The sequence below is a fragment of the Corvus hawaiiensis genome, chromosome Z (genome assembly GCF_020740725.1).
Source record: "Corvus hawaiiensis isolate bCorHaw1 chromosome Z, bCorHaw1.pri.cur, whole genome shotgun sequence".
NCBI classification, from domain to species: domain Eukaryota; kingdom Metazoa; phylum Chordata; class Aves; order Passeriformes; family Corvidae; genus Corvus; species Corvus hawaiiensis.
Genome location: NC_063255.1, coordinates 73,516,361 through 73,588,449, shown reverse-complemented (window position 1 = coordinate 73,588,449; position 72,089 = coordinate 73,516,361). Strand labels below are relative to the sequence as shown.

Genomic DNA, 72,089 nt, shown 5'->3' with positions numbered 1-72,089 from the left:
CCAAAGTGCAATACTTTTCTCAATCATACAAGTCTGAGACTTTTTTTCACTCTGGGCCAGCTTATTTTCGAAGAACCCCATATTTGTTATCCTTTCAATATCTTCAGGAAGTGGGTTGGAGATCTTTGTGATAATGCTGAGCCTGAAGTTTTTATACTTACACAAGGAATACAAAAGTGTAGGTGGGCTAAGTGGAATACATCCTCTTTAGACAACTCAAAATTTAGTGGTCCTAAGTGGAAGTTTGTTGTACATTCAAGCATCAGTGATCCACCTCAGCAGACATGCTGCTCTGCAGTGTTCTGTACAGTGCCATGCTGTATGGCACAGGCAAGCCTTCAGAATTGCACTCTGCTGCGCATACCTCTTGATGTGGGATAAGCTTGGCTGGATAACCATTAAGGAAGGCTCTCCAGGTGGCACACACTTGGTGTAATGGTGATGCTGGGAGCAGGTGTTTGTCATAAAGTGAAGCAAGTGTTTCCATATAAACTTCATTTTGATCAAAATACAAAAGTTGAATAAAGTTGCTTGTTGCTAAGAAAATTCTATCAAAACTCAACCACAGTGCCCTCAGGCTGTTGGGGTTCCTCCCCCCTGGCATGGGGTCCTGGGAGAGGGGCCCTGGGGTAGAGGCAGGGCCTACAGGGTTTCCCTACTCCCTGGTCAACCTTGTTCCTCATTGGTTGTTTTGTGTTCCCCTGCCCGGGAAGGACCCTCTGGTCCCGTGATTGTTCAGTTCTTGGGCAAGTCACTGACCAGGCGGCTGGAAAAATAAACATCTCTGAAAATATCTACCAAGAATTGGTCCATATAATCTTTTCCACGGACCTCGTTGTCTGATACACATGTTGCAAGAATCCCCACTGCAACAAATAGTTGGAGAATGCTGTCAAGACATCGATCCCTTGGGACAGCAACTGTGATTTGTGAGTAAACTCTGGATTTCTCTTCTTGTTTTTGTTTTGCTGTTCCATCTCTAAACTATGGAGGAGCCATGGAAAGACTCTTGGCTCTCAGAGCCACATAGGGACATTTTTCTTAAACTTGAAAAGATTCTTGAACAATGATTTGTGAATTTTACCTTAATTCAAGCTCAAAAGGAACTGAAACACTTCCTGGCATGGTTGTTTAAGAACTTTTTCTGTGTTTTGTGGGGCTTGAGTCTTAGCAAAGCCTTTTGGAAGACTGTTTAGACACAGTTAATTTCTGAGTCAAAATATATTCCAATGGAAGAATATTTTTGTGAATATTATTTAATTACCGGGACTGTTGAACAATATCAGCTGTGTCCTGGTGAAGGGAAGTGTGCCTCAGGGACTGTGTGACCCAGGCCACGTGCGTCGAGCGCTCTGCGAGCAGCAGCGAGGCAGTCCACGTGCGCGTGCGGAGCAACGCGAGCTGCAGTGTTGGCAGTGCTGTGAACGCCCGACCGAGAGGGACGGTGCGTGGGTGGTGGCTGGTGGCGATGGCCACGGAGCGGAGCCGCGTGAAGCCCAGGCATGTGCCGGGATGGAGCCGTTTGCAAGGCGCAGGGGGCCATCACTCGGAGGCCTGGCTGAGATGTGGGCGCGGCTCCAGGCAGCAGCAGCGCAGCTGCGACCAGAGGTGGCAGCAGTGGCAGCGCGTGGGGAGCTGAGCAGCGCGGCCTGGCCCGGCCCACGCGGCCCTGAATGTGACCCTGGGAAGCCGAAACCCTGCGGCGAGAGCACGCAGGCACGAGCAGCCCCAACGGCCCCGGCAGCCCTGGCAGCTCTGGCAGCTCCAACACGGGAGCAAGCGAAAGCAAAAACACAGTGAGACAGAAAACAGCAGCCACTCGGAAAAAGGAAAAAATCATCGTAGCTGAGGTTGTAAAATGGTATAATGTTAAACAAAATTATGGTTGTATAATGAGATGTGACAACCAGGAAGACATATTTGTTCATAGAACTACTATTAAAAAGAATAACCCCAAAAAATACATTCCAAGCTTCGGAGATAGAGAAGTAGTAGAGTTCAAGATTGTCCAAGGAAAGAAAGGGTTACAAGCAGCAAATGTTACTGGGCCTGGGGGTGTTCCAGTCAAAGGCAGCCATTATGCACAAAACTATAAACAATATCCATCCCAGCAGCTTCCCTACCCGCAACCTACTTTCCCCTTTTACCCTATGCCCAATATGAACCCTTTCCTAAGTTTACCCCATCCTAAGTTTACCCCATCCCCAGTGTATTCCCAATCAGTTTATCCACCCATAGTTTCCCTCACAAAACCATACCTTTGCCAATTGTTTCCCCAAAAATCCCTTTCCAATGCCGAGTGGGGGATGAAGAGGGGGAGGGAAGAAATTAACTGTTGTTGTATAGAGTTCCAACAAGTACAAATTGAAGAAACCCTCTCCTGCCTTAGTTTCCCCACAAAGCATGCTCAGAGAGTCCTGTCTCCCTTCTGCTGACTCAGGATGATGGCTTGTTTTGTTTTGTTTTGAAACTGTTCTTGTTATCTCATGTTTATCCAGTTATTTTCAATGTTAAGTTTTAAATCTCTTTTTGTTAAACGGGTGAAGTGTTGGGGTTCCTCCCCCCTGGCATGGGGTCCTGGGAGAGGGGCCCTGGGGTAGAGGCAGGGCCTACAGGGTTTCCCTACTCCCTGGTCAACCTTGTTCCTCATTGGTTGTTTTGTGTTCCCCTGCCCGGGAAGGACCCTCTGGTCCCGTGATTGTTCAGTTCTTGGGCAAGTCGCTGACCAGGCGGCTGGAAAAATAAACATCTCTGAAAATATCTACCAAGAATCAGTCCACATAATCTTTTCCACGGACCTCGTTGTCTGATACACGTGTTGCAAGAATCCCCACTGCAACATCAGGCCTCACTATGAATAGTAGAGCTGTTCAGCATGTTGTGCCATTACCAGAGGTCCATCCAATACTCTATCACCTCAGGTTTACCAGCATCAGAATAGATGTAAAATTTTATAATGTGCTATCAGTTGCTCTTGGAAAGTTATAAAACCTTTCTGCACAATGTTTTTCTTACTGAGATTCAGAAAGATGACAAGTCCTATTGTGTAAAACAAGAAACCATCTAGAAAGTGCATTTTCTCTGTATCTCTTTCTTCGTTAGGATATTAAAGGTATGCCAAGTGAATTTCCATTGAAAAGTACAAAGGAAAAGCAGCTTTCTGAAAAAGTGGCAGAGAGGAAGAAAAGTTCTTGTAAAAATTAACTGAAGCATGGAAATTTTAAGGATTCTCCCCTACTCATTTATCATCGTTCATTATACGTTGGGATACTTTACTGACTAAAATTTTCCAAATCTCTGCCCTAAAACTTTCCTCAGATTCCAATCTGTTCTCTTTTGTTGTTGCAAGATAACATTTTGACACTTAATATCAGCTGTAGGTATCAGATATTCTCAGATTCTCAAGAGAGAACATGACATAGCTGCAGCTGGAAGAAATTTTTTCCATCCGAAAAGCATTTTGACAAACATGTGGAATATATGATAGGGTAAAATTTTATCTAGAATGTCTGGAAAGTTGCATTGCTGGTACATCACTGTTGTATTTTCTCTATAGAATAATGTCTTGTTACCTTTCTTTAGTGACTTACTGCCCAGCTCTTTAGTAGTTAAGCAGGATTACCTAATATGTATATAATTGATCAATTTATTCTGTTGATATGAAAAAAAACCCCACCCAAATGTACCCCTTTCTGATTTTTCTGCTAATATTATCTCACTTAGGAAGGCTTTGGGAGTGGAATTGCTAATTTTGTAATTAGCTAAGGTAAATAATATCGGTGTTGACTACTCAGAAGTCTGAGACCTGGTTTTTACAATAGGGAAAAAAGGTAGAATACATTTATAATTACAGAATTTGAAGGTATGTGTAAACATAAACGTGCTCTTTTATATAAGCAGTAAACATATTTTAAATATAGCATTAGGGGAAAAATGACTGATTTGGTCACATAAAGAGAAATTCCCTACACTGGCTGTAAAAGGCAACATTTCAAACAGGAAGACTACACGTAACTGAAGTCTAGAGTGCTCTCTCCTTTAAGGGCTTAAGCATTCAGGAATATTTTTATATTTAGGATCTTGTTTTTCTGAGTGCTTTATTTTTCCTTTTGACAGTACAGATGCAGTGATAGTGTCTGAAGTTTAACTTGAAGAGACTACCTACCCATTTTGGTAATATTTATATAAAGAAGAAAAAAAATTGATTGAATTATGAGCTACAGGTTTTTTTCAGATGTTGCGGTAATCCTATAGCTCCTTTGAATATGTGGGTCAAGGAAAGTGTAGAAATTTTTTGGTTGCACTTTCAAATTTTTTTGGGCTCTGGTAGAGATACAAAAGAGAGACTGATATCTTGGAAAAGCAGCCTCTAAGAAGTATGTTTAAGATGAGATAGCTTGTCTGACTTTATGTACTACACATAGTTGGGGATAACTATGTTTTCCATCTGAAGTCTGGCAATTAGCTCATGCTCAGCCTGATTTGCTTTTCTGTATAAAACTTAACAGCTACTAGGAAGTGATAGAGTTCTTGTATTCCATCACTTTAAGAAATTTCGTAACACTGACCCATTAATGCATAATTTTATTCAAGAATCAAAATACTGGGATCCTTAAACTACTTATTTAAAATTTATATTTTGGAATAAAATAATAATAACCCCCCTGACACACAGATCTATAGATGTTGTCAGTATATCTGGATACTTTAGTAAATTTTTGATAATTTTTGTAGAGGAAATAGACATTAAAAATATTCTGATAGGTTTCTGTATTCTTCCAGAGCTTTGAAAACACTACACATACGATTTGGATGTCTTATATTCATGTTCCTCAAGTGGCCACGAATCTCTGATCTTCTCTCCCTTATGGGAGGGACCCCCTGTCCATGTCCTAAATCTGTCTACTTGAGTGATAAGGGAAGAGAGGTTGCCAGTGAGGACTGAGGCAAAAAGTTGTTCAGTACCTCAGTTTTCTTATCTGTTGCCACCACTTTTCCAGGATTGTTTATCAGTGAGGGTATGATTTCTTTGACCTTCCTTTCCTGGCTGGCATACTTGTAGAAAGATATAAAATGAATTTACAAAGGAATAACTAATGTGAGGCTCTTGGCCTGCACGTTTCTTTCAGGTGATGATAATCTGGGAAGAATGGTTCAATTTCCAGGGCTGAGGGTGATTTTTTAAGTGCTTAAAAAGACTAAAAACAGATACTGTGGGAGACAGAGGAGTAGAAACTCCTGCAATTAAAGGAGGCTTTGATTTACAACCCTGGAAGAGACTAGGTCTGGCTTAATTGACAGAGATTTATAGATTTTAAGTTAAAAGATTACAAGCTTGTATTCCTATAATTATAAGTAAAATTGTACACTGGGTGTTCTGGTGGAGGGTTTTAAAATACAGTAGTGTGATTTTATATAGTTTAAGTTAAGAATGTAGATGGTGTAAGAGAGACATCTGTGTGTACATGACATGAGAAGTTATTGGTCAAGACACAGCTGCACTGCAGTGAGAAGTGCCACAGGTGATAGGTCATAAATTCAAAACAGTGTGGTTTTAAGTGCCCATTGGATTAGAAAGTTATAAATTACAATGTAACTCTAAATCTTGTGACTAGTCGCCATTACTCGGAGGTGTTGTAAAATCTCACGCCTCGACTGATGCTTTTGTTATTTTAAACAATAAATTAATGTAATTGCATAGTCCCATCCCTTAAAGTTATTTCCTCCGACACGTGAATGTGCGGGAAATTTGACAAGATACATCTCCAAAACTACTTGCCTTAAACTGCAAAAATATTTGCTGTGCTAAATATACTGGTTCATAAGTCTGTTTTAACCGAGTTACTGGCAGGATTAGAGGTAAGGAAGTGTCAGACCTGATACTATGGAATTAAATGTGGCCAGGATTTTGCCCTAGGTATGTCTAATCTAAGAAATATTTTGGAAAGTTTCAAGCATAAATCAGGAGATGATTGTTGAGTTTGTTGGCCACTCCCGTTTTTAAAAGGTTCCACCAGAGGGAAAGGAGTCCAACTATTAAAATTCATAGATCTTTGATATACAATAAAAAAAGTCTGACCTCAATGATAAAAAAGGAAGTAACTTTAAAAAAGTAAAATGAGTCTTAAATCCAGCTGGAATATTCAGTGCTAGGAGATTTATGTCTATCTGTTCGCTGGGTATTGCTAGATTTTTATTTCTATACAAAATTCACCATCTCTGGCTCCACAATTACAGATTTTAGTGAAAGAGAAAGTGCAATTAAAAAGAGAACAATTTAAAATTACATACCTAAAGCACACAATTTCTAGAATGTTTTTTAATTTCTCACTTTTAATTACATTGAACTTAGTGCTTGTATTAATCTCTAGAATTCACTGACCCAGGAACTGATGATATTCAAAACCTGATAACCTGATAGAAAGGTAGGACATATTTCCTATATTTAAAAGAAAATCCAGAGCTGTACTAAGTTTATGATAATTGAATTCTGATGCAATTCTTTACCTACTGCAGGCAAATGGGAATATAGTATTGAGGAGTTCTTCCTGTCTGCATATAAAAGAGTTCCTGCAACCTGTTTAAAGATTCTGATCTAGTCAATTCTAGCCAATCAATGAGTGCTTGAAGGTTTTTTTCCTAGATTCATGTAACAGGATCTATTAGATAGCCTAACTCTGCTTTCTTTCAGTGTCTCTATTTTCAGGAGGGGATTGTTGTTTTTTTTCCAGTTTAAAAACAAGTCAATTTATTTTGATGGGAAACCTGTTGCTTTTTGTGTATTAAAATAGTTCAATTATACTTGAAAAGAAAAGAAGTCAGTTACTTTCTGCACTGCTTCCATTTTATATGCTAAAATGTATCTACATTAGATTTATGCTGCAGTGAAATATAAAAACAAGTGGACCAAAAGTAACTTAATTGACTCAGAAAGCAATAACAGTTTTGCTACTGCAGTTTGGTGCACAGCAGGGACTAATTTAACCTATTACCTGCAGCTAAAGTAATCTACACTGAACTCCAAAGCTGACAATCAGAGAGATGGTACTGTAATTACATACCCTGTGTTAATTTAAACTCTTTACAGAATTTGTTACAGAAAGAGTGACAGATTTTGAGAATATTCACTAATGAGTTTGTATATTGAAAAATGAAATGTTTTCACAGAAGTGAAAGATGAAATGTTTTCATATGTTTTCAATAAAAAAATTTGGGGCATGAAGCAGAATTAGAAGACCTTTCTCTCTAGTCTGTGCCATTTAGAATGAGCTGGAACATCTGGCTAGTTATTGAAATATTTGTGAAAAGCAGCTGTCCATAACAGGAAGAACAAACAACTTCAAGAATGTTTTAGTTTAAAAAGGTATGCAGATAATAAAAGTCTATATTCTCTTAGGATCTATGTAAATTAAAAAAAAAAATTGCAAATTTCATGTCCTGGTCATGGTAATAATGATAGATTTCATGGGTTATCATGTTGAAAGAAAAAAAAAAGCTCATATAAAGCATATAAAAAAAGCATATCTGTGTTGATTAGCAAATTTTTAGCAAAGATTATACATGTTTTCTGAAGAATAAAAGTGAATACAAATTAACATGTCTTCCAATCTGTGTTTTACTAATTCTTCACATCACTGCAACATCAATTATAGTTGTCATGCAATTGCACTTGACTACATACAGTAAAACAGGCTCTCAACTGGTGCACATCTGTTGACTTCACGGGAATTGCTGTGTTATGTCTCAGCAGAAGATATTCTGCAGATTGTTTATCTCAGGAATCAATGCCAAGTTTTAAAATCAAAAAGAAACAAATGTTAACTCAGTCATTTGCTTTTTTATCTATTTGTCAGGATGTCAGGATGATTCTCAAATACCTGTTCATATCTCTTAAGTTAGAAAGTAATTGTGCTTTTCTGAAATACAAGAAAGTTCTTTGAAATAATTTATCAACATAATTTTCAAGAGAACACTTTGTTTAACTCCCATTTCATGCTTAGAAAGGCTGCAGAAAAAAAAAGATTTTATGCTAAAATTTTTGCTTTCCAAGTCTCTTTATCAGAATAATTAAAATAATAGTGCGATCATTTTCATTTTATAGTTTTTCATCCTGGAGGACCTTCAAGAATATCTCATTTTTTGGTAGTAGTAAATCAAACAACAAAAAAGTGAAGAGAATATTTTAGCAATAATAGTTCATTATCTTCAAATAATATAATTTTCTTAATCTTGTCCTCAGAGATGTAGCTGAAAAATAGAAATAGAAAATAATTAGTGTCCCAAATCTGTGAGATTTTAGAAATGTCAGTTGAATCAATTTGTTTTATGCAGTACAATATAACTCTTGGTCTTTCTGTATGCTACTGACAACACAAAGACAGAGATCACAAGTTCTTGACCCATTAACAGTTGTGTCATCTCTACTGCGGGACACAAAGCATTGGTCAAAAATTCGTGGTCACAAAACAGGTTGGTTTCTTCGCCTCACATCTGCATGCCTTAATTAGGATCTTCAGATACACAGTTACCACAGTAGACTGGCAGGAGGAAGAAAGAACCTTACTAGGCTACTGGATAATTGCCTAATTGTAATAGAGAGCTATACTGGTGAAGCTATTGCTTTTGAAAATCAATGAGAATGACAAAATAGCCAAGGCAATCTCAAGTGCTTTTTCAGTCCTCTGTATTCGAAAGTGTGTTAAGATCTGTCTGGCTTATGTTTCTGGTTTGGTCCAAACTGTTTTTTCCCAAAGGAAGTAAATGTCTGTGTACAAATTTCTGGAAAACATTATGCCCGTAACACACAGCTTCCTATTTTTATGCATTTCTGCTTATCATTCCAAAGTTTTCATACCATTTTCCTCTGTAAAATGTAAGGTCAGACAAATTGGAGCTATTGGTGACAGTTCTGGTTATAAATATTCTCTTCCTCCCTGTCTTTGCTTTTAAAGATTGCTCTATTCCTGACAGAAGCTGGATGAAATTCATTGCCCCTTCAGAGACTGATCCTTCTGCAGAATGTCTTCACTTTTGGAAAAGAATGATATCTTTTTGCATAAGTCAGGAGACAAGTATACATGTATCTCTTCTCACCCCTTATGTATGATCATGAACTTTTCAATGACTCTTTTTTTGTCACCTTTATTTCTGGGGTGATGTTTCCTCCTTTTCACATGTAGCTCTCCTTACTCTGTTTTCACAATCAATGAAGAAGTCAAATAGAAAAAAATTGTCCTCAGTTCCCTAGGCAAAGGAAAATGTCATCTCTGTTGTGAGTTCTTCCTCCAGCAGGAAGTAAAAATCCCAAGTTCTGATGGGGGAATATTAAAAGATTCAGTTTCAGGCCAGGTGATTTTCCAGGACTTTTCTGAATATGTCTTTGGCACCTATGTTTTCTCACCTAGAGGAATTTTAGTCCAGCTTAACATCACTGGCCTCCTTGAGTTGTTCCTTATTCACAAAGATGCAAGATAGGCCCGTGTGGTCCACAACAATTTATCCATAATTTTTTTCCTGTTTCTTTTATAAACTATTTTTAACATGAAGCATAAGTGCTGCAAACCCCACAGTTTTATTTATGAACCTGATTAGCATAGACAGCTCAGAGTTCTTTGGAAATGAAAATTATTTCTAATTATTTCAATGAAGTAATGAAAATTATTTCAAATTCACATTAGAATGTTTTTAGAACAAAAAGGAAAAACAAAATCCCCAGGAAGGATTTCCTGCTTTTTCTCAACAGATTTACTTCTTCAATTCTTTCCCTTTCAATTCAGTCTCAAACCTGCAAGCATCCATCACATAAATTCTTAGTTTTCTGTTTAAATATACAAATATACAAGCATTTGGTTTAGTTGCATGACCTTTGCAATATTTTAATGTTGCAAAAGATACAGTATAAGGACATTAAATTACTGCTGTTGCAATATTGCGTTTTTCTCCTTTTTCTTCAGCCACATTTTAATCTCTTAATTTGATTAATTGATGAGATGACAAGTGGACAAAGCAATGTGAGTTATCCTATGGATCCCTTTATTACTGCGCCTGGCTCTGCCTTGACAAGGAGGGAAGGAAAAAAGCATGAAGGGAAAGTTAAACACATCTTGTGCTAATGTAATGATGAACAACAGTGATACAGTTCCACTGTGGCACTTCTGGCAGGGGATAACAGTACTAAGTAATGAAACAGAGAATGACATGAACAAGCGAGCATATAATGAAAGGAGCATGTGAAGAAGATAAGGGAAACGATCCCATAAATTCAAAATTAAGTTCCTTCTTAAATTCCTGTAAAGGGAGAGCCCCATGGTGAATACCTGGCAGGGCATTAGCTTTTGCTATTCTCTTTTATCAAAACCTCTAAGGAGAGAGAAATTCACTCCTTTATGTTTTGAGGATTGATTCCAAGACTTTACATTTATTCATTTATTTGTTTTCCAAGTCAGATCTTTCATGATACTCTTATACAGTAGCATAAGCTGCAGGAGGGAATTCTGGCTGTTCAGTTTATTTTCTTTTCACAGCATTAATAAGCAGTGCATTGAAGAACAGGACAGCTTCTTTTCTGCAGTCCAGATTCTTGCTGCTGTTAATTGTAAATTGTCAGAAAGGCTGCCTGCATTTGCTGGAAAAAATAAACAAAGCTGATAGCATGTTCCAGATCTGCAGCCTCATATTTGTTTAGAATTTGTTCAACTATAACTTTCAATGGGTACTTGAATATCAGAGCTATTTATACAGGGATTTTCATTGAAAAGGATTTTCGTTGAAAACTGAAATTCTGCAGTTCACCATTTGCTTCATTTGTAGAGCTGCTTCAGTCCAAATCATTTCATAGAGATGTCTGTTCCTCCTGCCCCCCTGCCCCAATTCCTCTGTGAGATGTAACGTATGCTTGCAGAGGTAAACATTTCACATTCTATCAGCAAAGCCCTTTATTCCATATTTGTATAGGAGACACAGAGCAGGGCCTTGTTAAGATGATTATCTGAGATCTACAGAATTTGCTTCGGGGGGTGAGATAAACTAACAAAAGGGGAATTTTAGAAAATGCACTTGCACAACTCTTCATATCTCGTCTGAGAGACATACAACGCAGAAATGATAATCCTTTGAACATAGATCAATTTTCTCTCTCTCTCTTCTGTGAAGGGCCCCTCAGCTGTAGAAGCAATGATGCTTTGTAGCTCTGTGTTCTGTGTTAATGGTGGGGAACAGAATAATTTGGGACAGAGCAGAATAAAGCTAAAAGAGTCAGTGTTGGGGGGTTGGTTGATTTTTGGGGGGCAGGGGGGCTATTTGTTGTTGCTGCTGGTTTTTGTTTGGGTTTTTTTTTACCCCTTATAGGAGCAGGGGCTGAGGTAGGAGCAATTGGAAGGGGAGAAAGGATTATTCAGTTGGTCTCATTACTGTTTTATCTGTCACCACCAGGCAAAACACCAGTTTGCACTTTGTCCTTGTAGTGGGTTGGGTTCGTAACTGGGCAGAAACACCGATTTAGTGTAGTGGTTTGGTCCAAAATACTCATTACTGTTTATCTTCTGTGAGATAAGAATTAGGAGAAATGCAAAGCAGGCACCAAACTTGAAAGAATATAAAGAAGTTTATTAACAGACCTAAAAGAAGAAAAAAAAGTTATTCCACCTTCAGAACTCTCCTCCTCCCCCCACCTTCCTCCCTTCTCCCACTGACAATGTAAAAAGACAACCCTTGAGATGTTCAGTCTGTTTACCACTTCCATAATAACCTTGTTCAGTCCATTTAGAAAGAGAAGTCTCTTCTTGCTCCTGCTATGAAAACATTATCACAACGAGACAGCCGCCCACTTCCAAATATTGTTCAGTCCATTTAGGAAGAGGTCTCTCTGCTCACAACGTGAGTCCCTTCCCCCAACTTGCAGCTTTTCCCTCAACTGCTTTCGAGGGTCCACTCTTGAAGTTTTCTGGGGTACAATTTTAAGGTTGAGCCGTTCAGAAACAAAAACAGAGGCCCTTCTCCTTCCCTGGGAGCAAAGGGTCTTCCTCATCTTCATCATTAAGACTATCTCTGGGAGCATCTCTAGGAACTGAGGTTTTCTCCTTTCCCATGTGGAGCAAAAGTCCTCATCTGGTCCATCTCTCCCTGTCCAAACTTCTCATGAAATTACAGCTGTGTCAGCATCTACCTATCTCAGCGCAGGTGCTTTTGCTTACGAGCTGAACACTCCACCCCCCATATCTTCATGAAATTACAACGGGATGCTCTGATATATCATAGCTTCACAACAGAATTTCAGCTTTAAGCATCTCCTCTCTCTCTTCCCTCAGGTTGTCAGCTCTTCACAGCAATAAAAGGGTTAATCTCACCTCAGCCTTGCAGCTGTGTGGCTATCGCTGTTGGTCACCTGGCCTCTGCCGGACAGAGGTGCCGCTTTGCTGAAATCTTGGCTGCAGTGGAGGGGGGGTTTCCGAGCCGCTCCGGCTGCCCACAACCCTGGTGGGGGGGTTCATCCTGGAGCCGTGGCCCGGCCCGGCCTGGCCCGAGCAGGGCCTGGGCCGGGCCCATTGAGCCCTGCTTGGGCCCCGCAGCCACCTGTCCCAGCGCCGGAAACGAGAGAGGGCTTGGGGGGGAGTTTGCCTATTCTTAAGTGTGGATCACAGAGGCGGTCACAACTTTAAGTGGCTTAAAGAATTGTCCATATTCAAACTGGCCAGCTGATAGGTTCTATCAGGTCCCAGAGGAAGCTGTAAGCACCCCTTAGCAAGGACATCCCTTCCGGGACTATGCTTGGTAACCTATGACAACACTGTATTCAAACATTTTACCATCTGTTCATTCTACATGTACCTGAATAACTGCTTGCTTTCAGATTCCCATTGGTTTGTGCCTTGTACAATATATGGGGCTCCCAGAAGTAACTAGACGGGTCCTTGAGTATATAGAACATTCGCAAAAATGCCAGTATTACCAACCTCTCTCTTTATGTAGTCCTGATGTTAGCAGAATATCCATTATTTGTTTAAGGCTGTTTTCAAAAGTATCTGTGAAAAGTGTGAAAGCGAACTCCTCTAGATACTACTTTCCACAGTTAACTTATTTGAGAACACTTATCCTGGAGATTTTCAACTGTGTGACTGTTCAAACAAACTCACGCATTAGGATGTTTTGCCTGGGTATTAAACCTGCAGAAACAGAATTCTTGAATTGCTCCAATCTCCCTGTTTTTCACTCCTGGGAGGTTGCTTTCATTGTGCCTTCATTCTCCATCAGTAAAATGTGGGCAGTAGTGTTTCTCCACTTTCTACAAGCAAGATAAAGGAAAAACATTCAGTAACAAATTAATAATAAAAAGACTAATTATAGTAAAGCAGATTTTTTTCCCATAGACAACATATTTTCACTAACTGCTCTGTATCAAACATACCGGCACAGGAAAGTTGTCAGTCTACCTAAAGTAATTTAGGAAATCAGAATAATTTTGGATCCTATTTCTCTTGTGAAATGTAGAATCTACGTTCATATACATGAATGTCACATGTGGTGCTGGGCTGCAGATTTGCAACTGGCCATGCAAACAAGAAGACACTGTAGGATGAAAAATATAGAATCACAACAGTAAGTTTTGCTTCAAGCACGAGGGGTCCTATTCATACTGGGATGCCCCAAATGTGACTTTACACAGGGTTCTTAATTCAAATGTTCAGATACAATGTGATTTGACTAAGCCCTAGCACCCATATTGCTCATTACTAACCATAGTAGAAGTCCCTGGGATCAGTCTTGAAGTAGTGATGTATCTATGATGCCAGATCCTTCTGGTAGGATATTAGATGGGCAAGGATGCTGGTGTTACCTCAGTTGTAGAGGGGTATCCTTTGTCCTTCATGGGCAGCTCTAATCTTCCAAGAAGCAAAGTCCTTATTTCTAGGGCCAGGCTGCCTTTTACTTTGTTTTGCTTAAGCATGAAGAATACAAATCGAATTTTACAATCCTGTAAAATTTGACTAACTCATTACATTACTGCATCTAATGTGAACTAATATATGTATTAACAAAGTTAGTAAGTTTTTATAATATAAAGAGTGTTTGGGGGTATTAGGGAAGAGAAATTTAATAATGCTCTACAAAATACTTCTCTAATGAAAAAGTGGGAATTTACCTGGGTAATTGACATCTTTTTGCTTGAGATTGTCCTTCACTTGTCACAGCTACTGCTACTGTTTTTTTACCTGAAGAATATTTTTGCACCTTCCCCAAAAAACCCTGGAAAAGTCTGCATTCCTCATTTCTGCTTGGCTTTGTACAAAATTAGAGTCATTTATACTAATATTTAATTCAAAACTCAAGTACAAATGTGATGGATAGAGCTTATACAAAACATATCATGAGATGATTTACACAAGCAGAAAATCTGTTAGAACACAGGGTAAAGTTTGCATCTTTTGACATCAAAGTCTTGTTTGTGCCAGAATAAGCATTACAGGAAATCAGTATCCAGCCCTTTCTGGATGAAGAACTTCAACAATGGGATTGCTGCATAGCCACAAGGTGAGGGGAAGTAATACAAAGTGCCTGAGCTAGGACTAAATAGAATTACAGAATTGGTTAAATTAGACTCAAAAACCTAGCTAGTGTCTGAAGTCTGGAAACACATGGAAACCATGGATAACTATCCTTTTGAGCCTCCTGAACAATTAATACCATGTTGGAATGCTAAATCTACATAAAGGATACTTCCTAAATGAGGTAATATATTGAAAAGCATCCCTATGAGATCTGTCCTGCATGGCTATCTGTAGCACAAGGTCCATGTAAGTGTGTTGTTAAATATTTAAGTGTAGGGTGCCTTTTAATGGCCTCTTTAAAGGCAGCAAAAGAGAGGTTATGGAGAGCAGTTGTACATTGAAAGCCATAGGGTCTTTCTTCCTGAAAATACTTGAGATGATGAAAATGCTTTAAAAATATACAAGCAAGGGTTAGAAAAACTTTCAGTCCTAAAGTCACATTCCCACCCTTGTCATGCAGTGAGATATCAATTCACTGAACGTAGAATTTAAGGCAGTGCATAAAGACATCACAGTAAAGTGCACTTGGTTCAGTCCCAGGATTATTCTGCAGGCTCTCACCATGTGTTTTCTTCTGGAAAATGTATTTAGATGTCTTTTCTGAATGTCATTAATTATAACCAGGCATATACATAGGAGGCATATTCTGACATGACAGCTAAGGATTGAAAAGTAAACGACTTGTGATGGTGATCTCAAAATGATTGGGTAGTTGGTTTTATGCTGAAACCATGTGACACAGACAGCTCTAGATAACCAGATTCAGGTGGGAGAGTGTTTCTTGGGGTTGTTTAATTTATACAGCTTTTTGTATAATGGACTAGATTTTGCAGCTTGATGGATGTAAAAGATGCCTTCATTCATGTAGTTAGGATAAAGACCATAAAATTGCTACTTGGCTAGACCTGAGGACGTGAAAAAAATGCTTAAACTGCTGTGCTCTTTACAACACAAAGTATGGAATCTATGCGATGTAAACCTTTTCTAGACTTGATGGGTATATTTTTCACAGTGACCCTATTCATTTAGACATCTTGCCAGTAATTTGAAAGGACAGACAACAATATTACGTATATATATACATTATATATATATATATACACACATGTATATGTATGTATATATGAAACTATTGAAAGCAGCTGCCTACCAAAAAGCTTGCAAAAGGCAACCATTTTAAATTCACAGTTTAAGAAATAATTGAATGCAGTGGGAAGATTTCTTTTTATGGAAATAAAAGAAAGGCTCAAGGCAGTTACAATTTTAAAGAATAAGGAAATAATCTAAGTTGAAAAGCAGCAGTACATTGCATACATATCAGGTCTAGATAGAGGTAATCTCAGAAGTAACACGTAATTTGTAACACACAAATGTTCAAGCTGAAAAGATTCTTTAAAATTTATTTTTACATTTTTTTAAATTTTATTTTTATTTTATTTTATTTTATTTATTATTATTAAATTTTATACATTGTTGAATACTTCGCAGCATTTGCAGAATATTGATTTTCTGCATCTATGGGTAATCTGTCTCAAGAGAAACTTTAAAATAGGATATTTGCTTGGTCAGGAGCTCTTTATTAATTCTATTGTTTCGCCAAAATCTCATAGGTGGTTAGAGCTATTTTAAGTATTTTAACTTCTGGTACAACCAACACAGGTAACAAAACTGACAATTTCACCAAAGAGTTTGCCCTTCAGACCATATCAGTGTCATTACCTGTATAGTATTTTGTGTGTTCAAAGGAAGGACAGATGGTTAGGTGCAGGGTTCCCTAGCCTTCCTTTGGCTGCACTCATGATGCATGGGAATTTATGATGTACCACAGCAATGTCAGACAGAAGCATAGAAAAAAAAGTATTTCTGTACCACAAAATATAGAGCTCTAGATTTTATTAATAGCTTTTCACCTATGTGAAAGCTTTTGCAACTTTTTGCAACACAGTTATGTGTGTGTGTGTGTGTCTGTGTGAGTGTGGAATGGACCAGTCTGAATTGCCTCGGTTTCTGCTATTTAAAATAGGGATTGTCCTTTAAAATGCATTGAGAGTTTAGATCTGTTAGTGACTGGGAAGTTATGAAAGTATGTAAAAGAAAGACTGAACTGTTTTTTTACCTTTTTAAAAGAATGTTGCAAATGCAAATTCAATAGTTCCACAGTTAGTTGGTGTTGCCAGCTGGGCGCTGTGGCTTTGTGGTGCTGGACCGTGGGGTGCCGCTGTTGGGGAAGATGAAACAGGAAAGCCTTATAAATATGACTGCCTGACAAAAGATTTTGGGAATATGAAAACTATAAGTGACATCAAAATGAAGGCCACCTTTGAGATACCAAGTCTTAGTTACTGAACAACTGGAAAACAATGGTATGGCCGACTGAAGGTAATCCCCTTTTGATTGAACAATACCCTCTGCTTGCAGGCAGGTCCAAGGGTCAGAGCAGACCCTACTAGCTCAGCAGAAGGGGTCCAAAGAGTAGTTTTTAGGAGTTAAGATGTAACACTCTATGGTAATATAACAATTCTTATAGGCTGTATGTAAATGCTATAGGATTTTTATCTTGTATTAGATTGGCTAGTGAAAATTAGAATATTCAGTACAGAAGATGATTTATTGTATTGTAATGAGAACTTCTGTACCACTCTACTTACTCCCTTACCCGCTTACTCTCTCACTTACCTCCTCTTCGCTCACTCTTACTCCACTCTTACCTACTTGCTCTTACTTTTACACTCTTGCTTTCTTGGGCCTGCTCCGAGCTGCGGCTGGCAGCTCTAAGAAGTGCCCCTGTACTCACGCCCTTTGCAATAAATCGCATGTTCCAAGATCTGACTTCAGAGATCTCTCGTCTCCGTCCGTCCCGACCGTCCGACCCACCCAAACTCCTACATGCCGCAACCTTCCTAAAAGCATCTTCAAAGCAAAGCCACTCGGCAGGACCACCACACACTCACACACGTGTACAGGCACGCACACATGGATAGCTCCTTAAAATGGGTCAACGGCAAAGAGATAGGAAAGGGTCTCTGTATAGAGTTCCACAGGAGCGATTTATTGCAGCCACACTCGTGGAGGGCTCCAAGGACAAAGACCAAGAACAATGGAAGGTCCAGGTTTAAGTATGGGAGCAGATCGAGCATCAGGGACATCTGAGGGCACAGGGGCGGTACACAGGGGGGACTAGGGAATGGGAACCAATGGGGAAGCTCTGGGGGAGTGGTGAGGGGCAAGGGCCAATGGGGGAACCTGGAGTGAGAACTTTCTAGGACATGGGACATATGGGGTGGGAAGGCCAACGGCCAGCAAGGGAAGCAGAACTGGGATACATTAACAAAGCAAAAGCAAAGCGTCCCAGGGGAAGCCTCTTCTGTTCACCATAACCTGGGGACGACACTCTGGTCTTAGGGACTGTCCCACCAGCAGACTCTCTTTGTCCTTTGTACCACTGGCTCACCGGCCACCACAAGTTGGAATCACATAAGTAGGGCTGAAAACATCCATAAGAGATCATTTTGGATACACTCGTATGCATAATATTTTGCATTACTTTATTGATTTGATACTGAATGAGTTTGCAGAAGATAAAGCTTTTTGACACTCTAGGGTCTCTGGGTGCTCTTTTACAACTTGGTCAGGGCCAGTTGACTGTGTTTTGATTGCATAAATACAGTGTCCAGAATGTACGCCACCACTTTCCACTGGAATTTTCCGATGAGAAATGTAGGAGCCCCTAATGGGCGAAAGATTGGCAAATGCTGGCAATGTTTGATGCGTAGAAATTCACTATGATCAAGAACATTGTTGGCATGATGAAGAGAACCTGAAATCATTCAGAGCTAATTCAGAGAGAAAGTCACTACTGAATGCTCCCAAGCTGATATACCCAGTAGCCTATACTAGTGACAAATAAAAGAAGTGAGTTCAGAAAGAGAGCCAGTATAAAACACCACTTTTAATTTCCAAATTACCTCCTCCCAAAGAAGGGAAGATTAAAAGAGACGTAAAAAAGAAGAGCACTGAAAATCTGATCAGTGAGAAGTGCAAGGTTTTGCTGCTCCCTTTTTTTTTTTTTTTAGTGTGTGGTTGGAGTACTGCAATTAACAATGGCTTGGGCTCAGAAAGAGAGGCAGATATATCAACATGAGCCTGGGGGCAGACAGAGATGAAGTAAGCTTTAAGCACAGGTCTTCAAAGGTGAAAAGCTAATGAATTAAAAACTGCTGCTCTTTCTGTCTTCCTGCACTGACTTGTTAATTACAGAGTTATGCATGACCTATACTTCAAGTGAAGCATGCAGAAGGAAAGTGAGTTGGTAAAGTAGGTGACAACAGTTAAAAATGCCACTAAAAATAACCCAGTCCTTTTACAATATATTATTTTCAAGTACCTTGGGACATCATGATATATGAAAATTGCTGTGCTAATTGAAATTGCTATCTCTTCTCATAATAATTGACTTTATGAATCCCTTTTCTCCCAGCTGGTAGAAAATGAAAGAGAGAAGGCAGCAGCCTCCCACTTTTTGCAGAACAAAAACCGGGAAAGATTTTGAGAGAATTCTCTGCGAATATTGTAGGAGAACATGAAATTTTGAAGAATTTATAAGCTGCATACACCCACATAATGTAGATTATTAAGATTATTTTTGATGCATAAGAATTCAAATAGGAAGAGTGGCTAAGTACAGCTCTAATGATAGAATATCTGTTAGGGCACCTTTTGGGACATGTTAAGATCCTATTGTTGAGAGATGCCTCTGCCCAAATTAAGGTGCAAACAAGATCATATGCCGAAGCCAGAAATAAGTTATTTAATAGTAAATGTGAGGTAGAGAGATAGAAAGAAAAAGATAAAAGCAAAGGGTGAAGAGTGGAAGAGGGGAGAGAGTCAGATGAAGCAGAAGAGAGTCATCGCCCATCGATACAGCAGCATCCTGTTGCTCCCTCTCCAGCCTAGGCTTCTCAACAGTGGGGATCCTCAAGTCATTGAAAATTGTTCATTATTTATCTATTTTAGCAAACAAAGAAATTAATGCTTGTTTTTTACACTGTTCTCTTATTCTATTAGTTAAATGATTCCCTCACCTCTAATGCTACTTAGTCCCATATTCAGTCTTTTTCTTCTTTTGAGTTGGTGGTTTTTTGTCAGTGGTTGTAATCTCCCTTCGCCTGAATTACCTTTCACCCAGTCCAAGCTGATCTCAGCACAGTTGCTGAGTTTGCTTTCCTCATGGCACATAAATCCTGTCACTATCAGTGACAAATTCTCCCTCAGCTTTGCTTTCCTCCACCTATGCCTGAGATAATGGACAACTGACCTTTATCTCAAGTTCCTGTCTTGGTGGTTTAACTTACAGTCCAAGTTTCAGTTAACCACAGAGGCATATTCAGGGTGGGGGGTTTTGGTGATTCCAGATGCCATCTGTCCTATAACTTGAGAGGATCTTTGTCTGACCAGTAACATGTGTGTGAGCAGTTCCTTTACAGTCTACCACAGTGGTAATTTTTGCCTGGATGTGCACCCAGGATGTGCTAACCAAACCTTGCTTCCACCAGACTTGGAGTTAGAGGCAGCCTGTCCACTCCGTGCTTATCTCATGGCAAAATCCTTCTGTGGCCAAACCAGTGTTTGATAAAGGCAGCTGTGCTCTTTAAGACTTTACAGGATAGTAATTTTCAAGGTGTTTTCTTTCTGAGGTTGAGTGTGGTTGATGTTTCTTACGAGAAAATCTTCTGTGCTAGGTTCTGGGAAGGAGCAATAAAAATCAAAAAGGCCTGTGACTTAATTTGTAACCAGAGATGGAATTGGGACAGAGACATTACCCCTACTTATGTTATAAATGTGTTAGTGGTTTGAGAAACAGACATGGGAGGAAGTTACATGGAAATATGCCTAGTGATGCCTTTTCCTGGTCTTAAAATCAAGAGTCATACACAGTTAGAAGGGGAAAAGGGATTTTACCTTGGTATTTATTTTAAGGATCCTTAGGTGCACACGTCCAGGTCATATGCATTGAAATGCACCCTGTGAAAATATACACCCCAAAAAATCGGGTATAACACTATAGATTTTACTAATTAGCATATCTATCAAAGATTCCCCAGTGAGAGGCTTGACTGAGCCCCCCTCCCCAAGGAACCTTCCCCTGGATGGTTCTATCTTAGTTTACAGAATGTGTTCTGGAGAGCACCTTGGGGTCTGGGGCACACTGGTCCCTAACTACAAAGCTTCTAAAATGTTTAGTCTCTCAGCTTGACAAACAAGTCCAAGAATGTAGAGAAAAAGCACTAAGAATATAGAAGTTGTAAAAAATGTGTAATAGGGGTATAAAATAAAAGGCAAAAAATCTTCATGGCATCACTAGGATGGACAGTTTATTACAAGATGTTTTTGAAAGGCTGTAAGATGAGCTTGTTGACATTTACTAATTTTTTAAAACAACACCCACAACTAATTTCTTCATTTTATCTCCATCAGTTTTCTTTCCCCCTCCCCTCTGCCCCATTTCCTTTTGTCTTCTTTTTTCTCAGCCACTAAAACTTGCCAATTCAAATATTGTGGTCAGAGCTTGTTTGCTTGAAGAAAGGATCATATGTGCAAATATTTGCATGCTTTCTTTTAGATATTTCAGTGACAAAACTGGTAATAAAATCAACTCTCCATAACACTAAACTAATTCTATTTGAACTGAATAATGAAAGCTTCTAACTTCCTCTACAAACCTTATTTTTCTACATGTGAACATGTAAAACATCATGGCACATCCTGGCACAAGTGTAGGTATTTGTCTGTAGACAAGAAGCAGTATTTGTAAGACATAAAACGTGAAGAAAGGGTCTAATATATATGTATATATATATATGTATATATATATGTATATATATATATTTATGTATAAATTTAAGTTATGTTGTGCTAATGTATTTTTGTGATAGGTAAAGCTTTAACAGTAGGTTAAGTGCTCATTTCACATGAAATGGCATGGACTTTTGTGATTGTCATATTGGTTTCTGCACACATGTATTTAAAATAAATCGCATGGTTTAAACTTTAATTTCTAATTTATTTTTGTGAGAGTTTTCAAGTAGCCATTACTTGATCTTTAGAAAAATAACGTACATTTGTTAGTAATTCTCTGTCCAATTCCCAGTTCTAAAAAAGTTATCTGAATATATGACAAAATATTATTTAAAAACATTTCAGGATGTCATGGGTTAGCATAGCTACGGAAGTGATTTTCTTGCAAAGAGGTGCTTACAGCTTCCTCTATGACCTGACAGAACCTATCAACTGGGTAGTTTGAATATTGGCAACTTTCTAAGCCACTTAAGGAGCTTGACACGCCTCTGTGATCCACATTTAAGAATGAACAAACCCCGGGAAAGCTCTCTCTTGCATCTGGCCTTGGGACAGGTAACTGGGGGGGAGCCCATGTGGCCCAGTGGGGCTGGCCCAGGCCCTGCTCAGCCTGGGCCGGGCCAGGACACAGCCATCCTGGAGCCGTGTGGACCTCTTCCATCTGCACCCCGCCCGCCCCAGCACTGTTACATGCAGATGGCACAGCTCCACACCCTCCCCTCCAGTGCGGCCGAAGATTCAGCTGAAGCTGCCCTGCTGCCTGGCAAAGTTCATGTGACCAACAGAGAGAAGCGAATTCCAGCTGCAGGGCCGGGTGAGATTAACCCTTTTAGTGCTGTAAGTTTGCTCCAGAACAGATGAATCCTGCTGACATCAATCCTCTTCCGAGTCTGAGGAAGAAGGAAGGTGAAGAAAACACCAGAGAGACACCAAAGTCAGTAAAGAAGGAAGAGCTGAAACCTGAGGGAGAAGAAAGAGGAGATGCTTAGAAGCTGAAATTCTGTTGTAAAGCTATGGTGGTGATGGACTATGATATATGAGAGTACCCATTGTAATTTCTTGAAAGCATGGGGGGTGGAGCATTCAAACTGTACTTGTGAGCCAAAGCACCTGTGCTGGAATAAGCAAATCCTGAAGCAGCTGTAATTTGATGAAAAGTTTGAACAGGGAGAGATGGAAGTGATGAGGACTCTTGCTCCAAATTGGAAGGAGAAGATCTCTGATCCTAGAGATGAAGATGCTCCCAGAGATAGGTGAAGAGAACCTTTGCTTCTGAACAGCTCATCCTTAAAATGGTACCCCAGTAGCCCAAGACCGGACCCTCGAAAGCAGTTGTGGGGAACGCTGTAAGTTGGGGGAAGGGACTTTCACATGCAAGCAGAGAACCAGCCTGGGCAGCTGTCTAGCTCTGGTACTGAAGCCATGAGAGAACTTCTTGTGGAGATGTCTCCATAGCATGAGCAAGAGAGACTCCTCTCCCTAAGTGAACTGAAAAAGGTTATTATAGAAGTGGTAAACAGACTGAACATCTCAAGGGTTGTCAGTGGGAGAAGAGAGAAAGGTGGGGGGAGAAGAAGTGTTCTGAAGGTTTGGACTGAATATTTTTTCCTTTCTTTTAAGTCTGTTAATAAAGTTCTTTATATTCTTTTAAGTTTTGTGCCTGCTTTGCTTTCTCCTAATTCTTATCTCACGGAAGGTAAATAAGTAAGTAATGAGTATTTTGGACCAAAACCACTACACGGGAGTTTTTGAAAACCTAGTTTAGATTCTGGACAGCCATTCACCAGCTTTATGGTTCAGATACCTTCATTCATCAGAAAGAATGATGAGCCATTTACTAATTCATCTGGCAAGATATTAGCAATTGCCTGGGTTGGTAATTAAATAAAGATAATAATAAAACATGATAATGTATTATCAGAGAAAGAGTTCCATAGGTGTGAAGAAAATAATTTTAGATTCCAAAGCTCTGGGAGAATGCATATCCATTCTGCTTCTGTTGTTTTGATTTAGAAGACAAGGGAATAAAAACATGAGCAAGTAAGGAGGCTTCACACAATTAGGGCAGCAGTACATTAGCAAAAGATCAATTTAAGTGTGAATTTATTGAGTAAATTTAGAGTAAATTATGAAAAATGCTAAACTGTTTGAAGTACCCCGAAGAGTTATATCTGGAGAATCATCCAGATAAGCATGGAGGTCCTCTGGACAATTAAATGAAATTAGATGGTTATGTCAAGACATACAGGATTCATGCTTTTTTTATTAGGGAAAGAGCGAAAGTATTTTTTCACCTGTATCCAGCTCAATCATGTATTTTATGATGAACTTTTAATTACCTTTTCAGTAACCTGATACTCCAGCAGTACAGGAAAAGAGAGATAGTTTTAAAAATCTTTAGAAATATGAGGTCTGGTGACTTGCCTGACCTCAGATCATGTCTAATGATAAGTTGTATGATGTCTCGGTTTGAGACAAATTATGAGGAAACCCCCAAAATGAATGGGTCCTCTAATGGAAGACCTCTCCCACCAGGTTTGGAAAGAAATTCCAGGAGAAAAGTGAAAAAAACCTATTTATTTAACAAGCAGCATGTATGCAGGCATGAGAGGGAAGAAAAAAAAGAATAATGTTAAATAATAAAACCTCTCACAGTGCAAACAAACCTGATTAGATTCAGAGTCCTTTCTGTAGGTGTGGCTCTGCTCTCTCTGGAGCTGGGGTGTGGTGTGGGCCTCTCCAGGCCACAGTGTGGGGCCTCCCAGTCACGTTCTGGTATTGCAGAACAGTTCCAGAAGAAAAAAGAAGCCACAGTCCCAGGAAAACTCCTTGCTTCAGCTAAAGAACAAGAAGCTAGCTAAAAAGCAAAAGAATGCACCTCTCTGCCCTGCTGCAAAGCCGAGAGCTGGGGAGAGAAACTGAGGGAGTTATCTGTGTTTTTTACACAGGTGTCGCGGGTTTGGTTTGTAACTGGGCGGAAACATCAATTTAGTGTAGTGGTTTGGTCTAAAATACTCATTACTGTTTATCTTCTGTGAGGTAAGAATTAGGAGAAATGCAAAGCAGGCACCAAACTTGAAAGAATATAAAGAAGTTTATTAACAGACCTAAAAGAAGAAAAAAAAGAAAAATATTATACCACCTTCAGAACTCTCCTCCTCCCCCCACCTTCCTCCCTTCTCCCACTGACAATGTAAAAAGACAACCCTTGAGATGTTCAGTCTGTTTACCACTTCCATAATAACCTTGTTCAGTCCATTTAGAAAGAGAAGTCTCTTCTTGCTCGTGCCATGAAAAATTATCACAACTAGACAGCCGCCCACTTCCAAATATTGTTCAGTCCATTTAGGAAGAGGTCTCTCTGCTCACAATGTGAGTCCCTTCCCCCGACTTGCAGCTTTTCCCTCAACTGCTTTCGGGGGTCCACTCTTGAAGTTTTTTGGGGTACAATTTTAAGGTTGAGCCGTTCAGAAACAAAAACAGAGGCCCTTCTCCTTCCCTGGGAGCAAAGGGTCTTCCTCATCTTCATCATTAAGACTATCTCTGGGAGCATCTCTAGGAACTGAGGTTTTCTCCTTTCCCATGTGGAGCAAAAGTCCTCATCTGGTCCATCTCTCCCTGTCCAAACTTCTCATGAAATTACAGCCGCGTCAGCATCTGCCTATCTCAGCGCAGGTGCTTCTGCTCACGAGTTGAACACTCCACCCCCCATATCTTCATGAAATTACAACGGGATGCTCTGATATATCATAGCTTCACAACAGAATTTCAGCTTTAAGCATCTCCTCTCTCTCTTCCCTCAGGTTTTCAGCTCTTCACAGCAATAAAAGGGTTAATCTCACCTCAGCCTTGCAGCTGGAATTTTTCTTATCGAAGTGGAGAGGGGGGGAGAGCCGAGCCGCTCCGGCTGCCCACGGCAGGGCAGTGGGGGGGGTTCCACGGCTGGAACAGGTCCGTCGGCTCCAGGATGGCCGTGGCCCGGCCCGGCCTGGCCCAAGCAGGGCCTGGGCCGGGCCTGCTGTCCCCAACACGGGCCCCGCAGCCACCTGTGCCAGCGCCGGAAACGAGAGAGAGCTTGGGGGGGAGTTTGCCTATTCTTAAATGTGGATCACAGAGGCGGTCACAACTTTAAGTGGCTTATAGAATTGTCCATATCAAACTGGCCAGCTGATAGGTTCTATCAGGTCCCAGAGGAAGCTGTAAGCACCCCTTAGCAAGGACATCCCTTCCAGGACTATGCTTGCTAAACTATGACAACAGGCCGCCAAAAGAATTCCACCACCTTCCCCCCCCCCTTCCAGAGCTACCTTTAAAGGCACAGAACTCATGTCTGGCATAGGGCAGACGATAGGGGATACAGCATCAAAAAGTCACCCCAAGACATGTGATAATGGTTGCAAAGAGGTTTGCAATATGGGTTCTCAGCTCTCACTTTCTGGCAATTCCTATTTTACATCCTCTATTCTCTACAACTTGTAAGGATTGAAAATGAGGGAGGTAAGAATAGTTTTTGGAGTTCTGAAGAATAGATTTCCTACTTGACTTAAATTTACCCAAGTTAACATAGTGTTATTACTTAAATTTCCTTAAATAATTAAATCTACTTATATTTACTTAAATTAATATTGAAAAAATATGTGGCATAATGTGGCTATGCTGTGTCTCTGAATATTGTGATCGGACAGGGCAGGAATGATAGGAAGAATTTTCCATATATTTTGAAGCTTGGAAAATAAGGCTGCTCCACAGGGAGCAGGGTTTATGGGCAATAAAAGAAACTTTACTGAGAAAATTAGAATCACCATCAGAGGAGACGCAAGTGTTTTGAAATAAATACACCTATGAAATAAATGCTAGTGCAAAGGGTATTTACTTTAAACCTAACATAATTTCATACCCTTTGTCTGAGCTAGTATTAGAACTAGTCATCTTTAGCCTTAGGATCTTATGCCTTGAACTTTTGCAGAGATAGATTGCTGCTTCATCCTTTCCAGCTGAGGAGAATCAGTATTCAGAAGTATAAGGTTATAATTGTCTATTTTTAAACACTTAACCTTGTTTCTTGGCAGCTTTTCCTTTATGAAGTGCATTAATCCTATAGACTTGTGCATTTACAGGTTTGCACATACAAAATACTGTGAAATGTCATGTCAAGGATTAAGTTATCATTGTCATCATCATCAACATCATCATCATCATCTAGTTGCTAATAATAGATTTCCACAAAACTGTTCATAACCTTTAAAATATAATTCTGCTTAAAGTTTACTATTAAATTTCTTCACATTATTTTCTTCAAAAATTAAATAAAAAGTGATAGATGTATATAATACTTTCTTTAGGAATTACAGAGTTAAAGCTTCAGAGAAGCTAAAGAAAAAAGCCAGCAGCTCTTAACAGGCCCTTGGTACTACTGTGGGAGAGCTGTAAATTTCCACTGATTGATATTGTGAGATCATTTGGGTTTTCTGCCTTTTTTTTATTGCAAATCCCTGTAGTTTTGCTACAAGTTTAAGGCTCCCAATTGATGTGTCATGTCTTCATTGATCAATGAAGATCACTCCAAAGATTTAAGAACAAACCCTGTAAAATGGTTTCCTAGTTAACTCAAGGTGGAGTTCATATTCCCTGGTGATCTCAGATTTGAAAGATCTTTCTACAACGTTTTTGGTGGCCCTCTAGGTGCATTACATCTTGTTTGAAAAATTAAATATGTCTGGGCTGGTATATATATCCTTTCTTATCTGAAAGCAGGAGTGATAAAATTACCTTATACTTCCAGTATAAGCTTTGCAAGATTTCAGAGATTGAATTATTTTCTTTGCTGGGCTTGGCTGTCTCAAAATCTTGGAGGGAGGTACTATCTAAAAGGCAAATAAGTTCTCAGTCATTTGTGTTCTCTCTCAAAATATAAAAATAAGTGGCAGCTGATTCTAGCATCCTCTCTTTGACCCTTGTGTTAGAATGGAGGGTTGCATCTCTTTAGATAAAATACAAGCACACTTATTTTTAGGCTAAACCAAATGCATTTCAGAGATATTTGAGAGAGAGACTGAGAGCGAGAGAGAGAGGAAGAGGGAGTGAGCTGAATACCTCAGAAAGTTTTATTTTACTTAGAAAAATAGGAACTGCCTTGGAACTCCACTACATTTGTGGAAAAATAATATGCTGGGTTAGTTCCTGAGGTGGCAGATAGTTCTCATTTACTTCACGTGGACTCAGGGACTTTTATGTTTGGGGAAAAATTACACACACCCGCATCAACATTAGGAAAGTTTTGTTCTACTTCTCGGAAAGGAAAAAGCTGGTAACTTACATCCTGTGTTAGCCCTTTGGTACCATTTGAACCTGGAAGATTGTACTGCAAATCCTATGCTTGTACTGTGTGAACAGCACTGTTAATTGTGCTAGGATTTCTGCAAACATTATAAACTATCATGAATAATTCTGTTTACATTTTTTTCTTTGAGAGACACATGAAAGGGAGACCACAAGGGCTGTTAAAACTATTCCAGTGATGAAGAATCTGAATTTACTTTTCAAAACTTACTGAGCAACAACTATAGAAAAAGAAATAGCATGACTAAATCTTAATTATTTTAAATCACATAGGGCTCTTTACCAACAACCTGTGACATACATGCCTAAAGAGTATACTATTCACGTGATAAATAAGTGTGATATACTCTAGGCATCAGTGAGAATGTACAAATGCCATTTGAAAATTAAAGTGAATTGAAGAACCTTATTTAAAAAAAAAAGCTCTTGTTGCACAGGAGATCTGAGGATTTTTTTTGTGTATTGTAGATCGGGTATGTAATACAACACTAAATCTGTTTGCATATAATGAGCTATGGACTGCATTTTCTTATTAAGAGACTGCATCGGATAGAAGGAAAGCCATTCCTGCAGATCACTATAGTTCACATCTAGCTGTTTTCTCAGCAGCCAAGATTTTATGGAGCCCTTGGTGAAAGCAACACTTGGGATTTCATACATATAGCCTTAAATAATTCCTCAAGGAATTGATTGAAGTGGCTTTGCAAAGGAAGTATAACCTGTTTTGTAGACACCTATGTGTTTAAGCAGAGAAGTGTATGGTTTTGCATGACAAGTTCTTGTGAATGTTCAGTTATTTTCTGTTCTTCAAAAGTTAATTGCTGTCATCTACATATATTTGGCAAGAGTTTGCTCCAGATTATTTTCAGCCTATTGCCTATCACACTGACTATTACTTTCTTACTAAAATACATTTTCTAGACCTGTCTGTTGCCATCTCCTGACCATGAACTTGTTGTAGATTATTTAGTACAGCAGGGTTCCACCTCAGGATTAGGATGTTGGCATGATGTGGTATTAAAAGTACTTCAATAGTAAAAACAACAGTAAATTAATGGAAAAAACCCAGTAAAACAATGGCAAAAAAATCATATTATGGATTAAAAAAAAAAAGTTTATTAATATCAGAAGGTCACAGGATCCTAGAAATCAAGCTGGAAGAGGCCCAAGAATCTTATCTGTTCCAGCCTCCTGTTCTAAACAGTTGAGACATATTGGGCCTGACTTTTCAATATATCACCATTTTTACAAATAAATATCTTGTAGGTTCTGAATTTGGGAAATTTTCAGAAATTTCTAATCCCAAAATAGGTTACCATTTTAATAGACCAAAATGCCTTGAATATCTGAGGGAAAATTTCCAGTCTTTTTAATAAAATGGCTATAATTATTAAAAAACAGAAGTAGTATTCAAATGTTGGGGTTTCTGTTCAAGCCAATAATTCTCCATGTGGTAGAAAAACAAATAGTTGTGTGGTATATGTTATTCTTAAATTTAGAGGTGTGCAAAAAGTACCACTTTTTCTGATGTAATTGCTGTATGTTCAAAGGGAATTAAAGAAAGTGAAAAGATGCTGTATTCACAAAAGCATTAAGAGCTTCATAGGTTCCAGGTATCTCAAACTGAAAATAAACGTGTTAATTTTTGAGAGTGTTTTTGCAAAATGCATTGTCTCACATGCACATACATGTGTGTGTGTGCACACACTCTCCCCTCTCACTCACTTATGTCTCAGCATTGTAGCTGATTTGTGCTTTTGGTCCTATGTGTAACCTTTACCGTTGTGACAGTGATTGAAGTTTATCAAATGCCTCTGGTGACTTGAACTGTCAGAAAGCAACAAGAGTGACTGATGCTTTCCTTGGCCTCACCTTCTGGGAGGAAAAATCCACCTCCTGAAACCATTTCCAAACCTGAGGCTTGCTAAGGTGTCAAAAGCTTACTTGGAAAGCAAATCAAAAAGAGAAAGTGAATAGTAAAAAAAACCAGTGTATTGAATACTTTTTTTTCAAAGAAGAGAATGCAGCTTTGTAGGAGTTTATAAGCTGCCTGTTACATGAGAAACCCCCATGTGATTTGTCATTACACTGCATTTAGACAATTAAAGACAGTTATTTCAATCTACTGTTTGGCAAACGTTCTGTAAAACAAACTTACAGGTTTAAGGATAAATATCACCTAATAAGCACACTAGCAAATACTGAGTCTTATAATTGTGACTGACCTGTAGAACAGTTAACTGCAGGGGAAAATATATATTTCCCCAAACCGAAACGTTTCAGATCAGAATTTAAAATTATCTTGCTCCTTAAGCCACAGTCAAATCTCCAATCACTCTGGTAGCTGGAGATTTGAACATGATTCCAAACGTTGCATCTAGGTTGTTTTTGATCTTTCTGGTTTTTGCACAGAGAACTAGCTTTTTATTCCTTCAATTAAGAAGCTGAAACTGCAGAAACTTTTGCTACCCAGCACTTAAAAGCTAGCATCTGGCGGTCTCTCCCTCAGAGTGCCTCCTATGCTGCATCAGTATCTGCTTTGACCCTGTATTTATTCCCCTTCACTTTCTGACCCATTATACTCCATGCCTACAGAAAGGGTTTGTCTTCAGCCTGATTTCAGCAATAGAGATCCTTAGAGAAACCAGGTAAAAGAATGTTTGAAACCAATTTTAAAGCCCTGGGACTTTAAAAAGAGGATTTTAATCAAAAATACTGTAATTTTAAGTCTGTTTATGCCTTGTGTAAAGTAGTAATTCATACCCTAGAAGAATGTGGACATTTTTCTTTAATGGCCAGGAAAACGGTCTGTGAAAGATGAGAAAACCTAAGTCTTAGGGGTAGATGTTTAAAAGCATGTCCTTATGAGAATATTAAAAACAAACACATAAAAGCTTCATTACAAGAAACACTTGTAGTTATGAGGCAGGTTGCAATGATTATCTATGTGTGTATGCATGAACAAACACACTTTAAGTCATTGTGGAACAGACGAGACTCATTTTAGTGCAAAGACCTGGAAATTAGGGAATGAAACCCTTTCATAATCCAAAACATGTCTCTTAGGCTAGATACTAGGTCAGTGAGGAACAAATAGAAAGCATCATTGAAAGGCAGAGGTTACATTTCCAGGAATGTAGAGACTTAGGAATTACTACTGCAAATCAGGTGAGTTCCTAAATTAGTGTAGTTTCTGTAACTCAGAGCAACTAATGCAAAGTGCTTTAGCAGAGGTATGTCCACTAAGAAAAGCTGTGCCTGAAGCATGAAGGCTGATCTTTCCACATTTTTATTCTTACAAGGAAGGAGAAATTCTTTCTTACCATTAATTTCATGTCCAGATTTCTCCATGCCTCAGCTGATTAGAGGATGAAGGAATGTTAAATAGAGTTTTCTCTAGCTGCAGTTTCTGATTACTGAAGAATGACCTCTGTGTTTGTGTTCTGTCCTTGCTCCTTACCTGGCATACAGAAACTGCCGTAAAAAAGGGCACTTATACTCCCGAAAAAAGGATGTTTAACATAGGACATTAGCTGGAGTTCTAGAAGTGGTCTCAATACATTATCTGAGACAGGGTACCCTGGAAACCTCGGATCAGCTGTTTAGCTTGTCTGGGTCTCTGTATGTCATTTCTAAACTGATGGTAGTGTCATTGACACAGAATACTTGGAAAAATATTATGAGACTCAGTTAACTAAATATTAAAGAATTTGCACAGTCATTTTTCACAAGACCTAACTGACAATAAATGAATGCTTATTTGTACATGATACTGAGCACTCTACCTCTGCCCTTGTGAGACCCCACCCTGGAGTGCTTTGTCCTGCTGTGAAGGCCCCAACAAAAGGAGAATGTGGACATGCCTGAGCAAGAGGAAGCCACAAAAATGATTAGAAGCTGGTGCACCTCACCTGTTAAGACGGGCTGTGAGAGTGGAGGATGTTCAGCCTGGAGAAGAGAAAGCTCCGGGGAGACCTCATTGTGGTCTTCTGGTACTTACAGGGAACTTTTAAAAAAGAGGGAGAATGACTTTTTACACAGGATAAGGGGGAACACTTTTAAATATAACCAGATGTATAGATTAGATTTAGAGAAAAGTTTCTTTACCCATAGGTTAGTGAGGAGCTAGAAGAGGTTACCCAGAGAAATTGTTAATGCCCCATCCCTGGAAGTCTTCAAAGCCAGATTGGATGGGGGCTCTGAGCAACCTGGTCTGATGAGTGGCATCTGTGTCCATGGCAGGGGGTTTTGAACCAGATGATCTTTCCAGTTCCTTTCAACCCAAGTTGTTCCATGGTTCTATGATTTGTTATGCTAGGTGAAATTGCCACAGCAACAGAAAATTTTAGGGGCAAGATTTTGGTCAAAAAGGGCATGAGTTGCATGACTACATGTTCCTCTAAGATCTGCTTTGCATATAGAAAGGCATATCATCTTTTCGCCTAAACTCCTTTTCAGACCCATAGTGATAAATTTTCTCCGTTTTCCAGCCATTCATATACCAAGTTCCTGATGACCCATTAGACTTCAGCCCAACTAACACCTACAAATATCGTTCTGTATGAGGAATTAGGGTGAATATTTTACCCTCCCTGTCAACAGGACAAAAAAGAAATGTTAATACTGAGTAAAAAAAAGGGAAACCCAAATTACTTTTTCACTCTTAAATTAATATATAGTTATTTCATATATATGGAACATATATGGCCATATATAAATGATACACATTAAAAATATATATAAAAACCACATATAATTCATATGTATTGCTATTTCAGAGAACACAATGTGAGGGTATTGGAGAGTGAAAGAAGAGATAAAATCAATAACATTAAGAACTGGATTTCTGGAAAAGCAGGGTATATCTGCATGAAAAATGGAATAAATTTCAATTCACACCACTGTGTATTATTCTATTCTGCTGAACATATTCCTGGGACTGACAGGAGAGAAGACAGCAAGGAATAATATGGCTACTCCACTCATTACATTTAAAACCCCTTCCCAGGCATTGCAGAGATTACTGTTTCTGTTTCATTCTCCTTGCCTTAATTGCGCCTTTCATATTTTGTGGCAGGATGTCTTGACGTTTAAGCCAGATAAACTTGCAGCCATTACTTCCCAGCCCTATTTTTAATCCTTCTAACAATGGCTTTAAGTTTCCCAGACCAAACTTCCAACTTCTTATGTATAAGTACTGTGCTCAGTTTAAGATTAAAAATACTTGTCTTTCCATTTGCTCTCCAGGACATAGTGAAACTAACTTAATGTTAGTCTTCTGTCTCTGTGATGGAAGTTTATATGACTTTTCAGGGCTTTTGCCTCCCTTCCCAGGACTATTGATCAATGTAAAATTTCCTTCACATTTTTTCCTTTTTTTTCTTTTGGTGACCTTCCCCATCATTTTGGTGATCATTTGTATGTCACTGTGCATTGTATACATCCTGTTTGTTACCAGACATATCAATACTTGTCTTAATATCAGATAACATAGAAACAAATTTAAATCTATGAGATTGCCAAGGAAGAAACAACTAAATGAGAGGTATTTGAATGTCAGGTAATCAATAAACACTAGAGAGTGCTTTGCAGAATATTCAGAAAGATTTCCTGTCCGTGTCAGACAACTGATATCTTTTCTTTGTGTAAAATGACTAATGTATTTCTAAGGAAGGCTGTTCTGCATCAAGGCAGAATCAAGAGTTAAGAAATAGTATAATATTATAAAAGTTGACCTAAAATGAATTAAAACTAGATAGTAGCCTTGCTGTGCATAGTCATAATTGCTTTATGTGAATATTTATTTATTGTGTGATTGAACTAGTATCATGATATATTATGCAGTGTTTTTTTAAACACTGGGTGCAAAATATTGTGATATATTGGACTTAATGCTTAACTAATTATTTTTTCAGAGCAATATCTGTTCCCTTACATTTTTTATTGCTTCATCTGAATTGTTTTAAAATAAGGTACATTAAAAGATATACTTGTGTCTAGAAAATGGTTAATTTGATATCATGAATTAATTTGCTATTTAGTACAGAATTCCTATGTCTATTTAATTTTACTAAATCAGGATTTCCTGGGGTTTTTTTCATTTTTTTCCTGGAAAACAAAATTCAGTAGAAAAGCAATGAGTTTAATTCACTCTAGCTTGTCACTTTATGGTTTTGTTTTTTTCTTTTAAAGATCCTGGACAATTACTGAATATTTGCAAAAGGAGTTCCTTATTCCTAGACATTTAGGAATTGTAGTAAAAACTTCTATTCTTTTTAGATTTTATATTTGGCATCAGCTATTTATTTTGTAGTTTTTTCTTAAAAACCTTGTGCTTTCCTTGTCAGAAGCTGAGACTACAGCATCAAAACCAGCTATCTTATTATAGCACAAATAATTTATTTACAGTTTTTCTATCCATTTCTGTTGCATGAACTATATGTTTCATAGTTAGTAAATATATATAGAAATCACAGTGATTTGTAAATGAAAGAGACAATGCAAAACCAAACCTCTTTCCTGATTAATTCAGTCCTTTCTGCTTTTATTACACGTGTTCTAAAAGACTACTTAATTTGAATTTAGATGCCTCGACGAGCAAGTTAAGATACAATTTAAGAAACTTTAGAGGAAAAGTAAAGACACGCTAGATTTAGGGAGAGTGTCAGCTGTAAGGAAAACTATATAGAACAAACGACACATAAAGAGAGGTTTTATGCAAATGTCTTCCACAAGAGATTAAAAAGAATAGATTTGGAAATATGTTTTAAAGAATATGACACATTTTTTTAAAATGTAAAAGAAATCTGATATTAGAATTTACTTCTTCAAAGCTACATTTTCCTAAATATATGATACATCTAAGAATTTGATTTCATAGTTTAGACTTCCACAACAGAATTATTATGAACTTAAGGGAATAAAACCCCCATAAATACGTAACAGCCAGGCCATACTGTACCTGAGAACCACATAATTTGCTAGATTAAAGTTACATTTAATCCATCTATATATATTTAAACAAAGTACTTCAAGTCTTCTGGTTTAGATTGCACTTCCACTTTTCTTCAGTAAATTGTCTCCACAGAAAACAAAGTGGAAAGCTTGAGATATATGGAAATATTGAATCATCTGTTGTTTGAGACAATAGGTGACATAATATAAGCTAGATCTTAATAAATTTCAATCATGATAATGGGAATCAGAGATTTGTTATTTAATTAAAACTAAAATTTCTTGAAATATGAGTTATGCTGTATTTTAAAATACCATGTAAGCATACTGCAAAGAATGTTCTTGTAAGAGCTGGGTGATTTTCACTTTTTAACGTTACATTAGAAGTCATGCAAAATAACAAATGTATTTTTAAAAATTATTCATTAGGAAAACCAAAAGAACCTATGACTTCTTCTATAACAATCTGAGGTGGAAGACATGATAATGATGACAAGAAAGAAGTATTATGAACTGCTTATGCCTCCAAGATTCAGGCTGCCTTTTTTGTTGTTGGCATTGATATTTTTTGGTTTGTTTCTTTTTCCACTCACAACTAAGGTTTTAACTTAAAACACAAATCTGATTTGTGTTTTGATCTCCTAAATTGAAAATATATTCTCAATTTCTCTTGAGAGGAAAACAAAGTATCCCTGACAAAGAAAGAGCCATCAAAACTGGCAATAAACACTAATGGTTAACTTTAATACTCTGTAAAGCATAAGAATTACAATTCATAGTGGAAGGATAGGTAGTAAACTACTCCACTGAAATGCAGTTTTGACTTGAAAGTAGTAAATGCAAATGTAAAATAAAGAGCTGCTAAAAGTGCATGTCAGAAAACATTCCCATAACCCAAATCTCCTTAGCTGGTGAAGTTCAATTAGTTAGTATAAGACAGGGAGATAAGACCCAGCTTCAAAGTGTGTCTTAGACATGATGGCATAAATGACTTCCCTGTTTAACTTTTTAAACGCTTCCTCTGTTTATAGTGGAATCCACATCCCAGAGTAAAATACCCAAGTGCCTTTCTTAGCCAGTGCATGTTTAAGAGCTTTAGCATGCTGTTCTAAAACAATTTAGCACTCAGAGCAGGGAGCTGTCTCAACATTGCAAATAAGAAATATTGAGTATATGTTAATGATTGCCACTATCTGCATCCATTCAAAGTAATCCACCCTTGAAGATGTGTGCCAATTCTGCTTCCTTGAAGTGTGAAGCAGACAAATCGGCCCAGTAGAAGAGCCTCAACAGGAGGGAACTATCTTGCCCAGACAGAGGCACTTCTGAGTATGTAAAGAGGTGATACTGTAGGCATTTGGAAAAGATAAGTTAGAAAATGCAGCTGCTTATGGTATTTACAAGGTCTTTATAGTTAGCCAAGAGGATCATTGATTTGCAGGTATTTCAATTCCCACTGTAAGCATCTGAGTCTTTATAATCTGGCCACAGGTTATTTTCAATGCTATTAGAGAAATAATAGCAGAATGAAACTTGGTTTCTCTGAGGGGTATTGTATTAGTCCATCTACTTTAGCAGAAAAAGACTGACATCTATCAAGTAATTATGCTATCCAAAAGATGCCATTCTCTCTGTCTCTCTTCTTCCCTCTCTGCATAGTTCTGTATGTGTGCAAGAAACAGAGACTGAAAAGGAGAGAAAATTGTTCCAAAATAGCAACAGAACTCCTTTGAAATGCAAATGGAGATTACGGAGAGGTCTTATTAGTGATATATTCTTTTTGTTCAAACTTACACATTTTAGAGGTTTCTGTTTTCAGACAATATTTTCAGCTATTAAAGGACAAAAAGACCTTGAACAAAGGATTTAGTTGGTTACAAGCCTTTCAATTCCCTTTTTGCATACTCTATTAAATTCTATAAGAAGGTATAATAAATACTATTCTGAATGTGACTTCCAGATCGTAAGACTGATAACAGGAATGGCAAGTCGTCCTGAGACTGTATCCCCAAAAGGCTGCTTGCTTCCTTATTTCAGTTCCAATGTCCTTTTGTGCCTGATTAGGGCATCCGTTTTTGCTGATCAGTGTAAACTAGCTATGTACATTACTGCCCTGAGGCAACATCTGAAATACATATAGAACTGTAATCTTTGTCTGTTAGGTGTTTTTGTTTCTATCACAATGCATGGACAAGGCAAAATGGGAGGATTTGTGTTGTTTGATTATAACTTAATTCATCTTTCATCTGTGAGCAGAAACCCCCTGTAAAACCTAGAGCAAAGAATATAAACACAGAGGCAAGATGAAAAAAAGAGGTGTTACCAAAAAGCACCTACTCTTGAAATAATTTACCAGCACTTCAAAAAATGTTAGGGATGGAGCTGAACTTACTCTTAAAATACTTCCTTTGTTTCATTATTTAATTCTTATGCTTCCCTTCAAAAAATCCAGCTGCACAGCCAGTACCACAGGCTCCCCCTCTCCTAACTTCACTCAAAGGTAAAATTAAGGAAATTCCAAAATTCACCATAAAATTCTGTCCAAGCTGTTAATTGCCAGCAAGGGATCTGAGATGTGAGATCATAAATGCATACTAAAGGCAGTATTCACAAAAATTAAAACTCATTGGCAAGCACTGTTTCTTGTATCAGAAGTCTCTTTATGGAGGATACAAGGGATAAGAGACCTGCAGCTTTATCTAATTCAAAGTAAATATTCAAAGCATATGTATGTTACTTGATATAGTGCTCTAATGAACTGATCAGTAGCTATTTAAACTGAAACAAAGTAGCATTTAATGGAAAAGTAGGAATGTAAATTGTGCATTTAATGTAGGACCTTTCCCTCACTGGGCAACAAATATTCAAAGCTTGGAGGGGCATGAAAAAACCTGTACATCTGCCTGGAACTGCAGGACACCTGTACTCCCACTGGGGTCCCCTCATCAGCTCACTCAGTCTGACTTAAACCAGAACCCAGAACCTGTCAGGGCAGGTGAAGAGTTCAAGGAGCTCCAGGGTAGTATTGACAGCCCTGAACACTGGGCAGCAGGGGGCATTTCAGCACAATCTCAGTCACTTGCTGAAGGCTCTTCTTGAAAAAAAGGGGGATCCTCAAAGAAAGTCACTGAGAACTGGAGCTGGGAGCAGGTAGCTGTAAGGGCGGGAGCATGATGGTATTTGGGGCCTTAAACATGTGAATGGGAGGTAATAAAGACCCCTGCAGATTACAGCAGAAAGCAGAGGCCACCACCAGGCATCTGCTCCAGCCCCAGCTCTGCAGCTCTGCTTTTGCTCCACCTATCCACACCTGGTACATGATACTCAGCAAGCAACTGAAGGAGACTGAGGCCCACCTGCCTGGGTAGCTGGTGGGAGAAGGCAGCTACATAACCACTGACCTTGTGCAGGTTGACCACCTACAAAGTTGCAGTCTTCCCACCCTGCAACATCCCACAGGGAAAAGTGACCCCAGCCAGGCAAAAGGCTACCCCTCTCCCCTGTACTCTGCTGAGCTCCCCAGCTCTGTGCCAGCTGGCAGAGATACCAAGATCATCCAAATAAAGACAGCTCTGACAGCATTGTTCAGGATGTGTTTAATCACATTAATCTCTTTAAAGGACAGTGCAAGTAAAAGGCAACAACAGAGCTGTAAGAGAAAGAAATCCAGTCTGGTCTGACTCTATTTGTTCCATAAACAGGCAAGAGGAGAACTGTGATCCTTGCACAGAAGAAAGGCAGGGCATCTTTGGGGGGACTCTATACTGCCAGCCTTACTGATTGGCTCTGCTATGGAATTAGGAGCAAAATTTCAACCTGGGCATGGATTTGCTATGGATGCTATGGATGTCCTCTTTAAGTAGTCTCTGGAACACAGCTGCCAGCACTGTGAGCACCTGTTGCCGTTGGCTATGCACTTCCCAGCACTGCCAGCACAGAGGAGCCAGGAGCTGGGAAGTCGAGATTTTGCCACTCTCTACAAAGAAGCAGAGAGCTCCCAATTGCGTATCTGTGAGTGTGCAGGAATGCCAGGAACTGGCATGACAGTGTACACCAGAGTGACTGAAGAGGAGGCCAGCTCCCTAGTAAATGCTGTAGGTGTGCTCCTCTATGTTGCTGTCCAAGTACACTGGAGATCAGTGGTGCAGAAACTTGAACTGTGGAGGATGGTAAATGAGCAGCCTCACAAATTCCAACACAGGCTCTCTTGTATGTCTTGTACCACCTTTCTCTTGTGTGAAGGGGTGATGCAGAATGCTGTCACAATGGCTTAGGTCAGAGCATCCACCCACATGCACATGGGATCAGGACTGCTCAAGCATGCCCTGGCAAAAGTCCTCTTATTTGTTTTTATATTATTTTAATTATTTTAGTTATTATGAATTATTTTAAAATACTCCCAAAAGGTCTTTCAGAAATTGTTTCCTCAGGGTGCTGTTAGCTGGGTGGAAGATGGCTCAGTAAGTACCCAGTCTGTACTGTAACAGATCCCAGACAAATGCCAGGACCAAGAGCCTGCAGCCACATCTCACTCACTGACCCTGTGTGTTGGCTGTAGAACTATGTCCCAGACCCCTTTAGCATGCTGCATTCCTTGCTGAGGACCTAATGGAAGACTGAAGCAAAAGAACTGTCCCACTGATGCTGGAAAAGCTCCAGCACTACCAGGGTCATGGCATCCTCATGCTTTCTGTAGAAGTAGGCAACTACTGCCCCACATCACCCCAGAGTCTATAAAGAAGAGGTAGAAGAGGAAGTCACCAAAAGAAAATCTCCCAGCTTCTTCAGCTCTGTGCACATTGCTGTCCCAGGCAGGGAAAACCACAGTCTTAATAGTCTGTTTCGTATCAACAGGACTCCACAGTGCTTGCAGGGCTGGGATTTTTACTTCAGGTGATACACAAACTCAAACTAACCCTGAACAACCCTGAAGATTGAAGGAAACTGCTCTCCTGCAACAGTAATAAGCACATGACTGTAACAAGCAGTAAGAGCCAAGCCAAGTGATTGTGCAGCTGAATTGTGGCACCAGCTGAATATTCTCACTGAAGTCTATAGGGCAATCTGGCTTGAAGAGAACCAGGATGAAAAAATGACAGACAGGGAAAGGGGGCAAGTAATGAGAGACATTAAATACCTGTCTTTTAATAAGGTAATTATTCTTCCTTACATAATTTCTTTCTCCTATTGATATTTTTCCTGTTTGTCTACTGGTGTACTCATAATCTCTTTTATTGTAAGCTGATTTTCTTGCATTTCTGTTGCTGCTAGCTTTATTTGAGACAACTGTCTGGTGTGTTGGTCTTAAAATTTACACAGCCTGGTTCTGGTAGGTTTTCCTTTGTAAAAGCTGGCTAATCTTTAACAGAAGGTGTAGGTGATGCAGGTAAGAAATTTCCCCAGGACATTCCAGGACAGAAGTTGTGATCAGATCTGAGATATAGATAATCATGTTGAATTAGATGTAACATCACTGATTGTTCTTACTGATCCAAGTAAAATCCCAGCTGACAGTGATATATAGCAGTGCTACTATAGGTATAATACTTGCATTTTCCAATTAACCCTTCTTTTGCAGTCATATCTATATTTGGATGTAATACCGACATTTTAAACTAAAATAGAGCAAACTTTTTTGTCTTTTCCTTGGTTTTTTGTTGCTCTTTCTCTTCCATCTGCCAACTGCCAAATTTCATATCCATTAATTGCTTTCCATTTGTTACAAGCTATTTATACTGTCATTACAATAAAATTTAATTTTTCAATTAGTAAATCTCCAATGATTCCAAAAGTTTTCACTTGATTTATGCAGCTCATCTCTTTCAGTTGTGCTAGTATATCTATTCCAAAATAGAGAAGGTGATGGTAGTATATAGTTTTAACTGATCAGGATAAAAAGCCCCGTCCAAATCTTGACCTAAAATTCTACTGTTTTCATTTCTGGATCAGTACCTACAGAATTATATATAAGTAAGTACTCAGATGGTAAGCAGGCCTAGTTTTGGATCTTGGAAATATATACATATGTATATGTGTATGTGTATGTGTATTTATATGTATATATTTACATGGATTTTTGCAATATTTATTTTAATATTTTAGATGCTGGTGAAAAACTGCTCAATGCTCATGCAAGAAAGTCTCTTATTTTCTGGATGATTATGAAAAATAGGATTTGAGATTAATTCCTGGTTGTATTGAAGTCTTTGTGAGAACTTCCACTGAAGTTCTCTGTGGATCGCATTTTCCATTAATGACACCTGGATCATGTATTGTGCAAATCTGACACGGACCGCACTGACTGTATCTACCAAAGCAAGACTGTAACTTGAAAACAGTATGTTCTGTATAGGCCCTACTGTGACTTTTTCTATTAACTTACTATACTTTCTAAAGCACATCATGAAGTTTGATACAATGTCCAAATTGCAACAAAAATTGATTAATTTTTTTTTCAGTTTTCATTTTCTCAACAGTCTCTGTCTTATGAATGGATGAATATAATTTTACCTGGAGTTCTCTTTACAGTCTTAAGACTGTCACAAGAATGGATTGGGTGTCACTTTCTCTTCTTGTTACAGTCTTTGTCATGAGTTCTCACAGACCTTTAATGCTTGAAATGTTCTCATTCTCATTACATATTCTCATTCCCATAACAAAGATTATAATGAGAGAAGAAAATGTCATAAAATTAATGCATTCTCATAACAGACTGTAACGAGGACAGAAAATGGAACAAAATTAATCCATTCTCATTACAATGTGAAGACTGTAATAAGAGCAGAAAATGGCATGAAATTTATCCTCCTTGTGACAGTCTTAAAATTGTACCAGGGCAGGAAAGCATACCAGATTAAATGGCCCTCAAGACAAAAGGCTCTAACTAGAACTGAACCTTGGTACCAAAGTAAGCTATTGTTGCCATTAAAAAATCCCCCAAAAGTGTGATCGTATGTTTGTGAGGCGATACCATATATAAACCACCTATCATTTTAAGGCCCCCTAAAACAGTTTGAATTTTACATCTATGTCACCAGAGGACTGAAGAAGTACACATAGTTTGTGATATTCAGACCTTGAAGTCAAAACTTCAGCTCATGGTTGGAAACAAATCACCAAAAACTAATTAATATTTAATTGAGTGCCTAACAGAAAACTTATTATGTGTATTGCACAAATTTAACCAAATATTTAAGGAAGTACTTTTGGCTTTGTGACTTTTCTTCTGGATAATATAAAAACCTTAACACCTCTCATTCCTCATGTGTCCTGGACTTCATTCACAAAAGGCTTCAGGTAGTAAACTGCTCCTTAACCCTAACATTAATCTTGTCAGTAAAATTTCTGACCCACTAATGTCCGCTCAGATATCCCTTGCCAAAACCTGGACAAATGGATAGATTTTAGACAGTATCAGTTTTCTAAGTTCTTCAGTTTAGGTTGTGCTTGCAGATGTGATAGGCTGTTCTGGTTTCAGCTAGGATAGATTTAATTTCCTTCTTTAGACCTTATCTTGAGAGTCAGCATCATTTGGGGATTTGAAGATTAAAGGGTTCCTCCTGCTGATTGTCCCTTTGGTGACCTTCCAAAGCAGCTCTGTATTGGGGATCCCATCCCAAGGTGCTGAGATCTCTCTGTGCAAATTGAGATTGGTATATGCTGCTCTGATAGGATGCAATAAGTTAGGTAAAGCAATCTTTAAGACTACATCTACAGGCTCCACAACTTTTGGGGGCACTTAGCTTGTACTCTGATAATGAAATTGTGATCATTTAAAAAATCAGTGCCAAACATTGCCATTTGGGGGCATAAGCATCACTGAAATAAGATGAAGGATTTTTTTTTCTTTTTTGCTAATTTACACCACCTTAAGAAGAAAGTACTCCCCATATCTTAGAAGAATTCAGTAATCTATACTGGTTTAAAAAATACCACATCAAACAATAAACCAAGGTAAACAAAACCAAAACCGAATAAATAAACTCCCACCAAAAACTCAACGGTTTTTTTGAAGCCTCTGCCTCTAGTAATTCTGTAAAAAATGCTAAAGACATAATCCTCTATGATTTTCTTGAAAGTAAGTTTCTTATTGTGGCCTTATGAATGAAAATTACTTACTGACTCCTATCTACTCTGTTTGATAGAGTGCACTCTTTTAAACAAGTTGTTAAAATTTCTTCTGTTGTCTTCTCACTGTTGATTTGTCATAGAGAAATAGACAGACTTTTCTTTTTGCCACTATAAACGTGCACCAATACAGCTGGGAATTTTTGCTCACTGGTGTTCTTATACTGTCTTCTGAAAACTGTAGACACACAAGATTCCAGATTATTTGACTCCCAGGAATTTCATACTGTACACTGCTTACCGTTAGACATCATGACTGAAAGCTAAGTTTTGTACAGACCTATGTGTCTTGTAATATAAATAGTCCTTTATTCACTAAATGTTAAGGAGAGGAGAAATAGGTTAAGAGAGCAATAGAAATTTTTAGTAATTTTTAATTTTTATTTGTATCACCCTTTTCCTCCTTTTCTCCTTGCTTTTTTTTTCAATTGCTTTAAATTCGCAAAGCCTGATTATAAGCATTCATAGTTCCTGCAGAATTTTGAAAAACAATCCTCTGCTTTTTCCAGATGTTTTATTGAATGATTTCAATGAACGACTCAGCCTTTCTTACTCCTTCTTGTCCACTCAGGTAAAATGCTGTTGTCCAATAACACCAGTGAAAATCTTTCCATATGCCTGGCCTTTCCTTATCTTAAGTATAAGCTTACTGAGTTGGACACTGCTTGCTTTAGCTCTTTCTTAAGTACCATTTATATGTGCAAAGCCATGGGCTTTTTTTTTTTCAGAAGATCTTTATTTTTTAGCAGATCTCAAACAGTAATATTTGTTAGCCACTCTTTCACATACGAGTTCTAAAAGATGTAAGTCCCTCAAAGCTTCCATTTGCTGCTGGACCATCATTTCCAGTAAACTGCATTCCTAACATTTGGTCAAGAGGGTGAACAAAAATAGAAAGTCTGAAAGTCAGTTCAGAAATATGTTGATGCCAGAGTATAAAAAGGCATGTTATCTAAAAGTGACCAGGGGTTTTTATATCTCACTTTATTTTCAGCTAGTGTTCTCCACTGTCAAAGCAAACTTCTGTTGTGAGTGCTTTTCTGCTGAAAAAAACTTATAAATCATCTGATGATTAATGTTAAATATTTTATTCACAATTAATTAAAAAGGTTTAATGACCTAAATCTGACATGGATCTTAGAGATTCCTTTCATGTCTTATAAATATAGCACCAAAAGAATAATGCATATGGAATTAGGTGTTTCATCTAGTTGTGAATTCAGTGTCCTTGTTGCTAACCAAAGTACATTGATATGTTATATGTAAATATGTAGGTTTCCTAAACAATATGAAAAACAAACAAAATTTTGGGGTGTAGTTTATAATTTTGCTTAACAAGCTTACAAAACTTACTGCAGGAACTGGTAACCCAAAGTACCACTCCTGGTTTTATTCTCATGTTTTACAATAATTTCTTCATAAATAGTTGGCCTAAATATATTCTTACAAGCAGGGAAAAGGCCATTTTTGAATTTTGCAAAACTGTAAAACTTTCTGTCAGTAAACTAGCACTGACTCAGTGTAAATCACAGCTAAAAAGTAAAATATTTATTTGACTATATACAGTTCATGAATTATTTATGAATGGATAAGTTTTTACAGGATGCAGAATTAACTCTTCTCTCTGTAGCAGACAGGGGTAAAGTAAAAGAGAAAGAGTAAGCAAAGAGTACCATTACCAATGCAATCCAGGCAGTGCATACAAATGCCTTTTGTTTCTTACTGCTGACAGTAATCAAGCACTTAACATTTCATTTGGTTTTGCACTCCATAACCAGAATGCTACAGAATGCTTGAAAATAAGATAAAATTAAATATCTCAATCACAGTGTATATATGAGTTCTGTTTATTTCTTTGAAATAATGATCTTGGCATATTTCCCCAGCAAAATGTGGCTATTCATTTTTTAAAATTTATTTTGTTTGGTTTTGGTTTTATTTTTCCTGTTTTTTCTTTCTTTTGAATCTGTCTTTCTTGTTTAAAAACTCCAATAGAGTGCGAACCCTTAATCTCTATTGCACACCCAAAGCCTTTAAATATTGGGGCAAGTGAACCATGATGAACAGTAAAAGTGCACAAAATAAAGAAATTATATTTTTAAGTGGGTTTTTTTTAGTACTATAGAGACCTTCCTTGGCCAGATCTCTCCAACTCTCCATTAGTCCAACTGAGAGAGACTTTGTTTCAAGGTTTTCAAAAAAAAGCAAATTTTTTTCCTAAAGAAGAAGACAAACTCAGTGTTTTAGCACCAGTCACCTACCAAACTAAAAGGAAGTCCTAGGAACTCTGATCAGCTCTGGGTGCCCTAGATTTATATTGCAGTTCTTTATTATCCAAGAACAGGTGCACATAGTAGAGCTTATTCAAAATGCATTTCAATGTGAGGACATGGAGTAAACCTGTGGTAGGCAGAATTTATGCACACAGGTATTTAGACAGAAGCCCAGTATTTTTTATGGATTTGTGCTGCACTGCCTCTCACCCTTGAAGCTGGTATGTCCCCAGAACTATTCAGGTTGGCAGGGATTTCTTTAGGTCACTGGATCCCACTGTCTTGCTCAAGGAGAATCAGCAAGACCAGGTTGCCCAGGTTCAGTTGCATCTTGCATTTCTCTGTAGAAGATCCACAGCGTCTCTGTGCAATCTAGGCCTGTGTTTGACCAGCTTCACAGTAAAAAAAAACCAATTCCTGATGTTCAGAGGGAACTACCTGTGTTTCGACGTGTATCCCCTGCCTCTTGTACTGACACTTGGTGACATTGAAAATATTCTGGCTTCATCTTCTTCCTTCTTGTTAGATATTTACATATGCCAGGAAGATCCCCCTGAGCCTTCTTTTCTGTAGTCTGAGAAAATCAGCTCTTTCCCAGCCTCTCCTCATGAAGAATGTCTAGAAATTCAGGACAGTGACCACTGAACTATTCAACTGACCTGCTTAAAAATGGCTTGAACTGTAAGACATATTACTGCAAGTGACTAAGTCCCACAAAAGTGATAGTTTTCAGTCAAAGCTATATCTGCATTATGAAAACAGGCAGGGGACAGCATGAATTGGAAAAAGATTGAGAGGATAGTTCAGTTTGGCTGTTTTCATGCACTGTTACATGCCTTTCTGATTTGGAAGTAAGTCTTCAAGGATATGAAAATTCTTGTACAGTTTTATGTATTTATTTTCAGGAACTGATTATACAGGGTTTTTTTGTCCAGCTTTGCAACAGTGCAAAGTCATGCTAGACCTGAGGGAAATAAAGAACTCCTCCTTTGAAGACATAGGTTGTGTTGCCTTACTAAGAAGCACATGCTTCCTGGACTGTGGATTGAGTAACATCTTGACCTCTTCACATATCTCTGTAAGGGGGAATAAAACAAGAAATAGGTTTTCAAACTTCTTCGTTTTATTAGGGTCACCATGCAGTGCTTCACTGACGGGTGTCAGCTTGCTTTCTCTATGTCCTAAGTGACAAGAAACCAGTCTTATGGTACAGTCTTATTCAACTTGTTTATCAATGACCTGGACAAAGGGATAGAATGCTCCCTCAGCAAGATTGCTGATGATACGAAACTGGAGGGACTGGCGGATACATCCAAATGCTATGCTGCCATTCAGAGGGACCTTGATCAGCTGGAGAAATGTGTGGAGAGAAATCTAATGAAGTTCAGCCTTTCATACCAGCACCCCCAAGTCCTTCTGGGCAGGGCTGCTCTGGATCTGTTCATCCCCAGCCTGGCTTGGCACTGGGAGTGGCCCCAACTCAGGGCAGCACCAACACTTGGCTTTGTTAAACCTAATGAGATTCCCATGGGCCACTTCTCCAGCTTGTCCAGGTCCCTCTGGATGGCATCCTATCCTTCAGGAGTATTAACTGCACCACTCAGCTTCATATTATCTGCAAACTTGGATGATACAATGCCCCAACCCCTTTGTCTCTGTCATTGCTGAAGATATTAAGTAACACTTGTCCCAGTACAGACCCCTGAGGGACACCATTTAGCACTGATGTATATTGGGACTCTGAGCCACTGATGACCACCTCCTGGATGTGACCATCCAGCCACTTTCTCATCTATCTAACAGCCTATCAAATCTGTGTCTCTCCAATTTAAGCTGTCACAACCACCAAATATTAGCAAGCAGTGTTCAGCAAATATGTTCCAGTTAGTATGCCCTACTGACATAAAATTATATTAATAAATCTCATGTCCTGAAAGACAAATTCTAATAATCACATATGGCAAGAGTGGTTGGTAGTTTTCCAGTAAATTGTTACAATTTATGATTGTATTATAATTCTCAAATATATGAAACAAATCTGACTTTTATTTTTCCTGCACTTAATTATTTAATCTTGATGACTATACAAAACTGAGCCTGAAGCAAGAGTTTTAAGATTTGGATGCTGTATTTTTGACATGTCAAATTAGATGCCTGAATGAAACTTTGCTTTTAAGAACAGAGGTAAGCAATATAAAAACTGAACAAATCCTTCAATTAGAGTACAAAAAATAAGAGTAAATGGCAATTGCACTAAGAAATTGTAGCATGGATAGGTCCATGCTATTTTACTTCAAAAGCACAGTAAATGAAATGTATATTTCATTTAGTCATAATCAGTTAAGGACTGTTGATATCTTCAAATACGTATCTTTGCCATTGTGCCATACCATTTTCACAAGAATGCTCTTCAAACAGTTCTCAAGGTTAATTTCACTGTTACTCCCTCTGGCAGGGCAAGAAGATACAATTCTTTCTACTTGCTAATTTTTTTCCCATCTTGCTTGATATCAGCAAATTTTACTAATGCTAAATGTTTTCATCTTTTTTCAAGGCCACTGTTTGAATTTGTCTGTTATATTTTTTAAGGAAATACTGATATTTCAAAGAATATAGGAAAAAACATATTTTGCTTCTTGCTAGTAAGATTGCTGAGAATGTTATACTCCTTCAGTGACAACACTATAGAAAAAGCTGGTGTGTTTCTCCACTTCTATTTCTGAGCAGTTAAAATTGAAGAGGATTTGCTTAAACATAAGTAAAACTGTTTGCCCCTTTGGCTGTATAACAGATTGGGGAGAAAATTAAATCTGTTAGTCACAATGTCAAACATTAGGATATAAATTAACGGTATAAACCTTAAAGTTTTACTTTGTAGGTCATGCCCATAAAAGGGTCTTTTATTCTTTGTCTCAAAGTAGTAATTTTACTGAAATAAGACTATTCTTCTATGTATAACCTAGGACTAGATGTAACAACAGCACTATATGTTCAGCAATACCTTTTATTAATGTATATATTTCATGTTTAATCTGAACTTGTGTTCAATTAAGAGCACAAAACCTTTAGTTAGGGCCTGCTCCTCTATTTGCAGCCCGCAAATCTTTACCTATTCACACCAGTTGAAGATTTTTTCTGCAGGAAGTGTGCTACTTTCCATTTGAAGCTGCAGAATGTTTCTGTGTGCTATCACTATTTATTAATTAGGAAAACATCTGAAGTAGTAGAAATTTTGTAAGCCAATCCATATATTTACAGGTGAAAGAAATCCTCAAATTCTGTTAACAGATAGGCAGTTTTTCACATGCATCTGGCATGCAATCTTTTTGAAGAAGTTTATCTAAGGACAATAATAACATGTAATCCATATAAAATTATTGCATTATCTGTAATAAGAACTCAAGCAAAGATGACAGGGTTCATGAAGAATGAAGATGATCCCATTTGCTGATATTTTATAGTAACAAAAGACCTTCATATAATAAACTGACATAGAACTACAACAGCAATAGAAAAATAACAAAAAGGGTTTTGATTTCACTGTGCTGTTTAGCAGATATTACATTCTCCATTTCCAATTGTAATACAGAAAGAAACCCGAAAAACAGCCTGTGGGGTTTTGACACAGTTACCAATTACACTATTCTGGGACAAGACACAGGAAAAGTAGTTATTCTGGCTGTTTACACTTTAATGGTGTGGTTCTGCAGTCTCTGCAGTCAAGCCTACTGATCTTGTTTTTGTTAAAATGAGGAGTCATTTTTTCCCCTTTTTTTCCATACACCTTGCTAATCTGGCTGATAGATACTTTTTTTTTTTTTAAATTAATCAATCTTTTATTGAAAAGTGATTTGATTTGAGTAGGGTTTGAGTAGGTACACCAAAAATCCAGAGCCAGCACAGAACAAGCAACAGAGGCACGTGACTGCAATTCAGAGAACAAGCAGAGATAGCAGTGCTCTGTTAAGGTTGCCTTGGCTGATGAAAAGATACTGAGTCTTTAGAAAGATTCAGAATTGACACGATAAAGGATTTCTTTCCACCAATATCTTTCTCTAGACTTCTAAAAACATGAAAAGTGAGGTTTATCTTTGAACATGCTCAATTCTCCAGTATTATCCTTTGTGTACTAGTGCTTTCATTAGTGTACTAATGAAGCACAATGAATGAAGACAGCAAAATCACCTACAAACAAAGGGAGTTGAGAAGAATTTTAAACACTATTCACCTATGTTTCTTTCTAATGAAACAGAAGTGCCAGTGGTTTAAAAACTTCTGTCAATGATCAGCTTAAAACATTACTTTTTTCTTCCTTGAAGACACTCAGTCTACAGGGATTTAAAATGAAAATTATGTAAGAGCATACTAAATCACCGAGTTAACTGGAGTGATACACTCAGATCATACAGGAAGACATAGGTCAGATGTGACAATTTAGATCACCCATACAAACAATAAGTAAGCATAAGTCAACGTTGTTTTGGGGAAACAAAAAAAAAAGAAAAAAACTGCCAACAAATGAAAACAAAACCCAGCCAAAACTAAAGGAAAGGAACAAACAGAAGGCAAAATCACCCAAACCAAAACCAAAAGAGCAAACAAACAATCCTCCCAAAACAAAAAGAAACAAACAAAATCAAACCCCCCAAAACTCACTTCCCTCCCAAAAAAAGAGCAAAAGCTACAATTTCAGGGGAAAAAAATATGATACCAAATAAAATATTTAAAAGAATAAGGTGCCTTTCCATCTTAAAAAGGACTGAGGGGTAGAAAATCTTTTGAGGTAATATAAAAAAAATAATTTGTATTGGTTAATATGTATCAAGTGGAACTTAAAAATAATCAAGCAGCATAACTGAGTTTAAAAAAGCAAATAATTCAGTTAGTGGTCTGATTTTATGAATTTCCTCTGTACAGCTAATCTGGGTTTCAGCTTTGATTTCTAAAATACTGGCACTTCATATACTATTCAGTTAAATGGAGGAAAAAAGCCCTAAGATTATGAGATTGATGTTTTCATTGTGAATCTTTCACTGACTTCAGGCAACACAGAATCAGATCTCTGAATATTTTGGCCCAGAAAAAAAAACCAGTTTTGAAGGCCAACTTCTTTTAGTTAAGGCGCTTGCCAACTTCATTCTTTCACATGCAAAATGTACAGGCTTTATATATACAAAAATATACAAAGCAATAGCTTTAACCACTAGCATTCACGTCAGTAGTGTATTTTTTATATATATTTTGTATTTGGTATATTTTCCTAAAAATAAAATTGCACAGGTCCTACTTCTAGCTAAACATTTAAAACTTTATGCACTGAGCAATGAAGTAACTTTCAACCCTTAATAACTGAACCTGCTCAGAAAATTATTACATGAATCTTCCAAAGCATAATATAGAAATATTATGTACATCTTAAGTATTTTTAAGTTATGCTTTCCATTATAAAATTTATGACAAATATTAAAAATTATAGTAATTTTATCTCATGAATTTCCAGGTAATTATGTCATGTTGCAGCGTAAATTTAAAACTTACAACCTGATTGGGTCATAATTTAAATGCAGCAGTTTTATCTATAAAACAATTGCAGCTTCTGTGGTCTTTTGTTAAGAGGCTGTGTGTTGATTTTTGTTTGGTGAATCCCACAGGGTGATGTAGGACTGTAGTTTCATTTAAAAGAATTCATCATTAGAAAGACCCTGAATAGTTTCCATTAAGCACATTAAAGAGTGAAAAAAGAAATTAATTCTTTCTTCATGCATGAAGTGCAAAACAAGAGACATGGAGTAGGTGAAAACAATAAGAAAATTAGTTTCCCAAACTAGTGCTGACACTTGGTCAACATGATGAGAAATATGATCAGCCCCACAGCAATCTATCAAGATAGTTCTTGTAGGTACTATTCAAAGGTGAATTTAAAAAAAAGATTTCTAGAAAGGTACTAAAAATTTTGTATATGTATGAGCAAAGCAGTATTGCAGAGTAGAAAGCCAAAGATACTTGTTTGAAAAAGTCACAATAAGTGTTGTCACTCTTGATTAATCAGAGACACAAATCAACTTCTCAGTAGTGAATGAAAGGAGACAGATATAGGCACTGATTGTGTGTGAAATGCCTTGAAAGCAAAAGAAAAGTAGGTCCTATTTTAAATAATAAGAAGTTGGAAGACAAAAAGGCCACAACCCACTTCTAAATAATGTTGCTCTACCTGATGTCAGATACATACCTACCACAGGGCAACATATTAAGAAACATTAAAACAAGATCCAATGCTTAAGAAGGAATGTTTCCCTCTTAGACATTCACAGGGAAAAAAAAAAAGAAATTGAAAATAAAAATTAAAATATTTCTTAGAGCAAGAAAAAGATTTCATCACATGCCTACATCACAAAGTGCTTATGCATTAATCCTAAAATAAAGAGTTTACAATTTAGACCACTGCAACCCAAAGCTCTAGAATATAGCAACAACAATTCTGCAGAATGTTTTTAAAGGTATCTTCAGAATGTGCATTTTAATTATACTCATTCATAGTGCTAGCGGAGTTAAAGACAGAAATTTACTGAAATGACACACGAACACCAATCATATGCTCATCAAGAATGTAATTCCTTGTGGATAATAAACATGTCTGAAATTGTACCTATGTTCATCATGTTGCAAATCAAAAGTGATCCACTGATCCAACAAAAAAGCCTTAAAGTATGGAACTTAAGAGAAAGGTGAGAAGAAAGCATATATACAAGAGAGTGTGTGTGTGTGTGTATGTTCAATTGTGAAAGCCACCACTGTAGGCTGACAGATCCCTTTCCAGTTAATATTTATCTTCCATCTGTATCTAGAATATAGTTAGTAATTCACATAAAAAACACAGTCATTTCTTGTCTTCCTTCAGACCACACAGAATGTGCAATTATGAATTAACATTTCAGTTTTAACTCAGATTTTAAGGTAGAAGGTCTAACAAATACAATATCTAATGTAATACAATACCTTATACATTTAAAAGGAATCCATCAGAAAAGGCCCAGCCCTGTAATATCCAAAGTTTTCTGAGAAGTGCTATTCTAAAAATTTGAGTTTAGTTTGATTGTAAATATCATCTTGAACTAACCATTTAAAGTACTACTACACCTTCAATTTCTAAAAACTATGCCTCCAACCTAATAATAATTTTCCAAGGTGCTAGACAGGTCCAGTGAATTTCCTTCCAAACTATTTTGTTTGAAAGCTGCAATTCAAGCCTTATACATTATGAGGCTGATGGAAGATAAATCTGGCGCTTTCACTGACATCTGTATGTCACACTCCAGTTAGCATTCCCTTCTGTCTGCATCTGCTCTGTAACAATCATTCATGGAAGCACAGGTTAGAAGTGGTTTAGATGAGCAACCTAGAATAGTTTATAATGTTAGAAAGCAGCTGTTCAAACAGAGCACTAAAAGATTGGCAGCTACATATAATTATGAAAGTTCTTTACTTATGCCATTAGATTTTAAGTATCATTTTGAAAAAGACAAATTCTCTTCCTCTTGGCAATGACCAGTAAATTAATAACACCAAGGGCACTGGAATGGCTTGTTTTTTTCAGATACATTAGCCTTGAAATATATACATATATATATATTCCATGACCATAAGAACACAAAACATTGTTTTTAAAATATCACTTCCAGTGATTAAAATGAATTGTTAGCTCCACTTAAAAAATGACATTAGACACACCATATAGAATGATTTGAATGGAAAAAGTGCATGGACTTACTCAGGTTATTGTTCAGTCACTGTAAGGGTTGGTTTGTACATGTTTGCCCAACATGTGCCCTCTGAATCTAAAGGAAAGTTGGTCACTGACTTTGACTGATCAATGACAGTACACTCAATCCTACAATCAGCAATCTTTGCAATTGCATGAAAATACAGAAACAAGTCTGCTAAACCTTTGAAACCGTCTGCATTGTCTCACATGTAATGCCATCCACATTCATTGCAAAATATAGAAAAAAAAGCAAAGTTTGCACGCTAACCAAGAGATCACTGCTTTTCCTTCTCTGCAGCCATTTATAGCCTTAGACTATCCAAAACATGTTAACATTATCACGATCCTGTCCCTCTGAGGACAGTTAGTGAGGTAGTGAATCATCTCTTAATAATAGACAGCTTTAGTTTTTTTGTGGGGTTGGAGAGGTAGTTGAGGGGGAAAATGTGGTGATTAGGAGGGGAAGGTTGTTAGAGAGTTTTGTGTTGCTCTTTCCTGGTCCTGGTACAAATATTTGAGCTGTGTAGAGAAGGTAGATATTTACAGGACAGGGTTCATTTATATAGAAGGCATGAACCAAAAGTCTCATAGTCCATTGTCCTGGAACATAGATCTCTTCCTATCCTATTAGTTCTTCAGTGTAAAAGCAAACCTTTGCAAGATGTCATCTTCCTGCTCCATTACATGCCTCCTACCATTTTACTTAAAAATCAACATGAAGGAAATTTTTATCAGATACTTTATCCAATCCTTGCATTTTCTACTGCAAGACAAATAGAAACACATGCCAGTTCTCAGCTTTAACAAGGCATTTTACTCCAAAAATTAATGTCAGAAGTTATGAATGGCTATAATATTGCATTTCCTTATTTTAGAGGGCTATAAGCAGTAACTTAAAGCTATCTTGAAGCATTAATCAACATAAAATTTTTGATTTAAAAAAACCTAGGTCCATCAATGCCCAATAAAACTTGTAACCAAAATCCCTCTCCCCAGCTGTGAACTTTCTTTATTCTCAGAGGAAGAACTCATGGTGTTTAAGTAGAGATTGATGTTACTCATTCATACCAGTGACTATGGGCAAGTCTCTCTCATTCATCCTTGAGGAGTAACCCAATTTAAAGGAGGAATCTCTGTGCACACACTGAGAAAGGTGTGTTAGAATTCCTTATGGTTAACAAGAGGGACTGAGCTTTTATTTGATACAGGAACTGACTGACAGTCAAATGTCTCCAGTCCAGCTGTGCCAGTTCAACAGCTTTAGATAAGTTATCAGCACTATCACTTGTTGATTCCTCTGTCAGGAACTTTGCTAGGTCTGCCACATCTTCACCTCACGCGTGTTTAACTTTGGGATTATCGACTCTGGCTGGTTTCAATACCTTCTCCATTGACCACTGGTAGCTTTGACAATAGGGTATTGTTTAAGTTGTTTCATGTGCACTCCAGCCACAGCATCCAGCTACAGTCCCTTCCACTTGAAACAGTCTATTCAATTCTAAATTTCTTACAAAGTCAGACTTACAGAGAAATTAAAAATCTATACAAAGCTGTGTCACAATGATGATGATGATGATAATAATAATAATAATTTATTTGAATGTGTCTTTTTTTTTTTTCTCCAAAAAACAGTTAATGGTCATGATCCACAGGTCTACAAGTATGCATGAAATGATGTTTGCGTGAACCTTTTAAGGGAAGAAGTTGTTAAATATTTATTAAACTGAATTACACATACTACACAAAATATTGGTGACATCAATCCTTGTATGAATTAAAATTTCAAGCCATTTATTTCACATTAGCAACCAGCTTTATGTGGCTTTCAGAGGAATGCCTGAATGGAGTACATTTCAGAAAACAAGCCTAGGGTTAAAAAGAGTTAGATCACCTCTTTATATTCCATATCAAAGGCAAAAGATTGACTAGAGTGTTCATTTAACTTTTTTCCTAACATTTCAAAGTTACCTGCTGACTTATTTCTGAATTAAACATGTATAGTAATAGAGGTTTAATTCTGCAATCCAAATCAAAATGAGTTTTGATAATGTTCTTAAAATACATTCATAAATTACAAATCAGATGTACCAAATATTTTGCAAATCCACAAAGAGCTAATGTCAGTTATAAACCACAGAAGTGAACAGAAATGAGGAAGAAATCTGATTACTCTCAGTGAGAACACTTACCTGAATAGTCACTCCCATTCATAAAGAAGGAAGCCTCAGACCTCACTCCAGATTTCATTAAGGTCTTCTGTGAATATTGCCCTTAACCGAAGCTTCACACACCATCTAATGTCAAAACACAACGTTCCCAAATTTGGTGACATGCTTTCACCTTGCATTAGATGACCTATCTGGGACTCAGGACTAAAGCATTAAACATTTCCTATCTTTCAGCTCTTAGTCGAGCAATTTAGTGTTCAATCTCCTAGGACAAAAGAAACCAAAACCAAACCACAACTCACTCTCTCCTCTCCCCTCCCCCCACACTGCCTCTCTCTCTCTCTCTTTCATTCCACTGCCTTTATCAGAACACTACATAGCAAAACCAAACCTGACAGTTTTTCTATTACAAGTCTTATATGAGAAGCTGTTCAGCACTGCTCTGAACAAATTTTGGCTTTGTGCAGTAAAGTTTCTCTTTACAGGTGATATAACCTGACTGAAGGCAGAAAGCCCTGCAGAGTTGATGTAAGCATTGCATATTATAAATCACAAAACATGAAATACTTGCTTCTGGTCACAACTAGGATGGCTTCAGGCCAGAAGCATAGAACCCCTGTCAAGAAAACCTGAAAGAATCAATTGTATCTTTGGTAAAAGTCTAGGGAAAGATTAATCCTAAACGCAATCCAGATTTTATTTGGTTTTTTGCTTTGTTTTTGTTTAAGACACAGTCCACAAATCAGAATGCAACAGCTGTGTGTTTCAACAGAAAGGAAAAAGCTAAAACTGAGCTTACAAGATGATGATTATTAGGAAATTAAGGAACTTAGGACTACTTGTGACATTCTAGTTCTCTGAATTAATTAGAATAATTTACAAGCAATCTCAGCTAAGGATTTCAGACTTCTAATATTTAAATAGGTCTTCATATGGGAGACCAAGTGTAATGAAAGCCCTGAAAGGAAGACAGCAACTTGAAACCAAATGATCAAAGACTTTGCGAGAAAATAGGGTTAAATATGGTGAAATATGTTTCCCAGCCCTGACATCCAGCAGAGAACCTCACTGGTGTCTGGATAAGCAGGGAAAAACCTTGTACACGGATGTTGCTATCTCCCCAGTAAAGTAATATTTGTAAGTGGAAGACATTGATAGAGATTACCAAAAAAAATGTTCTGGGGAAAGATGTAGTGGATTAGACAGAAAACACAGCACAGGCTTTGAAAACAAAAAGTCCACTCCTGTATTTACATTTTCCAAATACAATTGATGTATGTGGAACTAAACATAGACAATAAATTCTCATTCTCAGGACACATTTCAAGATATCACTTTAATTATTCCTATTAGTCCTGTTGTCCATTGATCTCCCATTTCTGCCTCCCTCAGCATATGAATGATACTTTCCATGTTTCCAGCAGTTTTACAAAGCAGGGGATTTTGTGCACCCTATCTGCAGGTGCAGCAAGGCCTTGGCAAGGGGGAAACCAATTGCCACTTTCAAAAGCAGCTACATTTTGTTGTTCATACTCATATCTCCACAGGGACACTTAACAATGTGTCCAGAGAGTGGTAACATGCTGCCAAGGAAACATGGTTCTTTTGTTTGCTAAAATGTATAAATAGTGTAAAGTTTTAAGAATCGGCGCACTAGCTTTGTAGAGTTACCACATAAAACCCATCTTTTTACCAATATGAAATAAAAAACCCCCTCAGTTCTATGTGTGAGACTAGTTGACTCCACACCAGGTGATTAATTCCACCCTTACAGATGAAAATAGCTCTTCAAGGTCTTGAGAAAAGCATAAGTTCTCATGAAAATTAAGTTAACTGCAGTTCAAGCATCTGACAACCAACCTGGTAAGTCTTATTGTTGCTAGTAGAGATGATTTTATGATATATTTTGTAACTTACAAACTTTTTCTCTCTCCCATGCATTTGTTTTTTTAAATTCAAGTAAGCCTTTTCACAGGTCTTAAGTTAAAAAAACCTCAAATAGTGCAATATACTGAAACCAGAATATAGTTACTAACCTCTAGTTCATCTTCAGCTCAATTCTATGGAGCTGACTTCATTTTCTTAAAGAACTCTACATTTTCCTATGTGCATTTAAAAAAATGCACAGATTAATTTTTGACATGCTAAATACTATTAAGTCTGTGCTGAATCTTAGGCATTAGTGTTGTTTGTCTCATACTTCCACTTCTGTTGTAGCCCACAGTAGTTTTTGATGGTAGCTCAAATAAAAGGGCACTGTGTAAAGAATATAATGTATTTTTATTGTCCTTAATATATGGATACATATTGCAGGTTTATTCTTGCCACAAGTGGAGTTGATCTTGATCTGATTCAGTGTTCCTTTTTTCTGTGTATATCCTTCCTAGAGAAATGGTTCTAAAGAGTAGGGGATGTATGAAAACAGAACAATTGGGGTTCCTCACCATGCATTTCAAACAGTATTGTCAACATGACTACAAATATATAGAGAAAAGAGACATATGAAAAAATGAAAGGCTAATTTATTAAACTCTCAACAGTCAAAACCTGCATAAAAAGATACTGGCATCATCTGCTCTGATATAATGACTAAACATTGATTTGATCTTAAAACCTGATTTATTACAAGCATAGTATTTTAAGCATTTATCCACCTGCAGTATTTAATACATCTTGGTTTAATGTTCTGTCTAAAACATGAATTCCTAAGAAGTTACTTTTGTAGTCCTTATTCCCATAAACTTCCAATTGAAAATAATGGAAATATAGTCACACAAACTGAAAATCTGCAACACTTTGGACCTATCTCACAGTCAGCATCCACTGAATTCAGTTAGTGCTAACTCAAGTGTGTAAAGCCCAGTTATGCAAATGCTACCTGAACAGGCTGTCTGCAATGTAAGATTTATTCTTTGGATTTGATCCTTTAAGAACCCAAGTTCCTTTTACATGATGCCTGCATGTGTGGAATTACAAATTCTTCTCTTATAAAACTCAGATAGTTAATAGTAAATCAAATAATAAACATACAACAGTTTTTTCTTCTTTTACCCACAGGTATTTTGAAAGAGAAAGTGTAGAAGCTCTCTTGGTTTTTTTTTTTCATTCCATAGAAAAAGAATCATTAAACATATTTATAAACATATGTTTCTGTCCAATGACTTTTATTTATTCTAAATAGAAGGGTATCATATCAATCCTGAGGAAAAATATTAGTATTATGAAACAACATAACTGTGCATACTGCATGTCAAATAAAAATCTAATGTTTCAGTCTCAGATCAAAATTTGCCTTACCCTGAATCACAGGTTCTAACTAATCTTGTAAAACTATGTGCTTAGTGGTTATCATTATGCTACACTATTCAGGCCTAAATGAATATTTTAGAAGTTATTTTTCATTTTTCTCTACCATAATAGTGTCAAAGGACTGTTCTCTTTACATGTCACTCTTCTTTTTCTTAAACTAAAGGACAATAAAAAAATTACATCCTCAACTGTATCTTTATTCAATTATTTCATATCAAACTTTATGGTAAAAGGGAACTTGTGAGAGAAGGAATTTTTTAATATAAAAAATATAAAATCTATCCACGGTTATTAATATAAAGAGAAACCTGTAGAATCACTGCACATAAAAGAAAAAAGGCACAAAAAACAAACATACCAAAAAAAAAGTAAACAAGAGACAACCCCTCACATAACTTAGAATTTCTGAAATTCTACAGATATTTCATTAATATAAATGAATTTATACATTAATATAAAATAATAAAAATTAATAATTTTTTTAAAAATGCAGTTGTGTCAGAAGAGTACATATTTTACCTTTGTTGTGATTTAAGGCCAGCTGGCAACTAAGCCACTAGCACATTTTCCTCCTCCTTCCCCAAGGGATTGGTGAGGAGAATCAAAGAAGAAACTTTTAAGTTAAGAACAGTTTAATAATTGAAACAAAGTGAAATCATTGTCATTTATACAACCCAAAGAAAAAACAGAGATGCACAATAAAATTGCTTACCACCTGCTGACCAAGGCCAATTCCCATCCTTGAATCCTGATCAAAGTCCTCCCCATTCTGTGTAAATAAGTAACTATTATTAAAAGTATTATTTAATAAATAAATAATAATCTGGTTAACTCCCCCAGTTTATATGCTGGGCATGACATTCTCTAGTGTGGAATATCTCTCTGGCCTATTCAGGTCACCTGTTCCAGCCTTTCCTGCTCCCAGCATTTTTTGTGTACTTTCTCATGGCAAAGCAGGAGAGACTGAAAAAGTCCTTGACATATGTAGTGGTTTGGTCCAAAATACTCATTACTGTTTACCTTCTGTGAGATAAGAATTAGGAGAAAAGCAAAGCAGGCACAAAACTTGAAAGAATATAAAGAAGTTTATTAATAGACCTAAAAGAAGGGGGGGGAGGGAATCATACCACACCTCCAGAACACTTCTCCTCCCCCCACCTTTCTCCCTTCTCCCGCTGACAGTGTAAAAAGACAACCCTTGAGATGTTCAGTCAGTTTACCACTTCCATAATAACCTTGTTCAGTTCATTTAGGAAGAGGAGTCTCTCTTGCTCATACTATGGAGACATTATAACAATGAGAAAGGCGCTGGGGTTGGTTCTCTGCTCGCATCATGTGGGAGTCCCCCTCCCATGACTTGCAGCTTTTCCCACAACTGCTTTCGAGGGTCCAATCTTGAGCTACTGGGGTATATTTTTAAGGTTGAGCCGTTCAGAAATAAAAGTTCTCTTCACCCATCTCCGGGAGCATTTTCATCTCTGAGAATAGAGGCCCTCCCCCTTCCCTGGGAGAAAAAGGGTCCTCATCATCTCTAGGACTATCTCTGGGAGCATCTCAAGGAACTGAGGTCTTCTCCTTCCAATTTGGAGCAAGAGTCCTCATCGCTTCCATTTCTCCCTGTTCAAACTTCTCATCAAATTACAGCTGCTTCAGCATTTGCTTATTTTAGCATAGGTGCTTTAGCTCACAAGTAAAGTCTGAACGCTCCACCCCCCATGCTTTCATGAAATTACAACGGGTTCTCTGATATTATCATAGCTTTACAACAGATTTTCAGCTTTAAGCATCTCCTCTTTCTTCTCCCTCAGGTTTTCAGCTCTTCACAGCACTAAAAGGGTTAATCTCATCTAGGCCTTGCAGCTGGAATTTTGCTTATCGCTGTTGGTCACATGATCTTTGCCGGGCAGCGGGGCAGCTTCAGCTGAATTCCTTGGCTGCACTGGAGAGGGGGAAGCCGGGCCGCTCCGTCTGCACATTACAGTGCTGTGGGGGGCCGCAGGTGGAACAGGGCCGCACAGCTCCAGGATGGCCGTGGCCCGGCCCAGCCCTGGCCTGGGCCCGCCGGGCCCTGTACAGGCCCTGCAGTTACCTGTCCCAGCACCGGAAACAAGACAGAGGTCCCCCGGGCTTTGTCCATTCTTAAATGTGGACCACAGAGGCAGTGAAAATTTTAAGTGGCTTAAAAAATTGTCCATATTCAAACTAGCCAGCTGATAGGTTCTGTCAAGTCACAGAGGAAGCTGTAAGCACTTCTTTGCAAGAACATCACTTCCAGGATTGCTAACCCATGACAACTTAGAATAAACGCTACTTAGGAACAACTGAGACATCAGTGTGTTATCAACACTATGCTCATACCCAATGCAAAACCAGCATTGGATCAGGTACTGAGAAGAAATTAACTCTATCCCAGTTGAAACCAGGGCAACTTTAATCCATTACTTGTATAACTTAGCCTACTACAAATCCCAGATGTTGTGCATCAAAACTGGTGCTTTCTTCCCCCTTTATTTTTTTAGGTGAAACAGAGTGCACCATTTAAATTAAAAGCTAACAGGAATAACAGTTTATTCTTAGTGTGGTTTAACACTGTCATGCTGATAGCAAGATATCTGACAGTGACTTTGACCACCAGATTCTCAGCCTTTGTAAACCTCCCAGTTTCCAATGATTCAAACAGGATTAAGAGTTATCTCAAACAGAAAGGAAGAAAATGGTAATCTTTCTCTCACATTATTTCTCCTGGCTATGGGGAATATACCACCGGTGGAAAAGTGTTCCATTAATCCTGTCCTGCTAGCTTCTGGGACAAGCTGTTGGATGGTTTCAGGCAATGTTTTCTTGTAGGCTACTGTTTTCTGGTGGTTTCAGGAGTGTGAAAACAGCCACTTAACAGGGCTGCTCTTACAGAAAAGGCAAAGCAGAGTTATCTTTCAAAAGGAAATATCAGATATGCAAACTGACTGACACAAGTTTCTAATGAAATGGTTAAAATGAGAGGGAAACACACATCCAGAAAGTACCTGTTTACACCCATAAGCATCAAAACATTGTTGTATCCTCTTTCTGAAAAGTTACAGAACTGTATTTTTCTTCTTTTCAAAGGATGTTAAAATATTGTGTTCTTTAATTTGTGTATCTTGTAGATACATTTCTTCTGCTTTCCCAGAGTATTTAGGAAGTTGCAGAATCATTTGAAAAGGTAAAGGTTTGTCTCCTTTCTAAAGATGCATTATTTTAGAAACCAGTTATGACACTTTCTCTTCCTTTGATCTGATGAGGTTAATTTGGATGTAGTTCAAGCATGTCTGAGCATCTGTCTTTCAATTCATCTTGTTTTGGATGCAAATTGGACACTTAAGAAGGTTTTGCCTTTGACTCAGTTTATCTGAGAGCAAACATTGGATCCTCAGATCTTTGTAAATGTATTTGTGAACCATACTAATGTTTAATTAAATATTTTTATTAGTATCTTTACCCTGATCTGAACCATTTACATTCTGTTTTACCTAAATATTTTACCTGCACAATTAGCAAATGTCAGTAAACTGAAAATCATTAAATAGTTAAGGACTTCCTGGACTCTCAGTCTTAGTCTTAAGTAATTGATGACATAGTCTCTAGTTTTAGTTAGATGAAATTAAAGAAATCCACTTTCTATGGCTAAATTCTGCCAATCAGTTACAGTATTGGCACTGGGATTAGTGCTTGGACTCAACCTTTAATACCAGCTTTTAACAAAATGCTACCTGAAGTGTCCACCTATCCACAAATCATCTGGCTCCTACAGGTAACCCTCAGCTAGGATTCCTGCATTTTATGTGACAATCTGAGTTAACTGCTGTTAGGACTTGATTTTTAATTGCTATGCATTTATTTATGTTCTCTGCAAAACCCTTGCAAGTTAAGATAAAAATAGCACTGCCATAAGGATTGTTAACATGAAGGTCATAGTAAGCCTGTTTTCTGGATGGGAAGATTGAAGATTTTTTTTCTTTGTCTCTGTTCAACTGTAGATAACAGTACTGCAAAACTTAGAGTCACTGCAGTAAGATCTCTCTTATGGGTCAGGGTAGGGTGCTGCTGGTCAGGTCAGGCTCCATGGTGGGTGTTTTGCATGGGAATCACTTGCCTCTCTCTAGTACACTTTTGTAATTAGTATTGTTGCTCTTACTGTTCATTTTCTTACCTTATTGCTGTTTCCAGTAAATTGTTCATATCTCAACCCATGATCCTCACCTTTCGGGCCTCCAGTTCTCACTCAACTTGCCGCAAAGGGGAGGGAGAGGGAAGAAGGAGTGTGTGAGTGAGTGGTGCTTGGTTTGGAGGATTTTGGTGGAAGCAATAAATTCAGAATACCATTTTAAACCACAGTGGGCTGTTACAGAGAAGTCAGCACAACTGTGAAGCAAAAGAGAAAACTGATAGCATACAGCTAAATAAAGACTAATGTTTAAGGCAGATGTTTATTCAAGAAGCACCTATCAGCCTTTCCCTGAATGGTGACCACTAATTGAATTAATAATAAATGGGACACTTTAATCCATTTCAGCTACTAGGACCTGGTAAGAAAGGACATTTTTTTCTGTCTTAAACAATACACACAGAAAACATTTCCTTCATATCATTTAAAGCTTTAAAAAAGAATCACCCAGTTCAACACATGCAACTAAGCAAGTTACCTGGGCTTCACAGGGATGACTGATGCAACAACAGAATTAATAGATAAACAATACAAAACCAACTGTGGTTATGTAAATGTAAAATGGGAATTTGTACATGCCTTGAATCAGCTTTGATTTAGTTATCCCAATTGATTATTTGCTGAATCCTATTAGGAGAGGCATATAAATGAGAAGTGAAATTTGGCAATTTATTCAAAGTCTGCTGGAAACTAAAGTGAATGAATATACAAAACATAGGAACTCACTAAGCATTTTAGCCTCAGTCACATGCTGAAAACCAGGTCTAAGTTTGTCCCACCTTAAATTTTTCTGTACCACCAAAGTGCTTGTAATTGCTACTGAGTTGCATATTTTATTGTATTGAAAAACATTTCTACTTTAATTCAAATTGCCTTATGTGGTTTTCTTTCTAGAAATACAGGGACAAGACTGAAAGAAGCAGTGTCAGTGTTTCAAATGGAACATATTTCTCTTTATACTCTTCACAGAATATAAGGTCCAAACTCTACACCCTCATGAGGATCCTCTCCCAGTGCCACAACTTTTAGTCAGCTACACTTTGCTCTTCGACTTCCGACTTAGGCTGACTTTTCTGTAGTACACTGGGTGGGGGGCATAAACATCTCAAAGGTATGTGAAGCCCCATTTCCTTCCAAAATAGTTTAAAAGGTGCAGCTGAGGTGTCAACATGACATGCAAGTCTTGAATGGCAGCAGCAGTGTGACATTATGATGAGGCACGAGCAGGTCCATAAAAAGTGTGCTGTCCTAAAATGCTGACAAGAGGTCTGAACAGAGCTTTACTCTCAGCAAAGCAGATTCACAACAGTTAATGCAGTGAAAAGAATACACATCTCAGCCATTCAGAATATTACTGAGGTATGTTTTTTCAGCCCCTCCTTCTTTAAAGCTCATCTCAGAATACTTAGACCTTCATTTTACTTCTACTGCAAACTGGATCATTTGAGCCATTTTTATTTGCACATCTGTGTAAAGGACAATAAAGTTTTTCTCAGTCATCGTATGTCAAATAAGATGAGGGTAAACACTCATAATTGGACAAATTTGTATGAATAACCTGACCTGTATTTTCTGCAACATGGAAGCTGCAAGTCAGCTGTGTGCCAGTGACAGACTAAGGGACATAAATGCAGCACACACAGAACAAATTAATCCTGTTCAAAATTTTATTAAAGTTCTAAGGAAAAGCAAAAATCATAAATTGAAAAGCAGTTTTTTCTTATTTCAGATGCTTGTGCCTAGTGTAACTAATCAGTGTGTGAATCATCACATACAGATGAACTGTGAGGTGAGAAATTAATGTTACTTCATTTAATCCAAATAATGGAATATTACATTGTGGAACTCTGAAATAATTGTGGATGTGAAGAAAGGAGACAATAACTTGGTTTTCAAATTATGGCCATCAGTGAAACTTATGTTACATGGAATGAAAGAAATGCTGTGTGAAAGAAATTATTAAGCTTTAGAACCTCATATATTAAAGTCTCTCTGCTGCAACATAAAAGATATGGTATTAAGTAAGCCCCATATAGTGTAATTGAATGTGTTCAAAGAAAAGGTAAAAATATTGATAAAAATACTGAAGTGGGAATAAAGACAGAATGTAAAAACTTTCTGTAAAATTGGATTGTATGAAAGAATTTTAACTTTAAAAGAGGAGAAAAATGACAAAAATTAATTGTAAAATAGAGATATGTATTAAAAATCACACTAAAGCACTCCTGGAAAGAATACATGACAATCAATAATTACACATTCTATTCACTCAAAGACGGGAGAAATTCAATTAATGTTTAGTCTCATTAAGAAGGTTTAAAATCAGGTTTTGTTTCTTTTTGTATTAAAGAGTTTTCATGTAATTCTACAGGAGAAGATTTAATAAATACTCTCTGCATGGATATTAGAGGATTTTACTGGTTGCTAAGCTACTGCAAAACCTTTTTTAAAATTATTCTGTGGGTAAGTATTTGTTGGAATAATGTGCAATGCAATATTACATTTGCTATGAATGCACAGACATGGAAAGTATTTATGAAGTCTGTGCAAGACTGTTCAAATTTTTGAGCCCAAGAATATTAATTTGTTCAGGCTACACATGGGAGAAGAGTTCCAGCAGATCATACTTCTCAAGAGTGAAGCAGATGCTGGCCTTAAGCAAATTAATGTAATAGATAAACACTCAGAATTGATTTTCATCTTGTAAGTCTGTTCTCAAGTCTTTTTTTCAATCTGTGGCAAACAGGGTGGGGAAATGACCTAGTGGAATGGTGTACAACTGATAGTAAAGTGAGCTATCACCCTTTAATCAGCTCTCTACACAGGTAACAACACTGATGTTAAGGCCCATTGCAGTTAAATTGTGAAAAGTAACAAGTGCTTTAGACAAAAATATTAACAAAAAGAACCTTAACATCCAACAAATCAAAACCCGCAGTTAGTGCTTCTGCTATCTGGCAGGTTTATAGTTTCTTCAAATGAATAAGCAAAGACAGGTCAATTATTTAAGTACATTTCTTATACTTCCAGTGAAAACTAGGAGACCATTTTCAGGAAGTCCTTTTCTCATCAACAGCCTGAATTTTATTATATTTTTAAAATTTTGATTCCTCATTATCAAAGTATCTGGCGCTTCTTAAAATCCATACATCCCCAGAATACTCATATGAGACAGGATACTGTGGTCATCACTCCTTGTAGCACAAAAAAAGTGCTTATCAAGTTAGTTGGGACTAGGTTTGGATCCTTGGTATTCGTTCACCTTTTTTTTTATAGGAATAGAAGCCAGATATAAAAGGAAATGTTTCCTGTTAAACTTTTTTAATTTCCTTTTTTGCTTTTTTCCCCCTCCCTCCTCTCCTGCCCCCATCTTGCCTCACCCAGCCCCTCCGCAGTTATCCATAGACAGTTTTAAAAACAGCTGGATGCATATAAATTTATTGACATATATTAGGGAACTGCACAGTCCTCTGCACTTTTCTGCTGCTGGACTAAGGTTACCTTATCCTGCAGATCAGACATTTGCTGCAGGATGTGACCTGGTAGCATCACAATCAAGGTACAGCATGTGGCTCTCTGCTGGAAACATATCTAGAGAGAGAGACCAGGTGCCCAGTTTCTCCAACAGCCCTGCTTCAGTGTGACTGTAAGAAGGAAGGTAATGCCATCCCATTCTCATCCTTGTTCACATGTAGGTATGCATGAGTGGGCAGCTCTGATTTCCAACAAGGAATGAAACTTTAAGCTGTGTTCTGATCTCAGGGATGTAAGGAGACACTTCTAAACCTGTCAAAACTTTGTGATTTACTTCAAGTTATTCTACATTTTCATGAACAAGAAGTAAGACATTTCTTTTGTTGTTGCTGTTGCTGTTCTGAATGTATATGATGCAATTTCCCATTTCTTGTTTTGTAGCACAAGTTCTGAAAACACTCTTTTCTTATGAAACATATTTTATTGCCCTTATAAGTTTATAGCTCCTCAGTGCTGCTTTTTACAAGAACAGAAGATGTCTGAGACCAAGAAAAACAAAATGGAATTTCTGGAAGAAAAATTTACATCCACAGCTTTTTCAAACTTTGAGACCCAAGTGTCTGCACCTTCCTAAACTTTCTAAAGGTTTATTTGGTTTAATTATATACATTTATTTTCTGTACTTTGTAAATCACTGTTGCTTTTGAATCTTATATTATGTCTGTTCAGGATAAGCTGAAGCATCCCTTTTCTGTGCTCAGTGAACAATGTGTTTTACAGCATTAGTAAATTAAAGTTACCGATTCCTTCAAATCAAAGTTGCATAAATGTTTGAATTCACAATGCCTTACTACATTATAAAGCTTTTCAGATTAGACTATAAGTAAGTGTAAATTCTTAAGACTGTTCTTGCCCAAACCTGTTGGTACTGCATGATTACATTCAGACTTAGTGTAGGTAATTGTGTCTGTGAGTCTGCTCTAATTTCTAGTAAATTTATACACAACAACAAAGGCAACCTTTCCTGTCATACCAGGTGCAGAGGGATACATTAAGACTAACAAAGCAGGAAGGGGTCTCGAATTGAAGCAGTTTTTAAAATGACAGCTTAATGAAAGCAGTGTGAAAATACTATCAGTTGGATGGAAAACATCTGTCCTCAACTATTCCTGAATGATGGAATGTTATGAGATACTTAAAGAATTTTTTACCAGGCTATGTCTCTATCAACCATAGTTCAGGCATGACTTGCCCCCTTTAATATCATAGCAGTGACACTCCACAAAACCTTTCAAATGATGTGTAGATCCTGTAGTGGTCCTTCTGCACTAAAGGAATCCTTCAGAAATGTTGCATGCCATGATTCATGGATGCATAATTAAGTTAAAACTTACATTTTTGTTCTAAATAAAAATCTGAGAGTGTAAAATAGCTAATGAGACTTATGATATGCTATTCAGACAATATGAAAATGAGAACCTTAATAAATGGCATTATATAAATTTACTACATTACCTGTCATTTTATCTCAATCCATAAACACTAACTATAAACTGTGATGAAAGTCATCCTTACAGATTTCCTCAATTTGCTGATGTTTATTTAATGGTTTCAAGCAATATTGCTAATTGATCATTTTCCATTTCTGCCCAGTATTTTATATTCCACCTAGCATTTTCAGAACAGTATGACACATCCAAATTGTGCCTTCATTGTAACACAAAACCATCCTTGATTGACAGCAGCAGCAAGTTTGTCACAAATTCACGTTCGTTTTTCACAGTGTGATATACTGACATGTCTTACTAGCAGCATACAAAAATCATTTACAATTCTAGCTGAGCCATTCATGCTGCTGCGGTCAAGGGTATGCCATTACTTTACGTTTAAAATCCACTGATATAACTCAACAGTGCAAATTTGCTTCAGGCAGGTGGCACAGAGGTTCTCAGATTTTTTTTTTTTCTCCAGAATAGGAAACTAATTGGTCATTTGTTTTATGTTCCAAAAGGGAAAGAAAAAACTCAAGGAAGAAATTTGCAACAATTTGAAAGTAGCTCTGATAAGTACCCTTAAAAATGTACCTGGGCAGGTGATCAGCCCATGATTTATAGACAAAACACTGGGGACAGGGTACCAATTAAATGAGAACAGCCACTGGAGACATTTTTCTGCAAAACTGCTTGAATCTCAATACTTATTAGATAATGTCACTTCATTCATTATATACCACACCTTATACATTTTTACATATATGTTTTTAAATTTGCTTCCCTGGGATTAGTGTTCATCAGAGTTGTGCTTTGAGAAATACTGGCAAGTGAATTTTAGTCCTGACACTGCCATTGCTGGCAGGTTGCTTTCTCTCTTTCTGTGTGTGGGTTTGTTTGTTTGTTCCTGGTTTTGTTTTTATTTTGTTGTTGTAGTTTTTGTATAAGTTTTGTTTGTTTGGGGGGTTTGTCTTGTTGTCTAGGGAGGTGGGTTTTTTAAAATTTTTTTTTTTTGGACCTGTTTACCTTGTCTGTCTTACTCCCTGTATACTCTCTCCCCTATCCCTGTCTGTCTTGCGGGAACAGCAGTAACAAGGAGTTGGCCACCAGCTGAGGTCAGACCACCATGCTTACAGTCAGATAGATATACATATGGCTTTGCTTGACTAGGTAAAATACACATGTATACCTAAAAATCTGAATATTATTTAAACCTCAGTGTTAAAATCTGTTATGAGTCCCAGTGTGCTTGTTATTTTTGTCAAAGTAAAGTTCTGGTTCAAAGAACTATAGGCTCCCTCTTTTGAATTTGATGTAGTTTTTATATTCGCCCAGCCAAAAGGCAAATTTTAAGATCCATTGAGAGCATTTGTGAAGCCATAAAATGTTGCTATCTCAGCACTTCATTTTCAACCCATTGAGGAAATATGAATGTTTACAGCTGAGGTGTGATTTCAAGCCCTAGCATTAAAAAAACTGTGTGAAATCTTGAGGTCACTGAAATCAGTGATCAGCTGCCTCCACAAAAGCATAATTTTTATTTCTGCAACTTTACAGAGATTTGCGATCTGCTTAATATTAAAGAATGACAAAAACATTGCAAAGTGTCCAAGGAAGATAGGTCACAGTTTCAGTTCAGTTACAGATTAGTTTAAGAGCCAGTGCTAATACTGCTAATACCAGTGGGGAAAAACTTTCACCATATACAAGTGAAATCACTGAGGAATGCAGAAAGCCATTAAACAAACGAGAACATTTCCTTACATTACTGATGTATAGGAGCCATACACAGAAACTATCACATGGAGTTGGGACAATCAACTGTTATGACAGAGGATGAACATAGTTCAAAAGAAATAAGTAAAAAAAAAGTTTCTTCAAAGTCAGATATAAAGAAATGAAGGCAGAAAAGTACACAGGTGAATATTATGCACTTATATACACACAAAACTGAAATATAAAAATAGAGTAAATCCCTAATGAACATTTCCTGGAAGGCATAGTTATTGGCTTATATTTGTAGAAAAATCGTTTTCTTTTACATTAGTAGTGAACTACATCCACAATGGAAAGAAGGAAAAAAACACACACAAAAAAATACTTATTTTTGATTTGAAGAAAGACCTGTAAATATGTTGCACATTGTTACACCCTGGACACTTAATGTATGGGCTAAACCAAGGTTCTTTTGCTTTGGGTAGACGCAAAGAAGAAATACCAACCAGATTTTCTCAAGAGCTAAACATCACACAAAAGTTTTCTAGCAAAAATATAGCAAATTAAGAAAACTTTAGCAAAGGACTAAATACAACACCAAATTCAATATAAAGCACTTATTTTAACATTACTTAGCATTAATTTAGCATTTACTTAGCCCATTCAACTTAGAAGCCCTTAAACCCATAAAATACTAAGTTACTCAAAAATGTTCAATGAAAAAGAGAATTAGGAGAAGAGAGAGAAAGACAGAAAAGGTACAGAAAAACACACACACGGCTACCAACTCCTAGGGTTCCAGCATGAGTTAGAAACACCAGGAGAAGGCAGGGTCTAGATGAATGGCTACTTCACACTCAACCCCTTTTAAACATTTGGCCCTTCATGGGCCTGTCCCTCAGGTGGGACTTCTGGTCACTTGGCCAGTCAGAAGCTGGGTCAGCACTGCCCCTGATGTGTGATTGATTGATTGATTGATTGACAGCTCTCCTAGGCTGGGGGGTCTGGGGGCAGGGCCCTGGCTCAGCAGAAGCAAGGCCTGACCCACCCGCAACCACACACACACAAGCATTGGCTTGATACACCAAACTTGTCCAGTCTGACATGCATTCAGCAGTCTGGAACAATCCTCCCCTATGCTCATCCAGATGAAAATAAATACACAGTTGTAGTGTCCTTTCTTCTTGTACCACAGGCATTGTAATTAGCTATCAATCAAATGAATTTAAACTTTATAATGAAAATATAAATGGGGTTTTTTTGATAAGAGTGATGCTGGTGCAAAGTTATGCCTTTAAAGCTGAATTTAACCCTATTTTAGAAGGCAGTCCTGGGATTTATCCACTCTTGAATAAAAGACTGAAATTATCTTTTACATATGCATCTTCCTGTGTGCTCCCTGATTGTTTGCGAGTGGATACCATGGTTCTGCTGAAAGGTTATATTTGTTGTAATACCTTTCCTCAGAAACCTACATTTATAAACTTAGTAATTTAGGATGCTGCTGTATGTTTGGAAAAAGTGGTGCAGTGTGCACCATGTTAGAGGGCTCTTGCACTGTGAATGCTCATTTCTGGGAACGGATTAAAATAACATTGCTGTACCTGGCAGGTCTAGAGTGAGTCCTAGATCAGTCAATGATCTAATGCATAAATGGAAGGATCAGCATGGGTCTTTCATTAAGAAGCTGTCTGAGATGCTAGCTACTGCCCTAGGTACCTGGTAATGTGCTGACAGCTACAGCAATTGCCTAGGAACAGGAGGGGAAAGAAAAAAAGTCTTAGGCAAAGTCACAGATCTGCAAGCAGAGATCATAATTTAAAGTTCCTAAAATGCAGGAACAAAGTTTGTAAGCAAAGTTCTCAGACTAAAAATAAGAAAGCTGAGTTACTAAGGAGGTGTGCCTTTTAAGTCTTTGCTGAAGATTGACCCTTAGCAGTTGAGCAAGTTTGCATATAATGTTCAATTCATACAAAGAAAATTATGATTAAGAAGAGTAAATAAAGGAAAAATTCATATTTAAGCTGATCAGAAAGATAGCAAAAGTCTCTCCTTAGCAGAGAACTTCAAGAGAAGCCTAATCCCCACAGAGTGTAAGAAAAACAAATCTGACTATCATTTCAAGGGCTAGAGGCACTTTTCTGAAGGTTGGATGAAATATCTTTGCAAAGCCCTGGGTATAAGGATGTGCCATACTTAATCTAAACCTTTGGTTGTTTCAAACTTTCTAGCCTCCAGGCAATGGCAAATCCTTCCGTAACAACTTATGGAGGGTGAAACTGAAATCATACACAAGACAGTGGCTTACACCAGGTGATGGTTTGCATGTCATAACACAATGCAATTTCCTGCCATTTTAAGCACACCTGTTATGTCTAGCTAGAATGGGAAATGGTCATAGCAATAGAAACTTCTTGAAGTATTACATGTACAGTCACTCTGCCTTAATTTTCTTAAGCACACTAAGCACTAAGCAGCCCTTAGCTGAGTTTGGCTTCTAGGCATCTCTTGGAAGGCTGACCTCTTTACATTTAAAAAAGCTGGTTTGCTTAAAAGTAGGACACTTCTTCTATTCAAAGTTCAGCTAGCTCCTGCATCTGATAGCAAATGTCATAAAAATTTCAGCAAATCCAAAGACTTACGTGGACATGATTTCTACTCAGATGCCATTAGCACATTAAAAAAGACATGTTAAAAAAATTACTGTTCTGATTGAATCTTAATTTTTTCACTCTGTAAAGAACTTAGCTTGAAAATCAATATTCAGTACTCCTTTGTCAAACAGGCATGCTTAGTATGGCTGAAGAAAGGGTGGAGAAGAGGAGGAAAATAATCTGCAAAAGGGAAGGATCACTACCTGATTTGCAGGTGTGAG

The 72,089-nt window shown here is 37.6% G+C and overlaps 2 long non-coding RNA genes across 3 annotated transcripts; one reads left to right on the top strand and one right to left on the bottom strand.

Moving 5' to 3' along the window:
• Positions 1–12,695: 12,695 nt before the first annotated feature.
• LOC125320585 lies at positions 12,696–58,913 on the bottom strand. The gene is made up of 4 exons (XR_007201204.1): positions 58,850–58,913; positions 55,043–55,147; positions 16,660–16,761; positions 12,696–13,279 (listed from the first exon to the last, which is right to left on the bottom strand). It is a non-coding gene; the product is annotated as an uncharacterized LOC125320585 (long non-coding RNA).
• Positions 56,628–68,405, top strand: LOC125320586. Of its 2 annotated transcripts, none has more exons than XR_007201206.1 (4): positions 56,628–56,884; positions 64,264–64,323; positions 64,906–64,997; positions 66,230–68,405. It is a non-coding gene; the product is annotated as an uncharacterized LOC125320586 (long non-coding RNA). The 2 variants fall into 2 exon arrangements; XR_007201205.1 differs by having other exon boundaries at positions 66,048–68,405.
• The last annotated feature ends 3,684 nt before the right edge of the window (positions 68,406–72,089 follow it).